Here is a 64,618-nt window from a genome sequence, read left to right on the forward strand (position 1 = left end):
TGCATTTCTTTGCCACATTTTTTGCAGTATTACTTTAGTGCCTTTATTGCAAACAGGATTATTCTGTACAGGCTTCCTTCTTTTCACTCTGTCATTTATGTTAGTATTGTAGAGTAACTACTACAATGTTGTTGATCCATCCTCAATTATCTCCTATCACAGCCATTAAACTCTGTAACTGTTTTAAAATCACCATTGACCTCATGGTGAAGTCCCTGAGCGGTTTCCTTCCTCTCCGGCAACTGAGTTAGGAAGGGCACCTGTATCTTTGTAGTCACTGGGTGTATTGATACACCATCCAAAGTGTAATGCTCAAAGGGATATTCAATGTCTGGTTCTTTTTTTTGCCATCTACCAATAGGTGCCCTTCTTTGCAAACCATTGGAAAACCTCCCTGGTCTTTGTAGTTGAATCAGTGCTTTAAATTACCTGCTCGACTGAGGGACCTTACAGATAATTGTATGTGTGGGGTAGTCATTTAAAATCATGTTAAACACTTTTATTGCACAGAGTGAGTCCATGCAACTTATTATGTGACTTGTTAAGCACATTTTTACTCCTGAACTTATTTAGGCTTGCCATAACAAATGGGTTGAATACTGATTTACTCAAGACATTTCAGCTTTATATTTTATTTAATGTGTAAACATTTCTAAAAACATAATTGCACTTTGACATTATGGGGTATTGTGTGTAGATCAGTGACCCAAAATCTCAATTTAATCAATTTTTAAATTCCGGCTGTAACCCAATACAATGTGGAAAAAGTCAAGGGGTGTACTTTCTGAAGGCACTGTACGTGTACAGTATGTTTTGGAAGTATTCCTCATAGCCTCAGTGCTGGAGGTGTTGGGGATCTGGGGAGTATCCACTTTCCCCAGCCAGAACTACATTTATTTCATTACATCACCACAGAGGAGGTTCAGTTTCAGCCATGCATCCCTCGGGGGATTCCAGCTCAATATTAAGTGTGTACTTTACAAAGGTTCTTGAAGCCAAGCACCATTCTTTTATTTTGTTTCACTTGCATGAACCCCCCCCCCCCCAGATATATTAGTGTTTTTCAACAGATGTTGAGGTATGACTCCACTGTCAACACATTGGCAAGGGCAGCGTGATGAAGACCTCTCTGAGTAGGCCTATTTTAGACACACATCAAGAGAGAAAGAGAGGGAGAGAGATAGCGAAGACAGATGCAGACAGACAGGCAAGTCTACAGACAGACAAGGCCCACACATACATACAGCCACGCGTTGTGCACACAAGGGCACGTTAAAGTAGGGTCTCTTACAGCACCTCATCATCGTAATTGAATGACTTTGGAGTGAAGGAGGCCATTGTATTGGGTCCAGCCCGTAAAACTGCATGGCCTCAGGACATACATTAGAGCCCAAATGTGATCCCCTCTTCAACAGAGGCACAGTGATGTTTATAATGCCCAGCATTTGGATTGTGTTTCCAAAGGGGGCATTGTTAGTTTGAACCTGGAACATATACCTTGCTACAGCTAAGCCCCTCCAACCATAAGACACACAGGTTTCAACCCTATCACATTTTTCTCCAACCATAACTTTTTAACATGATGTAGAAATGCTTATGGTAATCTAATTAGGGAATTTTGAGTTTGTTGAACCTACTGAAGTTGGGCAGAGACCACCATCTTGTAACTTCACTTACATCTTTGAGCATTAACATGTTAGCACTCTTCTTTAAGAAATAACGGTAGCTCTTAAAATGACACCACATAGTTTGTGCTGTAGTATAGAACAATATAGTAATCTTCAAACCCTTACTTTCTGACAAAGTGACCATATTTGTATTGTTACATTCTATAACTATGTTATTACCACATTCTGAGCTGTAATATATTGGTAACAAAATAACTTTTCAATTCAAAGACAAATGAAATAGACATGATCAAGAAAATAATCCTGCTAGTCAAGATAACAGGACATACACAAAAATTATCAAATCATGTGGCTTTTATTTTGTCGTCACCTCCCTCTCAGCAAGTCAGGTGAGATACATTTGTTGATTAGGGGTTGCCAGATTCACACCAGTTTTCACGTCACAACATTATAATACCACACTCTTCTTTGATTCAGCTTTTCAAAATACTTTTGTTTTCCTAGATCATTATTTTAACAGTTTGAGCAACACAGTATCCAGAAGTGGATCTTTTTGGTGTGACTTTTTGGTAATGGAGTGTAGTACTGACAATTAGGGCTAGCTTTCCCACACTGGAGGCATGGCCACAGTGTCCTTGCAGCCTTGCCTTCACGCCTCCCACCCAGCCTCTCTTGCTGCTCAGCTCAGCTCCAAGGGATTTCATTTGTGGGGGGAGACGAGAGGAAGGAGAGGGGCTAAGTAGGGAAAGTGCACAGCCAAAGACTGCCTTTACTACAACCCAGCTTCCCTGATCTGATACATCAGAAAGAAAATGATTACAGATCTGGGTTTGACAGGAGAAACTTCAAATGTGTATGTGTCATACTGCCAGTGAAAACAGCACTAAGAGACAGACAGTGTGTGTGTCTATGGCTCCTTTCAGAAGGGGTGCAAGAGTTAACCAGGCACTACGGCTGTCGGAAGACAAAACAAAACATGTCCTTTCTTTAAATACAAATATATAATTTGATATTTTACAATTCCTATTTACAGTTGCATTTAATTACATCTCACACGTTCACAGAGTAAAAATAGTCTTAAAATGGCCGCCCGTCCTTTCAGGCCTCCTTCCTTCCCCCGCTCACTGTATTCCCAGCTGGATTCTCACTCACACTGGAGAGTTTTTATGGCTGGTAACTTAAAAAAGGAGTAGGAACAGAGTGGGGGAGGAGAGAGAGCACTTCAGCACATGGCATCCACTGAACACGTTTGTTGTTTGTTCATTCTGAGGTTTGGCCATTCTTCAGGTCAGCAACAGTTTGTCATTTGGTCAAGACCCCCGCCCCCCGACTCTTAAAGCTTGATTTTGGCATGCAATATTTGATTTCTTAAAAATTCAGTCAATGTTCCATAAAATACTGAGAGTATCTGATGATCAATGTATTAAAGTACCACTGAGTCTCTGACAGTGAGTAAACAAATAGGAGGGAGAAAAACACACTATAAAACATCCGATTGAATGTCCAAAAACAAGTCCCATGGTTTGGCCTCCCTCCCTAGACAGTGGTCTCTCCATGCTTACCATTTGTGAGTCTGGTATAGAACTTGCGCCAGGAGTGGAGTGTCTTGCCAGACCAGATCCAGAACCCGGAGGTGATGCCCACTATGAGGGTCATCAGGTACTTGATCATGTAGACGGTGAAGTCGGGGGTCATGCGGGGGGTGTACTGCATGGGGCAGGGGATGGCTAAGCCTTTACAGTTATGGCTGACCCAGCTTCTCTCCCAGTGGTGGCGGAAGGCCTGCTCGTAGAAGAAGCAGGCGATGACGATGGTGGCGGGGACCGTGTAGAGCACGCTGAACACCCCGATGCGCACCATCAGGCGCTCCAACTTCTCCGTCTTGGTGCCGTCGTGCTTCATGATGGTGCGGATGCGGAACAGGGACACGAAAGCCGGCCAGGAGGAAGGAGGTCCCAATGAAGAGGTAGATGAAGAGGGGGCCAGGACAAAGCCCCGCATGGGGGTTCAGGCTGTTGAGGCCCACGAAGCACACCCCCGCTGAGCACGTCCCCCTCGATCTGACCCATGGCCAGGATGCTGATGGTCTTCACGGCGGGCACGGCCCAGGCTGCCAGGTGGAAGTACTGGGAGTTGGCCTCAATAGCCTCATGCCCCCACTTCATCCCAGCTGCCAGGAACCAGGTGAGGGACAGGATGACCCACCAGATGGAGCTGGCCATGCTGAAGAAATACAGCATCATGAACAGGATGGTGCAGCCCTCCTTCTTGGTCCCCTGGACTATGGTCTTATAACCGTCTGGGGTGAAGCTGTCATTGCACACCACCTTGTCCCCCAGGAAGTAGCCAGCGATATAGGCTATGGAGACCATGGTGTAGCACCCAGAAAGGAAGATGATGGGCCTCTCCGGGTACTTGAAGCGCTGCATGTCCACTAGGTAGGTGGTGACGGTGAATAGGGTGGAGGCACAGCACAGAGACGACCAGATAAGGATCCATATGCGTGCAAAATAAATCTCTTTATCATTGAAGAACATGTAGCCTCCACTGCTCCTGGAGTGTTCACATGGTGCTCCACAATCCAGCTCCCCCAGAAACGAATAATTCAGATAAGTGGGGACTTTGAGCACAGCTGGACAGCGGAAAGGCCTGTCTGGTGTGGAGTAGACATGGACGCCAGGGGTTCCAGGGACTGGCATGTGTACAGGCGGGGCAGTGGCAGTAGATTCATTCTGACCCACGCAAATGTTACCGTTTCCAAGCACGGGGAAATTCTCGCACCGGAGGCGTTCTGGCCACTGGAACCCGAATTTATTCATGAGCGCCTCGCAGCCGTGCTTTGCCCTCTCGCAAATTGAGCGACAGGGTGGAATGGCCTTTTCCAAAACTGTACACACCGGCGCATACATTGAACATAGGAAGAATTTAAGTTCCGGCGAGCACTGTACCTTTACCAAGGGGTAAAACTGGTGCACCTCCAGTCCTGCTTCCTCTTGGTTGTAATGTCCCACCAGATTGGGCATGATAGTTTGATTGTAGGCGATGTCCGTGCATAGTGGGATTGAAATAGGCTGGCAAAATCCGTGGTCCGGGACAGCAATGCCATTATCCCCTTGCCCCGATACCATCAATGACTGCACGATCAGTGCGAGAAAAGTCACAAAACTCGTTTGAAAATCCATTTTCATTGTGAGCTGCTAAATAAAAATGATCCTCTATTTTAACCTGATAAAGTCATGCAATTTACAGATACTTTTTATGTTCTGTAGCATCGGGGAATTTGGCTATAAGTAACGGAATAATTGAGAAAAACGTCTGCAGTAGTCCGGATGAGCGAAGAACTGCTGCTGTTTGCTCGCCTGCAAGAGGCTGCTTGACTTTTCCTTTGTGCAATTTGCGTGGCCCAATCAGACAGTTTCAAGTCCCCCCTGCAACTTTCTGTGGTTGGTTTCAAAGTAAAATCGGAAGAAGGGATTGGTGTAAGGGGGCTCTGGAAACAGATTCCCACCCCTTCCCAGTGTGTTGCTGGCCAATGGAATTGCAGAGCAGTATCAATTTGGGAGAGTTTGAGTAACTTCAGTGCAGTATGCGTCCCCTGAATGAACCATGCTGTAGTGTAGCCTCGCGCATAACGCCAAGATGTGCAGATATCTATCTATCTATTTATTTATCTATATATCTATTAAGTTTCAAGTTTTATTTGTCACGAGAAATCAGAGATAAGAAAGGAGGAAGAAAAAAACAGTGTCAATACCAAATTTACAGTGAGCAGGGATACTCGAGTAGTTGAGGTGGTAGATATGTACATGTAGGCAAGCAGAGATGAGGAGAAAGTGACTGGTAGCAGGATAAATAATAATAATAATAATAATAAACAATATAGCAGTGTAAACTGGGCTGAAAAGTGACTGGTAGCAGGAATATTTAAATACTATGGTAATATACTAATGGTAATATCAACATGTAAACAGGAGTAATAGTGACCAGTAGCAGGATAAATTGGTGGATATTAATGGTGATGCAATCAATAATCAATGACGAGCAGGTGTCCACATACTTTTGGTCATTCTATCTATCTATCTATCTATCTATCTATCTATCTATCTATCTATCTATCTATCTATCTATCTATCTATCTATCTATCTATCTATCTATCTATCTATCTATCTATCTATCTATCTATCTATCGCTGTCTGTCTGTCTGTCTGTCTGGTAGGCCAACGCAAAAATAACTATAGACATAGCGACATCTTGTGGTTATTGTAGGACAATGCATTTGCGACAGCTGTAACCAAAGATGTCCGGTCTCCAACTACCGTACAAGGGAAGTTTATCCATATTTGGCGGAATAAATTGAGGCCCTGGACTTGACTAAGGACAATTTTTGCTATGAATTAGTTATTAGTATTTGATGTAACACAGGATTGTATAATTTATGATGATGTAGCCGACCACGTTTACTTATATAAAAAAAAGTTCCATGAAGATGATTCTAGAAGAGTAAGAAATGTTCAACAACATCCTTCATTATGCATGAAAAAGCCTCATGATATAGTCCCTCATTGATAGTAAAATAGGATTCCCCCATCTTTTAATTTTATGAAAATTATTGGTTGCTATGCCCTTTATGTGTACAATCCCTATTGAAAAAGCTTCCTATGGACCAATCATCACCTTTGAGACAGTTAGTGATAAAATAAGATAATTTGATTCGCGGGGGTTGATGTGATGATCTCGAGCGAGATGTCCGCTTAAAGAGTTGCTCGTGACACTAGTTTACAAAAGCGAGAAGAGCAACTGGCTAGCTCGAGATCAATAATTCTGTAGCGAGCCGCAATGTACTAGTGACCTCCCCTGTCATTGTTTAACGTCCGTTTTATTTAATTTACCTTTAGGAAAAGTTTGATTTTTAAATTGTGAACATTTCATCTGGGAAAATTTACTCCAGAAACGTTGTTTACTAGTTAATTTATGGAGGTAAGTATCTAGCAAGCTAGCCCAGTTGGCTAACAAAATTTAGTTAGACAGAAATCGTGTGAGGGAGACAAGGGACACAAAAGCTAACTTAGGACAAATTTGAAACTGTCTGTTATTACTGTGTCATTCATAAGTTGTTTGTTTGGGGTGTTTTGGGTTTAGCTAGCTTAGCTAGCTAACTTGGACACCTGCTGAGCTTCCTTCTATCTTTGTAACTAAGTTAGCTAGCTAACGTTTGCTACCTTAAGCTAGCTAGCTAGCTAACTTCAATTTAATTACAATTTGACTTGGGCCGAGTTAGCCATGTGCAATACAATATGTTATTACCATGCTAGATATATATCCAATAATCAAGCTAGCTAGTTAATAAAAACGGTATTGTTCTGTTGAGTGTTTGAATGAATATCTTTGTAATGTTTAGGTTAATAATGCAGTGAAGAATAGAATCAGTGCAAGTTAAAGAGGAGTGAGAATGGCATTTGATCGATTCCAGAGTGCATCATCAGGTTCAGACTCATTCTTTTCCCCATATAAACATCAGGTGAGACATTCAAAATAAATGTTTGATTGCAGTTCATTACAATGTAGGCTATAGATGAGAAATAATTCAAGTGGTATGTTTATTAATGGTTTATATTAAGTAGCTAATGTTTTGTAAGTCTTAGGTATGAATTGTCTAAAGTAGGCAAAACAGAATCAGAATGTTATCTCTCATCTCTCACCAGTGACTGGCTGACGTTTTCACTAAAGGGTTCATGAATTTCCTTTTTTATTGTCTCACAGACCTGTGGAACTGCGGACAAAGGAAGGCTCTTGCAGCCTTACATCCCCTTACCCGATTTCTCACTGCCAGAAGAACCTCCCATGTCCTACACACCCTGGTCTGCACAGGATGATCCAGCAACTGATTGCACACAGAACGATGTTAAAAGCAGGTAACTAAACTAACTATTTCAAATACAACTCTCAGAATTTTATACTGACCCGGTCCATACTGTGTTTTGTCATACCAGTATTTAACATTGATAGTCTGAAGAAAGTATTGGGAAAAGGAAGACAGAGACTTGATTTATACTGAACAAAAATATAAACCCAACATGTAAAGTGTTCCATGTTTCATGAGCTGAAATAAAAGACCACAGACATTTTCGATACGCACTAAAAGCATATTTCTCTCAAATTCTGGGCACAAATTTGTTTACATCCCTGTTAGTGAACATTTCACCTTTGCCAAGGTAATCCATCCACCTGACAGGTGTAGCATATCAAGAAGCTGATTAAACAGTATGATCATTACACAGGTGCACTTTGTGCTGGGGACAATAAAAGGACACTCTAAAATGTGCAGTTTTGTCACACAGCACAATGCCACAGGTGTCTCAAGTTTTGAGGGAGCGTGCAATTAGCATGCTGACTGCAGGAATGTCCACCAGAGCTGTTGCCAGAGAATATAATGTTAATTTCTCTACCATAAGCCGCCTCAAAACATCGTTATAGAGAATTTGGCAGTACGTCCAACCGGCCTCACAACCGCAGACGACGTGTATGGCGTCGTGTGGGCGAGCGGTTTGCTGATGTTAACATTGTGAACAGAATGCCCCATGGTGGCAGTGGGGTTATGTTATGGGCAGGCATAAGCTTCGGACAACGAACACAATTGCATTTTATCGATGGCAATTTGAATGCAAAGAGAGAACCGTGACGAGATCCTGAGGCCCATTGTCGTGCCATTCATCCGCCGCCATCAAATCAAATCACCTCAGGTTTCAGCATGATAATGCATGACCCCATGTTGCAAGTATCTGTACACAATTACTGGAAGCTGAAGATGTCCCAGTTCTTCCATGGCCTGCATACTCACCAGACATGTCACCTATTGAGCATGTTTGGGATGCTCTAGATCGACCTGTATGACAGTGTCTTCCAGTTCCCACCAATATCCAGCAACTTTGCACAGCCATTGAAGAGGAGTGGGACAACATTCCACAGGCCACAATCAACAGCCTGATCAACTCTATGCCCCAACTTTTTTTTTTATGTTACAGTCTGTGACCAACAGATGCATATCTGTATTCCCAGTCATGTGAAATCCATAGATTAGGGCCTAGGCGGCAGGTAGCTTAGTGGTTAAGAGCGTTGTGCCAGTAACCGAAAGGTCGCTGGTTCTAATCTGTCGATGTGCCCTTGAGCAAGGTACTTAACCCTAATTGCTCATGTAAGTTGCTCTGGATAAGAGCGTCTGCTAAATGACAAAAAAAATATACAGTGGGGGAAAAAAGTATTTAGTCAGCCACCAATTGTGCAAGTTCTCCCACTTAAAAAGATGAGAGAGGCCTGTAATTTTCATCATAGGTACACGTCAACTATGACAGACAAATTGAGAATTTTCTTTCCAGAAAATCACATTGTAGGATTTTTAATGAATTTATTTGCAAATTATGGTGGAAAATAAGTATTTGGTCACCTACAAACAAGCAAGATTTCTGGCTCTCACAGACCTGCAACTTCTTCTTTAAGAGGCTCCTCTGTCCTCCACTCGTTACCTGTATTAATGGCACCTGTTTGAACTAGTTATCAGTATAAAAGACACCTGTCCACAACCTCAAACAGTCACACTCCAAACTCCACTATGGCCAAGACCAAAGAGCTGTAAAAGGACACCAGAAACAAAATTGTAGACCTGCACCAGGCTGGGAAGACTGAATCTGCAATAGGTAAGCAGCTTGGTTTGAAGAAATCAACTGTGGGAGCAATTATTAGGAAATGGAAGACATACAAGACCACTGATAATCTCCCTCGATCTGGGGCTCCACGCAAGATCTCACCCCGTGGGGTCAAAATGATCACAAGAACGGTGAGCAAAAATCCCAGAACCACACGGGGGGACCTAGTGAATGACCTGCAGAGAGCTGGGACCAAAGTAACAAAGGCTACCATCAGTAACACACTACGCCGCCAGGGACTCAAATCCTGCAGTGCCAGACGTGTCCCCCTGCTTAAGCCAGTACATGTCCAGGCCCGTCTGAAGTTTTCTAGAGTGCATTTGGATGATCCAGAAGAGGATTGGGAGAATGTCATATGGTCAGATGAAACCAAAATAGAACTTTTTGGTAAAAACTCAACTCGTCGTGTTTGGAGGACAAAGAATGCTGAGTTGCATCCAAAGAACACAATACCTAATGTGAAGCATGGAGGTGGAAACATCATGCTTTGGGGCTGTTTTTCTGCAAAGGGACCAGGACGACTGATCTGTGTAAAGGAAAGAATGAATGGGGCCATGTATCGTGAGATTTTGAGTGAAAACCTCCTTCCATCAGCAAGGGCATTGAAGATGAAACGTGGCTGGGTCTTTCAGCATGACAATGATCCCAAACACACCGCCCGGGCAACAAAGGAGTGGCTTCGTAAGAAGCATTTCAAGGTCCTGGAGTGGCCTAGCCAGTCTCCAGATCTCAACCCCATAGAAAATCTTTGGAGGGAGTTGAAAGTCCGTGTTGCCCAGCAACAGCCCCAAAACATCATTGCTCTAGAGGAGATCTGCATGGAGGAATGGGCCAAAATACCAGCAACAGTGTGTGAAAACCTTGTGAAGACTTACAGAAAACGTTTGACCTGTGTCATTGCCAACAAAGGGTATATAACAAAGTATTGAGAAACTTTTGTTATTGACCAAATACTTATTTTCCACCATAATTTGCAAATAAATTCATAAAAAATCCTACAATGTGATTTTCAGGAAAAAAAAATCTCATTTTGTCTGTCATAGTTGACGTGTACCTATGATGGAAATTACAGGCCTCTCTCATCTTTTTAAGTGGGAGAACTTGCACAATTGGTGGCTGACTAAATACTTTTTTTTCCCACTGTATATATATTTAAATTGACTGATTTCCTTAAATGAACTGTAGCTCAGTAAAATCTTTGAAATTGTTGCGTTTATATTTTTGTTAAGTATAATTAATTGTACTGAAATCATAGAAAACATTTCATAGGTGATTTGAAGACACAAGGTGTTCATGAGTACACTGTCCATGTGAAATTCAGTTGAACTGCTAATAACCACTGGACTTTTTCATATGATATGTACCACTCCATTTGAAATGGAAATTGAATTCTTTTTCATGTCTTTTCAAATGTTTTTGTTTTAATCTGTAAGGAATCTCCCAGATGGAAATGACTGTGGAAGTGAAGCTGATCTCTATGGGCTGGTGTCAAATATCTTGAAGGAGGCTGATCAAATGGACAGCTACTATACTGAAGAGTAAGCTATTCATTAGGAGGGTATTTTTTGTCTTCAGTGATATGAGCTCATTTCATTGTATTGGGGGACAAGACAAATGAATGGGAATTGAAAATGGAAACTACAACGTTTGCCAGTAACGACTTTGAAACTTTCAATTTTGTTTAAAAAACGGTATTGAACCTTTGTTCTCAACTCTCCTTTCAGGACATCATCCCATCTGAAATCTGTCTGGTCTCCCAAGTCAATGAGCGGCGATTGCCAGCAGTACTTCCAGTCAGAGTCCAAAACGCAGTCCAACTTCCTGCCGAACCATGTTTACCCTGAGTCTTTCAGTAAAGCACAAGGGCAGCCAATGAACAGAGATTCCGAAGAGTTCTACCAGCGTTTCAACGGCTTTGATACCAGTGACCAGCAGTGGCTCCTCTCTTCCTGCAATGGAGACATGGACACTGGATACTCTCAACAGACCCAAGAGCTGCCGAAGCCGCCAGGGCTACCGCTGCCCAACATGGAGAACGCCTACCGGTTGAACACGAGGCCGAGTAAACACGAGTACAACACAGCTGAGAAGGTTGGAGGGTTCTGTGGGTCCGGGAACGCTCTCTTTGACCACATGGATGCCTTTGCACCCTCCTTCTGCCCCCAGAGCAAGATGAACAGCCAGTGCTTTGACCACTACTATGAAGAGTTCCCAGGACAGAGCAGCGCCAAGCCCAGAAGGACCAAGCAGTACACCATGCAAGAGGTCAACAAGCTGGCCAGCAACATCCAGGCTCTGATGGTGGGTGAGCAGGACAACGCATGTGGTAGGGAGCCCCAGAACCGGCAGAGTGTGCAAATGCAGTATGACGACATCATGGCCGAACAGAGAAACTTATCCAATTCCAGGATGCCAGGGCAAAGCACTCAAGCCATGCAGTTCAAGAAGGAACTGGGAGGGGAGTATGGAGCCATGCAGAGGGAGAATGATGGAGGAATGAAGAGCAAACAGCCACTACAAAGTGACTTTGGTTCCAAAGACTTATCTGGATTTGGTCCACAACACGTTGAGTATTTCCAACAACCAAATGCACTCTCAGTGTCTTTCAATCCTCCAAGCTCTCACCAAAACAAGATGGCTGTCCAGAAAGGAAGCAACCCCCTCTCAACGGGCCTGAGTCTGAACCAGTACTCTAACCATTATAGCCAGCAGAACCAGTTGCAGAACAAACTCAAGCAGCAGCAGCATCAGCAGCCAAGGGGGAACTGTTTATCCTCCGGGCCGTCCAAGATGCTGTCCCACTCTGTGTCTGAGTTTGTACCTCAGCACTCCCACCAGATGCAGAGAGGACCACCACTGTGCATCCAGGACTACAGTCAGGGGGACGGGCCCAGCCTCCACAGCAGCAGGGCAGGACAGAACCAGGTCGGGATTGGGCTGGGCGGGCTGAGGAGGGGAGCCAGTGACAGTGACTTTGAGATGCAGCTGGACAAGAGCAGGATGCACATGGCCGGGCTGGTGGCTGATGGCAACTCCTCCACTCTGTGCTTGGATGGGAAGACAAGGCCCCAGACCAGCACTCACATGACAGGAGACGGTGGCAAGAAGCAGGGACTCCTGCAGAACCCTTACCTCGACCTACTCGGCAGCATGTACGGCTCTCAGAGATTCGGCGGAGGAAACGGCACAGTCAACGCAGGGAAGAAACCAGCCTTTCTGCCTTGCATGTACCAGGCTGTGAATGACCCCAGACAGAACTCCTGCCACATGCCTCTGAACTCTGCCTGCTTCAACTCCAGAGCCTCCCTCCCCTACGGCGGTTCCATCCCCCCCATGGACCTGTGTGACCTGCTGCCAGATGGGGAGTTTGCAGCTTTCAACCCTTACTTCAATGACCTGATGGGCTCCAGCGGAGAGAACCCGTACCCGGGGATGACGGGAGGCCTCCGCTCCCCGAGGATGATGAGGAACCGGGGAGGACCCATGAGCGAGCTCCACTTCCACCTGGAGGAGTGCTACGAGCAATGGAGAGTCCTGGAGAAGGAGAGGAAGAAGGTGAGCAATAAAAATGAGTGGTTCATTTAGTGGGAATATTTTAGTTTGTTGTGATCATCTTGAAATCCTTATTATTTCTCTGATCATGCTGCAATACAATACTTGGTGAGAATGACTCCCAAACTAGGATTAAAATAATTTATGGTTTGACTGGTTGGTATTAAGTGTTTTTTTTATATTATGTGCTTTAGACAGAGGACGTCCTTACCAAGAGTTATCCTGGAAAGCGGATTTCTGTGGTGTCCAGCAGTGCCCTCCCCAAAATCCCACCTAACCCTTCCAGAGTGGACCGTCTCATCGTGGACCAGATCCGAGAACAAGCCAAGGTGAGAAATGTTAATTATTAAAAGTCTAAGCTGTTGGGGGGGGGGGGTCATACTATGGGTCATTTAGCTATTTGATTTACAATTTTAGGACCCCTTTAGGTATAAGAAAGAATATATACAAAATTATTTGATAAAATATTGAATTTGGCCTTTACTACTATAGCCCTGAGAAACGCATTGAATAACACATTCATACAGTGTATTCGAAAAGTATTCAGACCCCTTGACTTTTTGCACATTTTGTTACGTTACAGCCTTATTCTAAAATTTATGAAATTATTTTTTCCCTCATCAATCTACACACAATACCCCATAATGACAAAGCGAAAACAGGTTTTTAGAAATGTTTGCAAATGTATTACAAATAGGAAAACAGAAATACCTTATTTACATAAGTATTCAGAACCTTTGATATGAGACTCGAAATTTAGTTGAGGGGCATCCTGTTTCCATTGATCATCCTTGAGATGTTTCTACAACTTGATTGGAGTCCACCTGTGGTAAATTAAATTGATTGGACATTATTTGGAAAGGCACACACCTGTCTATATAAGGTCCCACAGTTGAAAGTGCATGTCAAAGCAAAAACCAAGCCATGAGGTCGAAGGAATTGTCCGTAGAGCTCCAAGACAGGATTGTGTCAAGGCACAGATCTGGGGAAGGGTACAAAAAAATGTCTGCAGCATTGAAGGTCCCCAAGAACACAGTGGCCTCCATCATTCTTAAATGGAAGAAGTTTGGAACCACCAAGACTCTTCCTAGAGCTGGCCGCCTGGCCAAACTGAGCAATCGGGGGAGAAGGGCCTTGGTCAGGGAGGTGACCAAGAACCCGATGGTCACTCTGACAGAGCTCCAGAGTTCCTCTGTGGAGATGGGAGAACCTTCCAGAAGGACAACCATCTCTGCAGCACTCCACCAATCAGGCCTTTATGGTAGAGTGGCCAGACGGAAGCCACTCCTCAGTAAAGGGCACATGACAGCCCGCTTGGAGTTTGCCAAAAGGCACCGAAAGGACTTTTAGACCATGAGAAACAAGATTCTCTGGTCTGATGAAACCAAGATTGAACTCTTTGTCCTGAATGCCAAACGTCACTTCTGGAGGAAACCTGGCACCATCCCTACGGTGAAGCACAGTGGTGGCAGCATCATCCTGTGGGGATGTTTTTCAGCGGCAGGGACTGGGAGACTAGTCAGGATTGAGGGAAAGATGAACGGAGCAAAGTACAGAGAGATCCTTTGAAGAAAACCTGCTCCAGAGTGTTCAGAGGTTCACCTTCCAACAGGACAGCAACCCTAAGCACACAGCCAAGACAACGCAGGAGTGGCTTCGGGACATCTCTCTGAATGTCCTTGAGTGGCCCAGTCAGAGCCCGGACTTGAACCCGATCTAACGTCTCTGGAGAGACCTGAAAATAGCTGTGCAGTGACGCTCCCCATCCAAACTGACAGAGCTTGAGAGGATCTGCAAAGAAGAATGGGAGAAACTGCCCAAATACCGGTGTAACAACCTTGTAGCGTCATACCCAAGAGACTTGAGGCTGTAATCGCTGCCAAAGGTGCTTCAACAAAGTACTGAGTAAAGGGTCTGAATACTTACGTAAATGTGATATTTCAGTTAGTTTTTTTTCTTCATACATTTGCAAAAAAATCTGAAAACCAGTTAATGCTTTGCCATTATGGGGTATTGTGTGTAGATTGATGAGGGGGGAAAACTATTTAATCCATTTTAAAATAAGGCTGTAACGTAACAAAATGTGGAATAAGTCAAGGGGTCTGAATACTTTCCGAATGCACTGTAAATGGCAAAAAATACAGTCAAAACTAAATCATCAGAAACAAGGTTTTGAAGTGTTTGACCTATATCTAGGAGATTTAAGAAAGCTAAGGAAATATATATTTTTTACACATATTTAACCCCTTTTTTGGGTAGGCACAAAACTACCTTTATACTTCCATAAAAAATGTCCAACCAGTACCGGTTACTTACAGACGAGTCCCGTGACACTTGTGTCACAAACACTATCGTGTTCATGAGTATCTCCCCTTTCCACAGTTTGTAGCCCAAACGGTTCGGACGCTACAAACAGAAGTTGGCACATCGACTTCAGACGAGTCCCCTGACACTTGTGGGGTTTGTAGAGCGAAATGTAGCCACCATTGTGTTCGTGAGAGTCTCCCCTTTCCATAGAGTGGTCATACTAGTTCGTAGGTCAAGTTATTTCGTGAAAACACAGATTTTCGTGATGTCTCATGGTCTTAACAAACACCGCTCTATCTCTGCCACCTTTCACCGTAGATACGGAAGTGCGATATCGGCGGATGCTGTGGATTAAGACGCATCCCATGCAAAAACATATCTCTAGGTTAAACTGACAGAGTTTGATGGTGATTTTTTTATTATGTAATTTAGATTGACGCACCGGTGCGTCAATCAACTAGGAGGTTAAATGTCCACTTTGGAATTGTAGGATTAGATGATGGCTAATTCCACACAAGTTGGCATGAGTGTTGATAGAAGAGTTGATTAAGACCAATATATGAATACCTGTTGCTGTAGACTAGATAAACACCCATCAAGTTCTGCAAGTGTTTCAAAATATATTTGAAGAAATATTGATGGAATAGATTTTCCTCTTATATCATAGGTGGTGAGCCTTCTGGGTAAAATGGAGTGTCTGCGTAGCTTCCCCCTCCATGCCAATATTTGTTCAGCGCTGGACAGACACCTCGAGGCTATTTATATTACCCAGGCCAGACGCAAGGAGGAATTTGTCAACACTTCAAACCGGCAGAGACAGGCCAGTGCACATTTCAGAGAGGACAGAGGTAACTCAACACTAAGTCATTAATGAGCCGCAGCTAGTTTTAAACAACTAAATCCCCCAGCATTTGTCTGTGCTTGTCTTCCAATGTTGTTTTAGATTTATTCTGGAAATATGGCTGCCATTTTTAATTCTGTAGAGCCTTTTATATTTTATTTCTTGGAAAGAGCAACTGACAGAGCTTATTTTCTACATTTGCCTTCCCGTATTAGGGATGAGCAGCATTAGTCAGTTCTGATGAAGAGGCCTAAAAACTGAAACGTTTCCTTTTGATAATCCTGTCATATATTTTGTGCCTGTATTCCTGCTAGATATCCTGCTGCTTGCTACAGCGCTGAGGGATCTGTGTTTGACCACAAGGAAGTCCCGCACTGCCCTGTGGTGTGCCCTACAGATGACCCTGCCCAAGTCCAACACTGACAAGCTGGATGAGCAGAGGGACGAAGAGAGCACCTCTGAGGAGACCAGCCCAGGGATAACACTTATCCAGTTCTGATGCCACGGAGCCACCCTATGGTTCACATGTGACACTTACTCACATTCATGCTATAGATGTTGCTGAGAGCAAGACCAGTGAGGAGCATTAGGCCAGATGAAATTGTGATCACATCATTAGACTGAACAGAAGGAATTATTGCAGGTAGACTCAGTTTGAGCAAATAGAGGAAATGTATTGTTTGCTGAGATTATCAGTCTTACTTAAAATCTAATCAAAATGTTGTATCCTTAAGCAGGTGGTTCAGAACAATGTAAAGGGATAACTGGGGGTTGCATTTATTTTAAATGGCAGTACAATTCTATTATGCTGTTGAATTGAGAATCCCCATAATCCCTTCAGCCCCAGTAATTCCCTGTTAATGAGCTTCTATTAGGAACATGAGAGAGAGAGCAGAGCCCGATCAGATATCTTTTATCTGTTTGGTGGTGATAACTGTAAGAGAATGTACAGTATTATATTCATCAGTATTGTCAACTAGCTGAGAGCTAGGGTCCTTGCAGTCATTGCAAGGATAATGAGTTTCATTTTTTTGGCCACAAGTTTTAATACAATTTGATTGATAGTTGCTCTTGGGGAAAGGGGAATTCATAATATGAAATGTGTTATGGCATAATTTATCTTCAAATAACTTCTTCAAAATAACCACATTTTGTGATTAGTTTCATCGAAAGTAATGGGAAACTTGGAAAGGCCTAAATATTATTTAAAGACACTATTTATAATTATTAAAACGTCAGTCATTTGAATGTGTTCCCGATTGTTTTACTTATTTATTTGAATGTGATTTTACATTCAGTTCTGTAATACGCTTCTTAACAACCAATAATTGTGGATAAGTGATCATTGCCTCCTCTTAAGTTGAGTGGATATGGCAATGGAACCACTTTTCTGTCATATTCCATGTTAACATACCAATCAATCGCCAACTTGAAGCCTAGAGCGTTTCCTCGGTTTACCTGAAATGCAACATAGCCAGTGTATTGTTTTTACTTACTACTCTCAGTAGGTCAGGAATTTGGACTGGTCATGCATTGATGTTAATTAAATCTTATGTTATTCTTATTTTGAATATAATTCTCTGAATGTTAATCACACTGCTTTACAGCTCATTTCAAAAACATAAAAACAGATAAGAATTAAGTTTGATGGACACATACTATCAATGATGTAATACACATACTCTTAACAGGTGGCAAAAAATGTTCAAACCCCCTGTATTTTTAATGTTCCTGTTTGAAAATTAATGTTTCAAGATAATTGTTTCTGTTTTATTAATTCAAAAAACAATAAAGCTCTTTAAAATGGCATTTATTTATTGAAAAAATATGTTAAAAATGAACCCCATTGCCATTCTGCAAACATTGTACATGATATAATCGAGGTAAACCGTATGAACCACCACATTGTTCTGATTCTCATACAAGAGAGTGCATAGGCAGTACATGAAGACTGGGGTGCCCAACTGAATGTATTTAATATGACAATGACTGAGTGTGAGCCTAGAGTGAATCCATCTCCAAAGATGAAAAGCATTTGCAACACATTGGCACAGAGTATAGCAGCGGCTCCATGTTTGAGTAAGTTAAGATCCCATAGGGGCACTTCCCCTCCCTTTTACAACAATATCCCCTCTAGTAATTGCAGAACATTTGAATGCCATTTAAAAACATTTATCTTGGAAAATTATTACTTAAACTGGGCAAACATTTTAGCGCAAAGGCTTGCATGCTACATCAATTGAATGAGTATTCATTTTCAGTGCTCAGATAGACAGTCTCCCTATTAGTAGAGGCATATTGAAAAGGAGGTAGGGACAGCAATGAAACAAAAACATCCAGCCCTTTAGTTTCAACATGGTAGGATGACAGATACAGGCAAGAGCTTGTGCAGGTTGATCATAGTTAGTGGCGATAGATACATAGACTATTATGTTGGCTTTTCATAGAGACTGCTTTACTTTAATAATCACAGTTGAGGAGAAAGAACACATTGTAGATATATGGACTGTTTCCCAGCCTTAGATAAAGCTTGATGACTGAAATCTATAGAAAACTAAAATGTTGATGAGTTTAAAGCAATTAAGTTCTCATGTCATGTTACATTTATAAGGGTGCTAATAAGGGATGGGTAAAATTAGATGTCGATTTCAGTTATTTTATCCAGTAACAAAACATTTCATGTGACAATGTCCCAAAGTGTCATTTGTTTTTCTCATCTTTTGCGTTCCCCTTTCTGTGTGCGTTTCTTCTCCTTGTCCTTCCTGTCCTGCTTGGCTAGTTTGTCCTTCTCACGCTGCAACTTGTCTGTCTCTTTCTTCTTATGGGAGTCTTCCTTAGCCTGGTCCCTCTGCTGCTTCTTCCTGGTCAGAACCTCCTCCACGTTGGTGTTCTTAAACAGGGCTGAGGCGACCAGTAAAGGAGTTTCACAACAAAACCAGCGCCCGTATTCATAAAGCGTCTCAAGAGTAGGAGTGCTGATCTAGGATCAGGTTTCCCCTATACATTTAATCATATTCAAGATCTAACAGGCAACACTGATCCTAGATCAGCACTCTTATTCCAAGGCGCTTTACGAATACATTAATTGTGGATAATTGTGGATAAGTGATCATTGCCTCCTCTTAAGTTGAGTGGATATGGCAATGGAACCACTTTTCTGTCATATTCCATGTTAACATACCAATCAATCGCCAACTTGAAGCCTAGAGCGTTTCCTCGGTTTACCTGAAATGCAACATAGCCAGTGTATTGTTTTTACTTACTACTCTCAGTAGGTCAGGAATTTGGACTGGTCATGCATTGATGTTAATTAAATCTTATGTTATTCTTATTTTGAATATAATTCTCTGAATGTTAATCACACTGCTTTACAGCTCATTTCAAAAACATAAAAACAGATAAGAATTAAGTTTGATGGACACATACTATCAATGATGTAATACACATACTCTTAACAGGTGGCAAAAATGTTCAAACCCCTGTATTTTTAATGTTCCTGTTTGAAAATTAATGTTTCAAGATAATTGTTTCTGTTTTATTAATTCAAAAAACAATAAAGCTCTTTAAAATGGCATTTATTTATTGAAAAAATATGTTAAAAATGAACCCCATTGCCATTCTGCAAACATTGTACATGATATAATCGAGGTAAACCGTATGAACCACCACATTGTTCTGATTCTCATACAAGAGAGTGCATAGGCAGTACATGAAGACTGGGGTGCCCAACTGAATGTATTTAATATGACAATGACTGAGTGTGAGCCTAGAGTGAATCCATCTCCAAAGATGAAAAGCATTTGCAACACATTGGCACATAGTATAGCAGCGGCTCCATGTTTGAGTAAGTTAAGATCCCATAGGGCACTTCCCCTCCCTTTTACAACAATATCCCCTCTAGTAATTGCAGAACATTTGAATGCCATTTAAAAACATTTATCTTGGAAAATTATTACTTAAACTGGGCAAACATTTTAGCGCAAAGGCTTGCATGCTACATCAATTGAATGAGTATTCATTTTCAGTGCTCAGATAGACAGTCTCCCTATTAGTAGAGGCATATTGAAAAGGAGGTAGGGACAGCAATGAAACAAAAACATCCAGCCCTTTAGTTTCAACATGGTAGGATGACAGATACAGGCAAGAGCTTGTGCAGGTTGATCATAGTTAGTGGCGATAGATACATAGACTATTATGTTGGCTTTTCATAGAGACTGCTTTACTTTAATAATCACAGTTGAGGAGAAAGAACACATTGTAGATATATGGACTGTTTCCCAGCCTTAGATAAAGCTTGATGACTGAAATCTATAGAAAACTAAAATGTTGATGAGTTTAAAGCAATTAAGTTCTCATGTCATGTTACATTTATAAGGGTGCTAATAAGGGATGGGTAAAATTAGATGTCGATTTCAGTTATTTTATCCAGTAACAAAACATTTCATGTGACAATGTCCCAAAGTGTCATTTGTTTTTCTCATCTTTTGCGTTCCCCCTTTCTGTGTGCGTTTCTTCTCCTTGTCCTTCCTGTGCTGCTTGGCTAGTTTGTCCTTCTCACGCTGCAACTTGTCTGTCTCTTTCTTCTTATGGGAGTCTTCCTTAGCCTGGTCCCTCTGCTGCTTCTTCCTGGTCAGAACCTCCTCCACGTTGGTGTTCTTAAACAGGGCTGAGGCGACCAGTAAAGGAGTTTCACAACAAAACCAGCGCCCGTATTCATAAAGCGTCTCAAGAGTAGGAGTGCTGATCTAGGATCAGGTTTCCCCTATACATTTAATCATATTCAAGATCTAACAGGCAACACTGATCCTAGATCAGCACTCTTATTCCAAGGCGCTTTACGAATACAGACCAAAATGTACTATTACCTGGGTTAAGAAGTTGACTGGGTGCCATAAGTGGTCTTTAAAAAATATTATACTGGTTAAATATTACTTTATGAATGCAGTAAACAATACATTTGCATTACATTTTAGTCATTTAGCAGACAATCTTATCCAGAGTGACTTACAGTTAGTGCATCCATCTTAAGATAGCTAGGTGGGACAACCACATATCACAGTAAGTACATTTTTCCTCAATAGGAGTTATAGGAGGAGCAATAGGAACATTGAAAGGATACATTTATCACCACTGGGGCAAAAAGCAGCTCCTGCCTGCTCCTCCTCTTCAGCTTCAGTGTTGATGTCAAGGAAACTTGAAAAATGATCTGGGAAACCATACAAATAGTGCTACTCATTGCAGTCACATAAAAATGAACATTTTGGGAGACACTGCTTGCATTATACATTACAGAAATAAACACTGAAGACCTTTAGCGCTGTATAGGTTTAACAAGGGGCAAAGCATAACTGTAGGGGCACACAACAGTTGCAATATATTGAGCTAAGGATATTCCTCATCATCTGTGATATTGGCATATTGAGCCAGGACTGCTTCTTTAGCTTCTTTCCTCTTCCTGGACTCCTCAGATACTTCCTTCTGTTTCACCACAATCTGTGCCTGCTTCTCTATCAGATTGGCAATGGCCAGTACCTCAACTACAGACAGAGACAGAGAGGAAATTCAACAGATAATCCATACAATGGCTGCTCCAGCTATTAGCTCATGTCTGAAAGTACAGCTAGAATAATGTTCTGTCTTTAAGTTTCTAGCTTTTGATTCATGTTCATACCATCCTCCTTGTTTTTGGTTGCAGACCGGGCACAGCTCTCAGCCCACTGACTAATGATCTCTTTGCAGACATCTTCAAGTTTCTCATCCTCCTGTGCATGGAAGACAGTGGAATATGGAGATGCATTTAGTTAGTGAATTTGAACATCACTACTTTGAGAGAAGTATGGATAGCTGCAGCCCAATATGGCAACCGGAGTATGGGCGAGTGGGTGTATGGAAAGTGAATCAGCTAATTGGGCAGATTTGTTGCCACTCAAGACCGTTATGGTTGGCTGATTGGGCTGCACGACGAGTCGATAAGCCGGCGACCAGTGTACAGGTGTTGTATCTACATGCCTGCAGACTTGAGGTGCCTCCTACTGGGCAGCTGTATCACGGTCGTGTCGCCGGTTGTAGCTAACATGGCAAAAAAATGTCCCTCCACTGATTTGATTTCAAGTAGGATAGCAGCCTATACAAGAAATAACTAATATTGATAACCATCCAGATGTCACCTTGATACATACATAAAATATACTACTCAATGGGGAGGGCATGAACGGCAACAACACCGGGACACCTTCGCTCCCGCTTGCCAAGTACTTCTGTCCGGCAACAGCGTTGGAAGTAGCTAGTTACCTAGTAGCCAATATCAGGGTTACAGTCACAGTAAGCACACACATACAACGCATGAAGCAACAGTACCCCATCATCAATACTTTTAAAAATAAATAATCGTCAGTTTTATAACTGAACATTTACAATTATTTGTGTAAAACTTTCAGTGAAATACAGCTCCATCTCTGGCTTCAAAACAAAGTCCAATGTACGGTAGTTGCGCAGTAAGAAACGTATGTTAATTAAAATAACGTATGCCGCACAGATTTTTACCCCGCAACTATTTGTTCGTCAAAAGCAATTTGCGGGCCAGTTTTTTTTTTACTCAGTCTGGCTTTCAACTTACTCTTGAAAGTTGTAATAGTAGAATGCACAAAATGCAATTTCGAAATTGGGTAGTACATCATCAGTTTTCCTCTTGTCATGTCAGTCATTGCATACCGTCGAGAGCTATTTAACATTATAACTTGTCAGAACTGTCCAGATCAACTAGCCCATGTCAGCTAACGTTTTTTAGCCCATAGATGTTGTTGTAATGTTTGAGTCACTCAAATATCACATGAATAGACATTAGGCATATGGCAAAATGTATAGAATTGCAAGTCAATGAGCTTTAAAACTGTAAAATGTTCTCTTCACGCCATTACAAAATGTGTAGAATTGCAGGAAATACACTTTCAACCTTCCAAATTTTCTCTCAGCCTACAACAGGGGTGAACACTGGGTGCTTGTGCCCATAGAAATAGATGTGGCGCTCAAGCATTTTGAGCCAACCCTGATCTAACAAACTTAATTCAACTGAACCTGACGAGCAGCTGATTAGTAAAAACAACTAAAACCTGCATACGGGTCGGTACCCAGTAGCTCTCGAGGCTTGGCCACCCTGCTGTATGTCATGAACCATCTGTTTGTCTGTCCAGCTCAGCTGCCTTATAACCAGCTGGAGTCTGGAGAGTTCCACCAAAGTCTCAACATGGGCTAGCCGGCTAATAATAGAAAAGGTCTGGATAACTTCAGGTTTGATTCGCCTAAACCCCATCTCCAAATATGGCTAATGGTAGATTGGCACATTTAGCTAACGTTGTTACCAGTTAGTTATAGGGAACAGATCGATGGTAGTCACTCAGTTGTTAGTTAACGTAGTTAACACCCACTTGTAACCATTGAGCACGTTAGCCAGCTATTGACTACCGCGGCGCAAGCATGGCATGTCTGCCTGCTGTATATTTACCAAAAACGCAGATAGAATTCCTAGCAGTGCGTCCTCCTTCTCTTCGTCACTCTCCTCCTCTTGAAGTATTCCTAAAATATAAGCTCCATACACCTCCTGGTCCACTTCTAAGTAGTCTAGCCGATCATTCAGCCACTTCTCAAACCCCCCGGCATCTGCCATGGACGCCGCCATCTTGGCCGTTCGGGGTCTTCCACATCCACTCTACGACTATCCTTGTGTATTGCCTGCTAGATAAAACTTTAGCAGAATATGGTTGCTCCCTGGTACATTGTTTTAGTGATTGCCAGGAAATAATTAATCATTTACATTATTGTATTTGAAATTTTATTCATTCGTTCATAGACGGTCGAATTCTTAAAAAATCTTCATGCGAGATTATGTGACCAATCCGACGTAGTTAACACACCCCTATACTAAAATGTTTATGAGATTTTATCATGGTATTCAATGAGATTCGAGAGCCCCCCCCCCCTGCCCTGACTCAGGTGACGTGGACACAGATGTGATTATCTACTTTTCACCACTGGGTGGGAGTATAAGACTTTTAGTCAAGTATATTTTTTCTACAGTTTTACAGCCTAAAAAAGTTTTATATGTTCACCAAAAATGAATATCTTATCTCACATGCTTGACCAGCTCACATGCTTGACCATCACCTGGATATGCTGAAAGTAGACCTACCGATGACAATATTGTTGTGCATCTAAATGTATCCCTGACTCTGGACAATATTTCCTGATCACTAGTTGCTGCTCCCAGTCACACTAACTAGTACTGTTCTCTGTTGATACTGGGACAAGTAACGCCTCGCAGCTGTTTGAAAACATCAAGGAGGGTTTCCGAGGGGATGGTCTCACCCTGCATCCTGCATCCAGAGAGGGCTCACTGTGTTTTGGGTATCAGTTGCCCCTTTCCCCCTCCCTCTCTCCCTCCCTGCATCTGTGTAATGGCTTCACACGTCGCTGGTCTTGTAATAATGAAGTGTGAAGCTTCTGCGCTGCCATGGGGAAGCTGCCATGTACAACTGCACCCTTTATTTTCGTGCTCTGTCTCCATCTCCTGGCCTAAATACATTTAGCTAGATCCTGATACATTCATGTGAGCGAATTTTAAATTCAACATGCAAGGGACTAGTCCACTCCACACACAAACACACATTTCTATTGGAAATGGTGGTCTGGTTTGGAGAGGTCACTAGGGTAGACTGGTTACACAAGTGTGTTGTTGCAACTGTTGTGTTCTACAGGAAATACACTTGTGGTTGTTAGTGTGCTGTAACTGAAGACAAGATCAAGAGAGATTGAGACGCTGTGGAACAGTGTGTATGTTTGAGAGAGAAGGAGACATGACAACGTGGCTGGCATGACAACAGACTGGCACTATCTCAGTCTCATCTCTACCAGAGAGGCCCAGGGTCGGCCCATGCCGCTCTCCACAGTACCACGTAGCTTAAGGACGGCTGTCCTATTTTTATCGAGGGGCTGTTGATTGATGCGATGTGACGAGGGCCGGGAGCCGCTGAGTGGGTGGGCATCCACATGCTCGGCTCCACAGGCAACCTTCCTCCACACACACAAGCATGAACACACACATGCATGCACACGGAGGCAAGCACACACATACACACACACACACACACACACACACACATACACACACACACACACACACACACACACACATTTCTATCGTCATCCCCCCCAATGCCACCGGCCTAAAAAAGCCCTACGGTCACTATTTGCAATGTCCTCCCTGTCAACATCTTCTCTGCCCCGGTGTCAATGTGACAGCACAATCCAGCCCCTACTACAGTTTTTATCGCTTTGGTACTATTTTCACAAGTATGTGTTGAATTTTAAAAACTCTTAGAACAATACTCCAAAACTGGTAACACTTGTAACGCAGCTGGTCTTACATTACATTTTACATTTTACATTTTAGTCATTTAATGCCTTTCATTGTGCATTCATTTTGTTTGTAGACATCTTTCACCACACAACCATTGATCCAAAATATAAGTTTACTCTGAAATATAATGAGTACATTGGTTTAATTATCAAAACACAATTTAGTTATCTTAACAACCAGTTAATCCAATATATATATATTTTTTTTAGATACGTGTTTCAAAATTGCTATTTGAATGTAGTATGCTACTGTACTGTAAATGACAGTTCATTAGACTGTTTTCACATTAGGCAATACACTTGCACTACCCATTAAAATTGACTGAACATCAAATTTCCATAATTCCTATCCCATGTGTGATCAAAGGTATTATCATTGAAGACATCTTTCACAATGTAACAAATTCAACAAATGACAGAAACATAATGTTTAGCAGGCACTAGTTTGCATCAAGCCTGTCTTGAACATTTGGCCATAGGTTCTCATCGACATTGCAGTAAATATCCTAATTGTTCATGCACCTGGGGAAAAAACTTTCGGTATGGCGAATCGAAGCCTGACATAGGTCTGGATTGATGTTATTGCATGCCTCATCGATGCCCTGAAAGAGGGTGGTACGCTTATGGGGATAGCAATCGTACATCTTCCACCTGTATTGTAATCGTGCATTGTATTTTACAGTATTGTGTTGTACTTCTGTATTGTAGTGGTCCTGTATGTGCTCAGTTCATAAGAGCATGGCACTACCAACATCAGAGTTGCGGGTTTGATTCCCACTGGGGTCACATACGAAAATATTTTGACTGTTGTCACTTTGGATAAAAGTATCTGCTATGTAAATAATAATACATATATATAATAATAATTTGGGGGGTGCTTATATTTGTCCTGTTACACGCAAGTGTGTAATGGAAATGTGTTTTTTGCTTATCCCAACTCCCCCCTGAGATACCTGCAGGGAGTGGGGTCACGGCCAGGGTCGCCATTGTACATCACCTCTGGAGCAATTAGGGTTAAGTGTGAGCTAGAAACACAAGCATTTCGCTGCACCTGGTGTAACATGCTAATCTGTGTATGCGGCCAATACACTTTGATTTGATTACATCAATATCAGATTTTTTTCACATTTACTGTGACGTAAAATCATTAGTGATCGTCATAGTAGTACATTCGAGTATATGTCATACTATTTATGTTTCTACTTTAGAGACATATATTTTTATTATGTATTGTAGTTCTCAAAATCTGTAGTAGACAAACTAGTTTACATGTAAAATCTGTAGGTTTACCAAACGTTTAAGTGATCATCAATTAAGAGCAGTCCCTCCCACCCTTATTTCCTGCAATTCTACACATTTTGTCATGGGGTGCAGATACAATTTTACAGTTTTAAAGCTAATTTTCCTGCAATTCTATAAATTTTGCCATGTCTAACATTTTGCAGTGACTCAAACATTACAACAAAATCTATGGGCTAAAAACCATAGCTAAAAAACGTTAGCTGACATGTGCTAGTTAATCTGGACATTTATGACAAGTTAGAGATAGCTCTCTAAGGTATGCAATGACTGACATGACAAGAGGATAACTGATGATGCACTACCCAATTTCGAAATTGCACCTTGTGCATTCTACTATTACAACTTTCAAGAGTAAGTTGAGTTCCTTTAAAAACAGAAAAAAAAGCACTATGAAGCGCAGAGCCCGAGCTCTGACGTCATGTATAGCATGTTACTGCACAGCCACTGCGTTCCAATTTAGGCGCTTATCAGTGTCCAAATCTGCTATTTTGAACCTGTATACAGGTAGAGTATAAAGAGCCACATAATAGCAAAATGTATTTTAACAAAAGAGAATCATATCAAAAGTAATGTGAGCATTGCATTGTGAAAGGCACATACTTTATATGAAGATGTATTGCAAGGTGAAACGTATTTCTAGATGAAACACCGATTCAGTTTGGTGAAAAAGTGACTGTATGATTTTGTGTGTTGTACTTAGTCAATTGAATATATGCTTAGAGTTTTGAAACACCTGCCTTTATGATGATCTGTTTTGAGTTGTATACTAAGGGTTGTGAAAATTAACCATATACTTGTGAAAATAGCACCAAAGCGATAAAAAAATGGTAAAACAACAGTCAATTTACAACATTAGTAAACAACATACCAATGGGCTAAGTTACTCCTTTCTTCATGGTATAGGCCTGTGGCTTTAGTTTGAGATGATATGCATTAGTCATATTATTGTGATGATCTTAAAATGTGCTTTGATATGGTATAGACGAGTTTTAGCGGGACATTTATCTGGAGGACAGGTGTGCAGTAGTGCAGGTTTGATTGGATTGGCCACAGAGAGGCAGTGCTGGTTGCTGAGTCACTCTTGTCCTGTTGTTCTGTGGCTCAGTAGCTCTTTGGTAGATGAAATGGTAGCATAGAGCAGATACGTTCACAGGAACGTTTAGCTGTAGGACAGTATGTGATGATGAGGGCAGTTGTTAGTAGTTGTTGTGAGGTTGAGTCTGATGTTGGTGGCAGTCCTCCCCCATCTCCCCTGGAGGGACACGTCTGCACTGTCTGTTTGTCTGTCTGTCTATGGTTCCTTCCAGCTAGCTCTTTACTCTTAATTATAGCAATTAAAACCCCACCACACGATGGAGAGCAGAGAGAGAGAGGTCATGAATATGCAACACTAACTGGTCGTCGTCCGGGGAGACCGCTCTTACAGTTCTGAGGTTTCCTTTCTCCCACCCCCGTTTTGTGCGTGTGGCTCCCCGAACGGTGGCCCAGAGGTTTTAAAAATGTGAAAGCCATTCTTTCCAGGTTGGTGAACTTTTATGACCTCCCAGAATGAGAGGAAACTTTTTGTCGTCCGTGGCTTTGGCAGCCTGCCTCGCTGCCCGTGCCAAGTGAACTCCTGCCAACCGCTCCCCTATTGGGGGTTGAGGGGGAGGAGGCTGGGTGGACATTTCAAGACCTAGACGACCAAGAGGAAGAGGGCAAATATTTAGCTCTGCCACTGGGGGGGGGGGATCCATGCAGAGACAGCCTTCCCAGTGCAGGGGCGTACCTGTAGGCCATGGATCAGGCCATGCCCCCCTGTCTCTCCCCTGGTGCTCCTCACTCTGTATTCAGAGTCACGGATCTCATTTCTGGGGGTAATATTTCAAGCGGGGCACAGATGGGGAATTAAATTGAAGACCTGGCTTGGAAAGGGGCAGAGGGTGGGTGAAAGGAAAGGCTAGGAGAGGGAAGAGAAAGGTTGTGCTTATATGATGGTTAGGGGGTTTTGGTGAAGTAATTTCTGCAAATGTTGTCCACATCGTATGGTCCACAAAAAGGCTAAAGGATGACCAGTTTCCATACTCATTGTTATAATATAATGGGATCAAGCAGCCTGGTTAGGAGGGTTTGAGCACCCAAAGTAACCAGAGATGTGGTCCTCTGTAGCTCAATTGGTAGAGCATGGTGCTTGTAACGCCAGGGTAGTGGGTTCGATCCCCGGGACCACCCATACGTAAAAAATTTTTTATGCACACATGACTGTAAGTCGCTTTGGATGAAAGCGTCTGCTAAAATGGCATATTATGAAAATGTATGTTTTATTTATACTACAGCCCCTGATAGTGCCAATATTTAGATATAAGAAGCTTTGATGAATGCATCCAAAAATATTTACAAGTTTCACATTGCACGAAAATGACAAAAGAGACAAAATGTCAGGTTTACCAAACCTTTCCACTGGACACAAAACACCTATAGGGATAGACAGACCTAAGTCCCTCAGCTGAGTATGAATGGAGAAAACTACACATCGCCACACTCATCAGTTCAGTCTATTGGCGCAATAAACTGTTGACATTCTGTAATGTCTCGCTGATTTATCATTAACACATTTGTCCATGAACCTACACAAGGCAACTCATTACAAAGGTGATTGTCTTTGCACAGCGGATTGCTAAATGGATTTTGCTTACATAGTGCTTTCTTCGCAAAAAGACAGCAGCTAACAGGCACAGACAAACAGGGTCACGGTGACATCTCACCAGCTCTGCAGTTGTTTACACACACGCACAAATATTTACCCTGATGTGTTGCACATCACAGCTTTTCTCTGCCGCGGGGGCCTTAAGGTCTTAAAATGTCCATAATCTGAATATGAATATGAATATGTTTCCTCGTGGATGAGAAGATGATTGAGTAGGAGACGCCTCCCGAACAAGCTAGACAAATCAGAGGTCATTTAACCTTGACTTTGCAATACAGAAGATATGCGCTATGGTGGTTCCATTTTCATTCCTAACATGCTGCTATCTTCATCCAGGGCTATACAGGGACCAGACGACCCTTAGACCTTCACCCTCTAACCTCTCCCAGCCAGACAGAACACAAGAGCACAAGGTAAAGGGGGAGTTGGATGAGAAGCAGGTGGGATTGATGTAGCTTCTGTGGTCCTCTGTAGCTCAGCTGGTAGAGCACGGCGCTTGTAATGCCAAGGTAGTGGGTTCAAACCCCGGGACCACCCATACACAAAAATGTATGCACGCATGACTGTAAGTCGCTTTGGATAAAAGTGTCTGCTAAATGGCATATTATTATTATAGTTCCACTGGGTGAGTGGTGTGTGTTAGTGCATGCTGCAGTGTATTGTCTGTCTGAGTCTGGCCTGTCTGTCACGTCTGCTCCTGGGCTCAGTCAACCCTGCACTACTGGTGGCCGTCACACACATAGCTGCGCAGTCTCACACCACCTGCGTTCTCTGAAACGTTTTATCTGAGCTGATCTGTCTATACGGCCTCACTACTTCCTCGTCTGACCTCTGCACTTAGCCAATGAGAGGAGGGTTTGCTCTCTGGTGAGTGGAAGTTAATCTCGCTCTCTGAATTTTAATGGTGGAGCATTTAACAAAGACCATTACATTCATCAACCCTGACCTCACTGTGGGCAAACCTTTTTGAGCGCCCTACAGTGCTCTGTTTTTAAAGCCAATACTTGCTTTGTTCAAGGTCTGATATTTATTTTAAGATCGCCTTGCTTTATACTGTATACTAGTTTATCTGTGGGTGAGTGAATGTGTGTCTGCCTACCAGACCTTTCTCCTAGCCACTGTTGCCTTTACATTTGTGGGAGCCTAGTTTTGTCGTCTAACTTCAAAAGTTTGCCATTAACGACTGTGATGCCACGGTTGTCACAATTACTGCTTATTAGTTTCGATACCAACTGGTGACAATTTTTATCAAGGAAAACATCTTCTGTTTTCTCTCCTCCCACCTCCTCGTGGTTAATTGTCCCCCTCAGGACGTACTGTCATATGGACTGTTATCTATCGATGGCAGCCCGGGCCCAGCAGTTATTAGAACTTCACACTCGAGCTGAGGAACACAGAGTTCAGGGGACATGTCCACTTCGATTGACTCATTTGATTTGAGTGGAGCCAAGCGACATGGCGGGAGGGCAGCAGGAGACGATGATGCATTTATTTATAATCAGCTAGGCTGGCTGGGGTGAGGAGGTTCTCCAGACAGAATCGGTAGGTTTGGTCCTTAATTCTAATAGAACACAGCCTTGAGAGGCTGGTGGTGGAGGTGAGGAGGCAGCCAGGGTTGGGGGGGCTGGGGGCAAGTGTGGGTTGGGGGGGCTGCTGGTGGGGGGCCAGGATGAGGGTGGGTGTATGCGTCATAGTGTGAGGGTGTGTGGCTGATGTGCTAGTGTATCTCTCACCTCCTGGCCTTATGAGTGAGTGACAGAGTCACAGGCCACTACAGGCTGTCTGGCTTTTTTGTTCCCTTCAACAATAGCTATGTCTTGTCAGATATAGATACGCTTCCTGTCTGTCACTTTAACACTGATATTTTCCCTTCTTTTGTTTAACTGGCTAATATATGGTAGTGTTTCCATGGCCTGTGCACTCGCTTGGGCATTGGTGTGTGAGCGTGTATGTGTGGCCTGTGCATTTGGTTTAGAGTGCATGCCTGTGTGTGTGTGTTGAGATAGTGATCTGCTGACGGCTAGGCTAGTCCCGCCGCTGCCCCTCTGTCTCCATAACACTTCCCCTGACACCTGCTGTCTCACCCCCAGAGAGAGATAGAAATCTGAGCCGGCCTCTCTGCACCCTGCTACCCCGCTGTCTGCTCCATAATAGAGCGCTCCTTTAAAAGGGCTTTACCACTAAACCCCACTCCCACCTTTATCTATGTCCCCCCTCTCTCTTTCTCACTCACTCTATTTCTTTCTCTCTCTGTCTCTTCTCTCTCCCCCTCTACCTCTCTCTCCCTCTCTCCTCTCTCCCCATTCCCTCTTTCTGTCTTTCTCTCTCTGCCCTTCTCTCTCTCTCTCCCCACCCTTCTCTCTCTCTCTCTCTCTCTCTCTCTCTCTCTCTCTCTCTCTCTCTCTCTCTCTCTCTCTCTCTCTCTCTCTCTCTCTCTCTCTCTCTCTCTCCCTCTTTCTTTCTCTCTCTCAATTCAATTCAATTTAAGGGCTTTATTGGCATGGGAAACGTATGTTAACATTGCCAAAGCAAGTGAAGTAGGTAGTAAACAAAGGTGAAATAAACAATACATATTAACGGTAAACATTACACTCAGAAGTTCCAGAATAAAGAATAAATACATTTCAAATGTCATATTATGTACAGTGGGGGAAAAAAGTATATAGTCAGCCACCAATTGTGCAAGTTCTCCCACTTAAAAAGATGAGAGAGGCCTGTAATTTTCATCATAGGTACACGTCAACTATGACAGACAAATTGAGGGAAAAAAATCCAGAAAATCACATTGTAGGATTTTTTATGAATTTATTTGCAAATTATGGTGGAAAATAAGTATTTGGTCACCTACAAACAAGCAAGATTTCTGGCTCTCACAGACCTGTAACTTCTTCTTTAAGAGGCTCCTCTGTCCTCCACTCGTTACCTGTATTAATGGCACCTGTTTGAACTTGTTATCAGTATAAAAGACACCTGTCCACAACCTCAAACAGTCACACTCCAAACTCCACTATGGCCAAGACCAAAGAGCTGTCAAAGGACACCAGAAACAAAATTGTAGACCTGCACCAGGCTGGGAAGACTGAATCTGCAATAGGTAAGCAGCTTGGTTTGAAGAAATCAACTGTGGGAGCAATTATTAGGAAATGGAAGAACCACACGGGGGGACCTAGTGAAAGAATGAATGGGGCCATGTATCGTGAGATTTTGAGTGAAAACCTCCTTCCATCAGCAAGGGCATTGAAGATGAAACGTGGCTGGGTCTTTCAGCATGACAATGAACCCAAACACACCGCCCGGGCAACGAAGGAGTGGCTTCGTAAGAAGCATTTCAAGGTCCTGGAGTGGCCTAGCCAGTCTCCAGATCTCAACCCCATAGAAAATCTTTGGAGGGAGTTGAAAGTCTGTGTTGCCCAGCGACAGCCCCAAAACATCACTGCTCTAGAGGAGATCTGCATGGAGGAATGGGCCAAAATACCAGCAACAGTGTGTGAAAACCTTGTGAAGACTTACAGAAAACGTTTGACCTGTGTCATTGCCAACAAAGGGTATATAACAAAGTATTGAGAAACTTTTGTTATTGACCAAATACTTATTTTCCACCATAATTTTCAAATAAATTCATTAAAAATCCTACAATGTGATTTTCTGGAATTTTCTTTCTCATTTTGTCTGTCATAGTTGACGTGTACCTATGATGACAACTACAGGCCTCTCTCATCTTTTTAAGTGGGAGAACTTGCACAATTGGTGGCTGACTAAATACTTTTTTCCCCCACTGTATATAGTTGTAACAATGTGCAAATAGTTAAAGTACAAATGGGAAAATAAATAAACATTGTGATGTCACGAGAGGCTGTGTCCTGGAGGGACGTTACATCCCCCTGAGGTGGCTGCAAACCCAGACAGCTATGGCTCCATCTGCTGGTATGGTCGGGAACTCCACCCCTCTATGGCCAATCTTCCCACGCAGCTGAAACAAATGAGGAGCTGATGAGCTGAAGGTTTGGGAAGGGAAGAGACACAGTCTCCAACCTGGGCTCTCTGGAGGACAAGAGTGCTGCACGTCCACTTCCATGAGGAATATAAGGATTTGGAGATACTTACCTTTGGGAAATACTCACCTTTGGATATATGCACCTGTGGAAATACGTGAGAGACATTTGGAAGGACTTTTTGCTGGGTTGGCCACTAGCTGCAACGTGGACTACAGTAAGGCTGGGGAAAAGTTATCTGAGCGAGTGAGAATTATGATTTTGGATGTGGAAGAGACATCCCTGAACTGTTAACCCTTAAAGAGCCACAAGAGAACAGAATTTTGTTATATTTTCGTTAATTTCCCAAGACCCATAATAAAATCCTTGTTTTGTTTGAACCTTGTCTCCTTGCACTACTTGAGCAATCCCGCTGAAAGCTGTGTAGCCTCTCGTGACGTCACAACATAAATATGGGTTGTATTTACAATGGTGCTTGTTATTCACTGGTTGCCCTTTTCTTGTGGCAACAGGTCACAAATCTTGCTGCTGTGATGGCACACTGTGGTATTTCACCCAGTAGATAAGGGAGTTTATCAAAATTGGGTTTGTTTTCGAATTCTTTGTGGATCTGTGTAATCTGAGGGAAATATGTGTCTCTAATATGGTCATACATTTGGCAGGAGGTTATGAAGTGCAGCTCAGTTTCCACCTCATTTTGTGGGCAGTGTTCACATAGCCTGTCTTCTCTTGAGAGCCAGGTCTGCCTACGGCGGCCTTTCTCAATAGCAAGGCTATGCTCACTGAGTCTGTACATAGTCAAAGCTTTCCTTAAGTTTTGGTCAGTCACAGTGGTCAGGTATTCTGCCACTGTGTACTCTCTGTTTAGGGCCAAAAAGCATTCTAGTTTGATCTGTTTTTTTGTTAATTCTTTCCAATGTGTCAAGTAATTCTCTTTTTGTTTTCTCATGATTTGGTTGGGTCTAATTGTGTTGTTGTCCTGGGGCTCTGTGGGGTCAGTTTGTGTTTGTGAACAGAGCCACAGGACCAGCTTGCTTAGGGGACTCTTCTCCAAGTTCATCTCTCTGCAGGTGATGGCTTTGTTATGGAAGGTTTGGGAATCACTTCCATTTAAGTGGTTATAGAATTTATCGTCTCTTTTCTGCATTTTGATAATTAGCGGGTATCGGCCTAATTCTGCTCTGTATGCATTATTTTGTGTTTTTCGTTGTACACGGAGGATATTTTTGCAGAATTCTGCATGCAGAGTCTCAATTTGGTGTTTATCCCATTTTGTGAATTCTTGGTTGGTGAGTGGACCCCAGACCTCACAACCATAGAGGGCAATGGGCTCTATAACTGATTCAAGTATTTTTAGTCAGATCCTAATTGGTATGTGGAATTTTATGATCCCTTTGATGGCATAGAAGGCCCTTCTTGCCTTGTCTCTCAGATCGTTCACAGCTTTGTGGAAGTTACCTGTGGCGCTGATGTTTAGGCTTAGGTATGTATCGTTTTTTGTGTGCTCTAGGGCAATGGTGTCTAGATGGAATTTGTATTTGTGGTCCTGGAAACTGGACCTTTTTTGGAACACCATTATTTATGTCTTACTGAGATTTACTGTCAGGTCCCAGGTCTGACAGAATATGTGCTGAAGATCTAGGTGCTGCTGTAGGCCCTCCTTGGTTGGTGGCAGAAGCACCAGATCATCAGCAAACAGTAGACTGTTGACTTCAGATTCTAGTAGTGTGAGGCCGGGTGCTGCAGACTGTTCTAGTGCCCTCGCCAATTCGTTGATATATATTTTGAAGAGGGTGGGGCTTAAACTGCATCCCCCTCTCTCTCTCTCTCTCTCTCTCTCTCTCTCTCTCTCTCTCTCTCTCTCTTGCTCTCTCTCTCTCTCTCTCTCTTGCTCTCTCTCTCTCTCTCCCTCTCTCTCTCTCTCTCTCTTTTCTCAGCTGCTATTGCACATGGAGGCAATTTACCTCAAGTGTCCACAGCTTTGTTCCTCTCCTCCCCACAATGAAGTCCATCCGTTCATTTTTCACATGGTATTACCGCACAGCGCTCGTATTAATCATGGTTTTTCCAGTCGTTCCGGTGTTCGAACCCAACTTTTCTTCCCAGCCAATTAAGTCCGATGATATATATCTGTGGAAACAGGGGAGACTGGGAAAGAAGCAGCGTCTCTCCTTTCCTCCGCTCCGCCTCCCGGTTTGGCTCCTCAAGGCCTGGGACTCATCAATTTTTGGGAGATAATCAGCAGCGCTCACACCAATAGAACAGAAATAAAAAATTTAAAAGGATGCGAGAGAGAAAGAGAAAGAGAGAGAGGGAGCGAGAGCGATAGAGAAAGAGGGATTTACTCCCTCCTATCCTCCTGCCAGTCGTACAGCGCTGTGAGCAGCAGCAGTAAAGGCATGCGGGGGAATTATCTTGGCAGCGACACTAATGTGGCGACGGTTGTTGTTTCCTAAACTGATTTCCTTAATCCGCCGCTTGTTCCACACTCTGTAAAGACGGGGGCTTGTTTTTTTGTTATCTATCCTTCCACCCACAAACACACACCACCCACCAGCGTTAACACCTCTCCCCTCTACCCGCCCCTCCACCTCAGCCCCACCCAGTCAGCCAGTGCCCTAATTAGTCAGAATTAAGACGAATGCCTGGGCCTCCCACGATCAATTGGTATCGAGCGGACCTCCGTCTGCCCCTGCCCAGGGGGCTCTCGCGGCCGGCAGATCATTTATATCAATCGTTTTGTTTTTCTTTTCTTCTCCCCTTTCCCAGTCCTCCCTCCATCCCGCTCACTCTCGCAAGCTAGTAGCAGTGAAAGGCTCTTTATATTGGATGGAGGGGTGGAGGGTAGGAGGGAGGGGGGAGGGAGGGGGGAGAAGGACAATGGCAGGAGAGTAAATGGCGTTGCCTACGACGTTAACTTCTAGAGTTGTATCGACGTTACTGAAACCAAGTGGAGTCCTGGGGTTAACAGAGAGAGTGATGGTGTATGTGAGGTGTGTGTCTTTATGAGGTGTCTGGGTGTGTGTGCGTGAGCGTGAATTGTGTGTAGGCCTTTGTTTTGTGTGTGTGTGAAAGCATTGCTAAACTGGCTTGTCCCTTTCTACGCTGCCTCCTCCGGTGTTGTACTAACAAGCTCACCCTTTCGAAACTGAATCCCCTCTGCCCTTTTCTCCCCTGCAGGCCCTTTAGTGAATTGTTACCCTCTTCTCCCTTCTCTTCTCTCACTTCATTGTTATTTGTCTGTATGAAACAAGGCCGTACGTGCTCCATACACGTACAAGGGTACCAGGGCATCCTCTCTCTACCCCTCCTGGTCCTTCTCCACCCTTTATACATCTTCCCTCTCTACCACATTGAGTACTGCTTTGTGTCCACATTGTGTGTCCAGACAAGAGATCTTAGACAAAAATAAAGATGAAAAATAAAAATGATGGGGTGAAAAAAGTGAGTATTTACATCCAAAGAGTAGGAGCACAAAATGATTGGTAGTTTTTCCAAGTAGCCTACAGTACTACAGAGAGGGACAGACAATGTGTCCTCTGCATGCGTCCCTAGATCCCTTTGGATCCCGTTATTTCCTTTACTTTGATCTGCATAGCACATTCTAGGCCTATGTGGTGGTGTGAGAGGAGAGCTTGGTCCATTACCTACCCTGGGGACAGGCTTAAGACTCTCAGGTTAGCGTTAACCGCCTCTCCATGCTACGCTTGGTGTGCTGGTCTGCTGGATTAGCCATGCTGGCGTGAGCTTTAGGCTAGCTTATGTTAGCCATGACGCTGATAACGCTATGCCAAGCTTGGACTTCAGGCAAGGTATTTTGGCCATGCTGGGTGTAGTTGGAGACTGGACCAAGGTTAACCATTGCCATGCAGTGCATCAGAATGAGGTTGTGTATGATACAGCTGGAATGCAGGCCTGATGAATTAGCTATGCTTGGGCTAGGCTGGGCCTTGGTATGCTGCTAAGCTACAGTAAGACAGACCTCGGGCTCTCCTTTTAGCTCAGGCTTGTTGACCGTAGCAGGACCAGATGATCTCTCTCTCTCTCTCTCTCTCTCTCTCTCTCTCTCTCTCTCTCTCTCTCTCTCTCTCTCTCTCTCTCTCTCTCTCTCTCTCTCTCTCTCTCGCTCTCTCTCTCTGATTCTCCCTACTCTCTCTCTCTCTCTTCTCTCTCTCTCTCTCTCTCTCTCTCTCTCTCTCTCTCTCTCTCTCTGATTCTCTCTCTCTCTCTCTCTCTCTCTCTCTCTCTCTCTCTCTCTCTCTCTCTCTCTCTCTCTCTCTCTCTCTCTCTCTCTCTCTCTCTCTCTCTCTCTCTCTCTCTGATTCTCTCTCTCTCTCTCTCTCTCTCTCTCTCTCTCTCTCTCTCTCTCTCTCTCTCTCTCTCTCTCTCTCTTTCTCTCCCTCTCTCTCTCTCTTTCTCCCTCTCTCCCTCCTGACTCTCTCTGATTCTCTCTCTGATCTCTCTCTCTCTCTCTCTCTCTCTCTCTCTCTCTCTCTCTCTCTCTCTCTCTCTCTCTCTCTCTCTCTCTCTCTCTCTCTCTCTCTCTTTCTCCCTTCCTCCCGCTCTCTGATTCTCTCTCTGTCTCTCTGATTCTCTCTCTGTCTCTCTCTCTCTCTCTCTCTCTCTCTCTCTCTCTCTCTCTCTCTCTCTCTCTCTCTCTCTCTCTCTCTCTCTCTCTCTCTCTCTCCCCTCTGTCTCTCTCTCTCTCTCTCTCTCTCTCTCTCTCTCTCTCTCTCTCTCTCTCTCTCTCTCTCTCTCTCTCTCTCTCTCTCTCTCTCTCTCTCTCTCTCTCTCTCTCTCTCTCTCTCTCTCTCTCTCTCTCTCTCTCTCTCTCTCTCTCTCTCTCTCTGCATGTGTAAGTGCATATTTTGAGTTGAGAGGAAGAGAAGGAGTGTTTTTATGTGTGAGCTCCCTGCTCTTTCTGCCTTGTCACTAAGGCTGAGGCTGTTCTGGCATAGTGACTCTCCTCCTTTCTTTCCCTCTGTCTCTGTGCCACCTGCTGTTTAGTGACGAGGCCTGCCCTTTCCAACCCCCAAAACATGGGCTCTACGCAGTATGCACTAGACAAACCCCATATGCACAACCAACTATCTCTCCATACTCTGTTTCTCTGCACTCAAAATATGGGTGGAGGGAGACTGGTGATAGAGAGAGAGAATGTGTGTGTGTGTGTGTGTGTGAGTGTTTAAGCTTGCTCCATATAGATACGTTATGGATAAAGGGGAGGAGATCACATTAGCTATTAAAGGATGCATGTGACTATTAGACCACTGTATCATCTCCTCCCCTACTCTCTCTCTCTCTCTCTCTCTCTCTCTCTCTCTCTCTCTCTCTCTCTCTCTCTCTCTCTCTCTCTCTCTCTCTCTCTCTCTCTCTCTCTCTCTCTCTCTCTCTCTCTCTCTCTCTCTCTCTCTCTTTCTCCTCTCTCAGCACTTAAGAAAATAATATCATTTTAATCAACGCCCCACTGTGTATGATGGTGACAAAGTGCCCTGGTAAATATTAACCAGCGTGTTTTTATTGTGCCAATTCACCTATATTTTTCTCCTGATTCTCTGCTCTCTAATGAGTCTCAGAGGAGTGTAATAGGAGTTCCTTAGATTCAGATTAACTCAGGAGTGAGGTGTGTGTGTGTACCGTGCATGTATGTGTCTGTGTGTACCTACATGAGTGTGGTAGTGTGTGTTTCTGATTCTAATTGTTTGCGATGTCGTAGTGAATGTACCACTGGGTGAGAGGGGGAACTGAGGCATGTCTGTTTTATGTTGTGTCCTAAACCCCTGATTTGGCTATAGCATAGCACTACTATAACACTAGCCCCATAAGCGTTCCTGTGAGAGGTATCAGGGGAACGAGACATTGCAGTAGCCTGTGAGGAACATATTAGATGCTGATGAAGCAGGGAGCAGGAGATGTGGGGAAAGACTAATTTCATTCGGGGGCCAAGCCTTGGCATTCTTCAACAGCTTGGCATGTCATGCCAGCCAGCCCCCATAAATGGCCCCCATGGGAGGCCCAATGGTACAGGTCATGGGTGGGCTGATGAGCCCCTGCCAGGTCTACTGCCCAACCGGGCTGTCACAGATGGCAGAGAGTAGCACTGATGTGGCAGGGCGGAGGGCAGAGGTCATAGGAGGAGGATGGGGTGAGGGTGCAGAAGGGTAAAGACTGGGGAGAAGCATAGAGATCCACTAATTTCTCTTATGCAATAATGAATTGTGAAATAGATACTTTCAGAGGATTTGTGTCTGTTCCAGGAGGAGGAAAAGGGTGGGAGATTGGGTGTGTTGAGAGTATATTATTATTATTATTAGAATGGGTTGCCAGTCCCCGAGGACAAAGAAAGTTCCATTCAGACTTTTACAGGTCTTGTCAACTCTTACAGGAGAGTAGAGGCAGGGATGCCAATTCCATACACTATCCATTCATAACCCTGTAGTAACAGAAAGGAAGTAGGGTAAACTCTGCATGCGTGACCCTATTGCACCTATGACCCTGAGCACTGAGCCATGTGGACAAACAGCATGGCTCCAGAATAACCAGTCAGAATAATTACTGACCAGCACGGTGAGGAAACAAGGTTGGACATCACAGGTACACCACCACCACCACACACACTCACCCTGGGGTCACTGTAGAGGGCACAGAGAATGTAAGTGTTAAGGGAACTAAGGTAGTGTATGGTTAGGGTTTGGATTTAGTGTTCATAATCATGATCTGTGTGGGAGAAACTGTTAAAGCAATAGTCTTTATTACAATGAAGAGAATCAAATTGTTAAAGCAATAGTCTTTATTACAATGAAGAGAATCAAATTGTTAAAGCAATAGTCTTTATTACAATGAAGAGAATCAAATTGTTAAAGCAATAGTCTTTATTACAAAAAAGTGAATCCAATTGTTAAAGCAATAGTCTTTATTACAATGAAGATAATCCAATTGTTAAAGCAATAGTCTTTATTACAATGAAAATAATCAAATTGTTAAAGCAATAGTCTTTATTGCAATGAAGAGAATCAAATTGTGAAACAATAATCTTTATTACAATGAAGATAATCAAACTGTTAAAGCAATAGTCTTTATTACTATGTACAGTGCCTTGCAAAAGTATTCAACTCTAGTACTTATACTGTACCATGCCATACACTGCCCCCTCTTTCTCTGCGAGATAGTCTACAAGACGATAGATCTTATCTGACAAGGAGAAATATTCAGAGTGGTCTTCAGCGAGTACAAACTGTTCAAGCCCTGCACATCATCAAGTCTACCTCTGTACATTTCTTGATGTAGATTAGGTGAGAAGTTGGTAATCCAATTCTATCCCTTTCTTACGTGCAGGAGCTATTCAGAAAGTATTCACACCCTTTGACTTTTTCCACATTTTGTTGTGTTACAAAGTGGTATTAAAATTGATTTAATTGTCATTTTTTGTCAACTATCTTAACAAAATGCTCTAGTGGTCTAAGGCACTGCATCACAGTGCTAGCTGTGCCACTAGAGATCCTGGTTCGAATCCAGGCTCTGTCGTAGCCGGCCGCGACCGGGAGACCCATGGGGCGGCGCGCAATTGGCCCAGCATCGTCCAGGGTAGGGAAGGGAATGGCCGGCAGGGATGTAGCTCAGTTGATAGAGCATGGCGTTTGCAACGCCAGGGTTGTGGGTTCGATTCCCACAGGGGGTATGAAAAAATAAATAATGTATGCACTAACTGTAAGTCGCTCTGGATAAGAGCGTCTGCTAAATGACTAAAATGTAAATGTAAATGTAGAAAGAACATTCTAAAATAAATTAATTAATGGAAAATAAAACACTAATATATATTGATTAGATAAGTATTCAACCCCCTGAGTCAATACAGTGCCTTGCAAAAGTATTCATCCCCCTTGGCGTTTTTCCTATTTTGTTGCATTACAACCTGTAATTTAAATAGATTTTTATTTGGACATACACAAAATAGTCCAAATTGGTGAAGTGAAATGAAAAAAATAACTTGTTTCAAAAAATTCTAAAAAATAAATAACAGAAAAGTGGTGCGTGCATATGTATTCACCCCCTTTGCTATGAACCCCCTATATAAGATCTGGTGCAACCAATTACCTTCAGAAGTCACATAATTAGTTAAATTAAGTCCACCTGTGTGCAATCTAAGTGCCACATGATCTCAGTATATATATATACCTGTTCTGATTGGCCCCAGAGTCTGCAACACCACTAAGCAAGGGGCACCACCAAGCAAGCGGCACCATGAAGACCAAGGAGCTCTCCAAACAGGTCAGGGACAAAGTTGTGGAGAAGTACAGATAAGGGTTGGGTTATAAAAAAACCGGAGAACCATTAAATCCATTATTAAAAACTGGAAAGAATATGGCACCACAACAAACCTGCCAAGAGAGGGCCACCCACCAAAACTCACGGACCAGGCAAGGAGGGCATTAATAATAATATGCCATTTAGCAGACGCTTTTATCCAAAGCGACTTACAGTCATGCGTGCATACATTTTTGTGTATGTGTGGTCCCGGGATCGAACCCACTACCCTGGCGTTACAAGCGCCGTGCTCTACCAGCTGAGCTACAGTTAATCAGAGAGGCAACAAAGAGACCAAAGATAACCCTGAAGGAGCTGCAAAGCTCCACAACGGAGATTGGAGTATCTGTCCATAGGACCACTTTAAGCCGTACACTCCACAGAGCTGGGCTTTACGGAAGAGTGTCCAGAAAAAACCCATTGCTTAAAGAAAAAAATAAGCAAACACGTTTGGTGTTCGCCAAAGGCATGTGGGAGCTGGAGCAGTTTTGCCTTGAAGAATGGGCAAAAAAATAAAAATCCCAATGGCTAGATGTGCCAAGCTTATAGAGACATACCCCAAGAGACTTGCAGCTGTAATTGCTGCAAAATGTGGCTCTATAAAGTATTGACTTGGGGGGGGGTGAATAATTATGCACGCTCAAGTTTTCAGTTTTTTTGTCTTATTTTTTGTTTGTTTCACAATAAAAAAAACATTTTGTATCTTCAAAGTGGTAGGCATGTTGTGTAAATCAAATGATACAACCCCCCAAAAATCCATTTTAATTCCAGGTTGTAAGGCAACAAAATAGGAAAAATGCCAAGGGGGTGAATACTTTCGCAAGCCACTGTATCTGAAGTATTTGATCTGTTTTGTAATCACTCTCTGACATATTTCCCTTTTAGTAAAGGCATTGTAAATGGGTGGTCTTTAGCACCAACTGAAACTCCTGTATGTTTACTGAGCACCAGGGGGTAAACTATGGATATGTGTTCCTTTTGACCTGTAATGTGTTCAGGGGTTTATGGGTCTTAACGCTGGCTTTTACCGTCACAGACCGGCTAATTCCTGAATAATCATTTGTTGTCACGACTCACCACCGCAAACAGACCAGGGCAAGAGAGAGAGAGAGAGAGAGAGACAGAGAGACAGAGAGAGAGAGACGTCCCCAGAGGGCTGCAGTGGGTAGTGCTGTATAGGCTTGGTCCTCTGGTGTCAGGAGATTTGTGTGGCTGCTGGGGGAATAGGGAGGGGGAGAGACAGCGTCAGGGCAATACCCTTGACGCTGATGTGATTGAGTAGACAGCAGCGACCCTCTCCTCATCTCATCTCTTTGCCCACATCACTCCTTCCCCTCCACCCCCCTTCCTACATGACAGCACCCAGAGTGAGTGATCATTTAGAAATAAAAAAAGGTTGGTTATTATACGTAAGCTCATCCTAGTAATATATGCATGATTGCCTGGCGATCGGAAGCCATTTATCTTCCAGCCTATCGTTCTCTTTTTAATCTGTTGGCATCTTGTTCCTCTGCAGTTTAATCTATAGCGCTATTAAGAACGCCTGTGTGATGATTGGTCCTGCTCAGATGACAATGTGACATTGCCGTCACCATTGCTCAGGGAATGGCACTCGATTCGGGAATGTTGCAGTTGTGGAGTGAAGTGGTCCTCTGACATTACTGGTCCTGTGACTTTACTGTTGAACTGGGGCTTTACCACACAGTTGCGGTGCTATCCGTTTTTGCTCTGGTTAAAAACAAGAGCAGAGCAATGCTCCCTCCCATCAGCAAGAGGGAAGTGCCACTGCCACGTAAGAACATTCTGTAACTATGATGTCAGGCCTTTCCTGATGCCTTGTTGAATCGTTGTCTGTGTGCGTATGTGTGTATAATACAAATGTACATATACAATGTTCTTTTAAAAGTCTGTGTGTAGTCCATGTATGTAAGTGTGACTGAAGTGTGTGTCCCTGTTTCCTCTCTCCAGGAAACATTATAGGTGATAGTTTCTGTCAGATCAGATGGCCTCAATTAGCCGTACAGTGTATGAGGCAGCAGCAGCAGCAGCAGCAGCACACCAACAAGCAGGCTGACATGGCACTCCTTGTTCTCTCTCTTCTCTCTCTCTGTGACTCTGAGCCATAATGGATGCAGACCTTCCTCTATGTACTCTATCTGTTCCATTCAGCCTCTATCAGCCCAGGGATGCATCTTGATTTACCCCGTGCTCCCCTCTCGCTCCCTGGCCTGCCTCCCTGGCCTGCCTGCCTCTGTCGTGTAATAGCCGAGTGCCCCCCTGGGCTATGTTCTTCCACTAATCCACCTGCGCTCTGGAGTGGGAGGGAAAAAAATATATAATTAATGGTGCATGGAAAAAGGCACATGTTTCCACCAGGTTATTATAGAGGGAAGTGTTCCACAGGTGCAGCCACTCATTTCTCCTGATCCCACTCCTCTCTCTGATAACACCGGTGGGCTCAATTCCATAAAATACAGTGTTTCTGGGTTTAATTTGGGTCTAAATTAAGACCTCACTTGAGTCACAGTGGAATTCGACCAGCATTTAGGGCATGTTGGAAATTATTATTAGTTATAGTTATTATTATAGTCTCTCTCACCCTGTCTCTTTTTGGTTGTGCTCCTCCTCTTCTCTCCAACATCCTCCCTCTTCAATCTATCCCCCATGTCTGTATCTACAAAACTAATATTTTTAGGGACAGTTTTTCCCTCTCTCGGTTCCTGTGTGGAGGAGGACCCTGTTGACAGTGTGGTCTGCCCTGGGGATGGTTGGGTGTTAGAGAGATGTAGGGATGGATTGTGTTAGTATCAGAGGGGGGTTGGTGGGACATGAGTCACACCACCCTACCAGCCCCTCCAAGGTAATTTGTGACGTTATCTGCTAACCCAAACTCACCCAATCCCTGACGTCACAGTGACACTGTAGGACGTTGTTGAGCTGTTTATAAATGTGGTGCAGTATTCATATCCCTGTGAGCTGTTAACGTATTGTTATGTTCTTTTCTTCCACTTCCTTGTCCATTGACATGGCTCGTTCAAGGCTGTTGTCAACTGGCTGATAAAATGAATGAAAGATTGAGTTGGCTTGCAAAGTCTCTATTTTGTAGGCTTTACTGTGCAATAGGAAGTAATTAAATGAGCCAACATTTCCTAAATGTCCTACATGTCATCATGAATATACAGTACATAATGAATATACCTAAATGCTATTTATTGAGTTTATTCTGTGGATTTGTATATGTATTTAACAATCGTTGGTTCACTAATGTTTTTATTACAACTATATACCGCCCTTGCACAGGTGTGGGCAATTATAATTTTCACCTAGGCACCTGCATATAAAAAAAACAATGGCTTTGGCACATCTCTTGATGCTCTGATGAAGGCATAAATGTTTTGGTAAAATGAGGTGACATCTTTTTGCCTTTTTAAAAAACTTTGTGTGGGTTTTATTGTGCGGCAGTTTCCCAATGTTCTTGAACTTGGGATTTCATTTGAAGAAGTCAAAATAAGTAACTTCTCGAACTTCCCATTTGCCTAAATTCCACCTTCAGACTTGATAGCATCATTTCAACTCCCAGTAACATGTCCCATGGGTTAGTTAGAGGAACAAACACTGGCACTCCAGCAATAAAACTAAATGCACCCAGTTGTATTTTTTCCTCTTATTTCATTGAAGTGTTTGTTTGTCTGTACGGCTGTGCGGGCTAGTTGGCCTGTGTGAGAGACAATAAAGGTGTATTTTAGATGGCACTCACAGCATCAGTCAGCCCACTGATTTCCCATTGGTCGATGTCAGTTAAGGTTATATTCGACACAGAATGCAGTGCATCTCTGAAATGGCTTCTCTCTCCCCCTTTCTCTTCAGTCACCATACCATTCTCTACCAGCCTTTAGTCTTTAGAAAAGGGAGCTACCGACTGACCTTTTCTTCACAAAAAATGCACACTTTATTTCTGTCAATAGCTTCCAGCCTCAGCCTGGCCTGTTAGCTGGACTGGCCAGGGAGGAGACGAGAGAGGGGTTTTGTGGGATTTAGCCATGCTGTTGAACTTGCCCTCTGAGTCTGCTACTCCCTGGAGACCAGTGTTGTACTCCGTCGTGTTCTCAGATGGCCACTGCTTGGGAGTCCCCTGAAAGTTGAATGTGATTTTTTTTCCATATCATCTATTTTCTTCCTCGCTCTTTCATCCCACACGCTCTCCATCTTGCCTCTAACCCTCCCTGTCACCACTTGGGAGCCTCAAACTATACCAGACAGTAGAGAGAGAGAGAGAGAGAGAGAGAGAGAGAGAGAGGCATATAGTGAGAGGACATACAGAAGATGTTTGCTGTATTCATGGGCTATTTTGCTTCAAAACATATACCAGTGTACCTCAGTTTTGGAGGTCAGGCCAGGGTATACTATCAGTGATGGTGACAAATCAAGGCACGGCCTCCAGATGAATTAACACCCTCTATCTCTCCAGCCTCTCTGATGGTGACATCTCCTGCCCCTCCCTAAAACAATCCTTCTCTGGCTGGCTCCTCAGAGACAGAGTGGCGAGGGCGTGTGTCAGACTGCTGTGTTACTGTTCAGGGTTTGATAGAAGACAGATAGCGGATGGGCGGGAAGGTAGACGTGCTGTAATCAGAGAGGGCTTGGGATGATGTCAATCACGGCGACTGCTGTCCTGGTAGAGGGAGAGGGACTGGGAGGGCAGGATGGCAGGATCCAAAATGTCTGCTCAGTAACCCTGCCTGTTTCTCTGCAGTCAGCGTCTGGAAAGGATTAATCTCTCCAGAATGGTCATAAACACCCTCACTCTTCATCATCCGTCAGCCATGTTTATTCTACAGCCTGTCCCCTTTGACATCTTCCTGTCTTTGTCAATGCCGCTGTTCTGACTGCTAGGTGGTAGAAACAGCAAGTCACCATGTTTGACCATTTCCACCTGCTTTTGTTCAGCCAATTCATTTTTTACTACTTAACAATGAGAGAAGGATGAAATCAGATGCTGTACTTGTGATCTATCCCGATGGGCTCTAGGCTAGGCTGTCACAGTGCCACTGTAAATGCCTGATATAGGGTTGACAAAGACGAATCTAATAATACTTCCTTTTCCACCCACTCTCTGTCCTAACTTTAAAGCCTTTGGGCTGGATCCTAACTTGAGATGCACATGCTTAACTCTGACTTATCATGAATTGATGTCAATGGAAGACTTAAGTGAAAAGTTAAGCTTGTGTATCTCGAGTTAGGATTTTGCCTTTTATTTGCATCTATTAGTTGTCTTTGGAAATGTGATCCAATTTGACAAAATGGCTGCTATTCAATTGTGTTCGCTTTACACTGACTCAACACTGCCCTGGTTGTGTTTCTCACAGACAGGCAATGGAGTCCCTCATCAGCAGCAGCATCAGTCAAAACCAGGCAGAGAAATGAAAAGAGTGCCACATCAAGGCCCCCAATGAAACAAGAATGGAAGAGAGTGGATCAAATTCTCACATCACACGAGGTGGAGGTGTCAGCACAATCTCCCCTGCTGATCTGTTGACAAGCTTCAAGCTCTTAAGTATTTACTTATTTATCCACATCTGTTTGTTTGCATATTTCATCTCTCCTACTTTTCCTACGTTTGGTTTTCCAGCAACCTTCATAGTGGAAATGTGTGTTTTTGTATTTCCCAATTTCTTGGAAGAAGGGGATGGGATGGGAGATGCTAAATTTGATGACCTTAAAAGAGGATCAGGATGCATCATATGTACTGTCCTGTTTCTTTTTTAAATTGCATTTTGATTTGTGGGATGGTTGGGTGGACGGCTGTTTGGTATGAAAGAGCCCCAGTTCTGCTCTGCCCGGAGTGACTGTCCAGCACAGTTAATCACAGAGCCCTCCCCACAGGGTTGTTGGTACTATACACTGTATTGGGGCACAGCACAGGACAACACTCATCACACTCTAGCGACTCCTTGTGGCGGGCCGGGTGCCTGCAGGCTGACTTCGGTCGTCAGTTGAACAGTGTTTCCCCTGACATATTGGTGCAGCTGTCTTCCGGGTTAAGCGGGCGGGTGTTAAGGAGCACGGTTTGCCGGGTCATGTTTCGGAGGACGCATGACTCGATCTTCGCCTCTCCCAAGCCCGTTGGGAGTTGTAGCGATGAGACAAGATCGAAATTGAAATTGTGAGAAAAAAAGGGGTTCAAATAATAAAATAAACCAAATCATCCAACTCCCATCCACTCTTACTACAAACTGCCACTTTTTTATTTTTGTTTAACCTTTATTTTATCAGGGAGTCATACTGAGACCAAGGTCTCTTTTTACAGAGCCCTGAATGACATAAAGTACAGAAAATACACACAGAAAGAAAAACACAGTCATAAAAACCGAACACATTCTTCAGTAATAAGGTCCTCAATCAGCTTTCTTAATTGCCCTAGAGGTACCAGAACATCCAATTTAAGAACTTTTTGAAGATTGTTCCACAAATAAGGTGCAAGAAAACTAAAAGCTGTTTTACCTGACTCAGTAGAGACAAAAGGAATTTCCAGAGTTAGTCATCCCTGAGACCGGGTGTGGTAACTTATATGTCTAAAGTTTATTAATGATGTTAGGTACAGTGGGACTTTTTGTAAAAGGGATTTATAAATTAAAACATAGCAATGTATCAATTTACGTGACATCAAAGAGGGCCAACCAACTTTCTGGTAGAGAATGCAATGATGAGTACTAAAATTGTCGCCTGTAATAAGGCACAGTGCACTATGATAAACTGAAGTGGCAGCTGCGTTCATATAGATGATATCGCCATAGTCTAGGACCAATAAGAATGTCGACTGAATAATCTGCTTTCTACTATTTAGTGAGAGGCAGGACCTATTTCTATAAAAGACGCCTATTTTTATTCTCAGCTTCTTAACTAACTCATCAATATGCTTTTTAAAAGACAGCTTTTCATCTATCCAGATGCCCAGATCAATATGGACACCATCCAACGTGCATATGTGACTCACCACCTGGATTTGGTTTTATGTAGCAACATTTGAAATTATGTTTTTTTTTACTTTGGATAAAAGTAGAGACTCAGAGCTACAAAATGGTATATCATACATTTTTGAGGAACAATGGGAAAGTAATTCTGCTTTGAACGTTGATAAACTGTAAACTCACTTTTGAGAAAATGGCATTTGTGAAGAGCTCTTCTTTGTCTACACCCATTCAGCATCGTTCACACCCTCTTAAGCTTTAGCCCCACCCATCTTGTTTCGCTCTCCCAGAACGTTCAGAGTGCACACTTGACACTGGCCAATTATTTGTTTACCTCTGGATAACATGAAAACAGCCAAAGCAGCTCTTCTGGCAACAATTTCATTACCTTTTTTTTTGCCGACGTTTACTGACACCCGCCATATTCAACGGGTGTTGTACACTTTAGCTTAAAACATGTAGCTAGCTAGGTAAACAACGTGTAATATCACACACATCACGTTATGTTAGCTAACGTTAGCTAGTTAAACAACAATGAACATAGCTAGTGCCAAATCATGTCGTTACTACTCCGCATGAATCTGCTGGGAGCTAATCAACCAGGTTCAATGTTAGCTAGATAGCATTAGGCTCTAACTAGCAAAGCAAACGGTTCTGGGATACAAATAATAACGTCATACACGTAACGTTAGCTAGGGAGCCAGCCAGCTAACAGTACACTTTAGCTTGAGTGAAGTTATAAACGTGTAATATCTGAAAATGTAGCTAGCTAGACTACAGTTGAAGTCGTATGTTTACATACACCTTAGCCAAATACATTTAAACTCAGTTTCACAATTCCTAGTAAAAATTCCCTGTTTTAGGTCAGTTAGGATCACCACTTTATTTTAAGAACGTGAAATGTCAGAATAATAGTAGAGAATTATTTATTTCAGCTTTTATTTCTTTCATCACATTCCCAGTGGGTCAGAAGTTTACATACATTCAATTAGTATTTGGTAGCATTGCCTTTAAATTGTTTAACTTGGGTCAAATGTTTCGGGTAGCCTTCCACAAGCTTCCCACAATAAATTGGGTGAATTTTGGCCCATTCCTCCTGACAGAGCTGGTGTAACTGAGTCAGGTTTGTAGGCCTCCTTGCTCGCACATGCTTTTTCAGTTCTGCCCACAAATGTTCTATAGGATTGAGGTCAGGGCTTTGTGATGGCCACTCCAATACCTTGACTTTTTTTTCCTTAAGCCATTTTGCCACAACTTTGGAAGTATGCTTGGGGTCATTGTCCATTTGGAAGACCAATTTGCGACCAAGCTTTAACATCCTGACTGATGTCTTGAGATGTTGCTTCAATATATCCACATTAATTTCCTTCCTCATGATGCCATCTATTTGTGGCCAGGTCGCAGTTGTAAATGAGAACTTGTTCTCAACTGACTTACCTGGTTAAATAAAGGTTAAATAAAATAAAATAAAAAAAAGTGCACCAGTCCCTCCTGCAGCAAAGCACCCCCACAGCATGATGTTGCCACCCCCGTGCTTGACGGTTGGGATGGTGTTCTTCGGCTTGCAAGCTTTCCCCTTTTCCCTCCAAACATAATGATGGTCATTATGGCCAAACAGTTCTATTTTTGTTTAATCAGACCAGAGGACATTTCTCCAAAAAGTAAGATCTTTGTCCCCATGTGCAGTTGCAAACCGTAGTCTGGCTTTTTTATGGCGGTTTTGGAGCAGTGGCTTCTTCCTTGCTGAGCTGCCTTTCAGGTTATGTCGATATAGGACTTGTTTTACTGTGGATATAGATACTTGTGTACCTGTTTCCTCCAGCATCTTCACAAGGTCCTTTGCTGTTGTTCTGGGATTGATTTGCACTTTTCGCACCAAAGTACGTTCATCTCTAGGAGACAGAACGCGTCTCCTTCCTGAGCGGTATGACGGCTGCGTGGTCCCATGGTGTTTAGACTATTGTTTGTACAGATGAACGTGGTACCTTCAGGCGTTTGGAAATTGCTCCCAAGAATGAACCAGACTTGTGGAGGTCTACCATTTTTTTCTGAGGTCTTGGCTGATTTCTTTTGATTTTCCTTATGATGTCAAGCAAAGAGGCACTGAGTTTGAATGTAGGCCTTGAAATACATCCACAGGTACACCTCCAATTGACTCAAATGATGTCAATTAGCCTATCAGAAGCTTCTAAAGCCATTACATAATTTTCTGGAATTTTCCAAGCTGTTTAAAGTCACAGTCAACTTAGTGTATGTAAACTTCTGACCCACTGGAATTGTGATACAGTGAATTATAAGTGAAATAATCTGTCTGTAAACAATTGTTGGAAATATTACTTGTGTCATGCACAAAGTAGATGTCCTAACCGACTTGCAAAAACTATAGTTTGTTAACAAGAAATGTGTGGAGTGGTTGAAAAACAAGTTTTAATGACTCCAACCTAAGTGTATGTAAACTTCCGACTTCAACTGTATCTTACCCGTGTACATCATCATGCATGATGGACGCGTCTCCCTCTCACAGATGCCATGCCACAGTTGCCCTTAGTTTGAAGATGTAATCCGGAGACAGGTGTTTTTGCCATCTCTTTAGCTATCATACTCTAATTCAAAACTTGATCCTCCAGAATGCGGAGAGCAACACATGCAGCTCCACTACACGATACATTTAAAAAATAGCCGCGTTCGACAGGATTACCAACACAGACTGACCGGCTCAAATAGACAGAAGACTTCTCTCGGCATGTCCAGCCCACTCATTATCTCAGCCAATCATAGCTAGTGGGAAGGTTGCTGTCTTTTTCTGTGGCTTAACCAACAAGGCTCGTAATTTAACAATTGTATTCGTATTTACAGATGGCATACAAGTTTGTTATTAAGGTACATGAAAGTTCACATGTTCCAGAAGGCATTTCTGCCAAAATACGCATAAAAAATAAAATAAAAATGAAAAACATTCAAATGACTCCCGAGTGGCACAGTGGTCTAAGGCACTGCATCGCAGTGCTAGCTGTGCCACTAGAGATCCTGGTTCGAGTCCAGGCTCTGTCGCAGCCGGCCGCAACCGGAAGACCCATGGGCGGCGCACAATTGGTCCAGCGTCGTCCAAGGTAGGGGAGGGTTTGGCCGGCAGGGATGTGGGTTCGTTTCCCACGGGGGGCCAGTATAAAAAAAAAAAAAATAATAAACGTATGCATTCATTAACTGTAAGTCGCTCTGGATAAGAGCGTCTGCTAAATGACTAAAATGTAAATGGCTCTCCTATGAAGTCATGACTTACGACATACGCCTAGTTTTCTGAAACGGGTCACATATGCTTAAATCATTAGACTTATTTTTATTCGCCCTAGAGAACAAAACCTTGGGGATAGTACCAGATATAATCATCAGGTAAAAAATATGGGTTAATGATTCAGAAATCAGGGGGGCAGAGAGCTGCAGCAAAAATATATCAAGCATATCAGCCCCAGTGGATTTTCTTTTTTACATCAATCTTAAGCAAGGCATCTAGCACATCACAGATAGTAAATTGTTGAAATTAAAACAAAATTTCACTAGAAGTTGACGGGTTAGCTAGAGGCTGGTAGAGGGAAGCAGTCGATTGACTTACCAGGGTCACTTAAACTACCGTTTCTCTCAAATAAAAAGCCTGCTGAGATAAAATGATGATTAAAAGCATCACTTATCACATTCTTCTCAGTTATGATGCCAGAGTCAGATAGAACTTGCTTAGGCAGGGAAGAAGAGGAATTTGTACGCTTCAGTGTATTTACTGTTTTCCAACATTTAGAAGGATCACCAGCAGTCAGAGATAGAATTTAAAAAGTAGCTTGATTTAGCTTTCTAAATGTCATTATTTTCCACCTCTCCCCCACTTTACCTTACTCCCTACTCTCATTTTTATTCTCTCTCTAGCTCCTCTCTCTTTTTCAGTTTTTATGCATCAAAAGAGATTGAGGGTTTAACAGGAGGGGCCCCGGAAACTTGCTGCCTCCCTCCAGACCCTCCAAAGTCTCTGCTCCCTCATTGAACTGTTATCTGCCCCATTTATGAGCTTTTCCATGGTAACAAGCAAGCCCGGAGAGTGAGCGAAAGGAGCAGGGTCTCCAGCGGAAGCAGCATCTTGTCTCAGACAGCTGTCTGCTAAAATATATGTTTTTTTAAAAACAAGAGGAGAGGAAAGGTTTATAGAGTCGTATTTTTTTGCCGTTTTTGTATATCTGAAACCCACTAAGAGGCATTTTGCTCAGTTTTTATTTTGAGGGTCAACCAAAGAAGGTATTTGACTATTCCTCAATATGTGAGGGGTCAGGAGCCTTATTTTGGAATTACTGTAAAACGTGTCCCTTGAATTGTTCACATTGCGGAGACAAGGTTGACATGAATCTGAGATTTTCCCTGATGTGTCAGAAGCTGCTTGAGTTTCCTCTGGAGTTCCTGCACAACCTGTTCACTTGACGCAAGCCTTAAACGTGAAAGCCTGCCAATTCCCTTGATCATCCATATTTGAGAGGACCTCTCAGTGTAAGTAACCCAAATTTCACGCTATTTTAGGGGTATTAAATAGGGGTTTACTGAAATATATGGGTCTCCCACTCTCACATGTATGAGGTAGGGCTCTGAAAAAGATCAGTTGTGCTATGGGTTCTTTTTGGTTGCCATTGCTCCTTCATGCTACTTAGTTTATCTTCTATAGGTTCCCTCACTGGGCTGCAGAATGACAAGGCAGAAGACTATAACGTTGGGTAAGTTTGTGTCTACAGGATTACACCAGAATCCCTATGGTTTTAAACCAGTCACACTCTGCGACTCAAAAGCGAGCCATTTTTCGTTTGTAGCGTTTATTAAAGAAGCCCGGGAGACTGTGGTGACAACTCAAGCATTTTGTAGAAACAGAATGAGGGATAGAGGCAGAGACAGAGTGCTAAGCAATTGGGTTTCTCCTTTTAAAAGTTTCAATCTCAAAGCTTTCAGAGCCTTTGTCAGTCAGTTTAGAGAACGGAACTCAAGTCGCAAGCAAGCATGGCCCATGGACATTAAGGCCCCTAGGAATGGGAAGGAACTGAGAGACAGAAAGTCAGAGAGAGAATCTGCACGTTGTGATAACCATTCTTTTTCTATAGTGCTGATTTGTGTCCCAATTCAGATTCTTCTCTTCCAAACCACCAGTTCTTACGTCAACCCTCAAACCTCTTCCATCCTTCCTCATTGCCATATCCTACATGCCCATGTTCTGAGTGGCAATAAGCCCAGGAATTCCAGACCATTCTTTGGAGATATCCTTGTGTTTTTTCCCCCCACTTCCAGTCCCTATTTCAGTTTGCCTGCCTGTTTGAAGGAGGTGCCAGGTGTTCCCCAGGGGAAGGGTTAAGGATGAGGGGAGCTGGAACTACCTCTGAGAGCTAGCTGTACCCTGCCTGCCTGGAACCTCAGTTGGCTGACGGCTAAAAAATGAAACAACAACAAATCAACCAAAGCTCAACTCAATCCCTAATCTCTCTCTATGCTCTTACCCCCTGAGCGAGGTGGGGATGCTGAATGCAGGCATGTCAATGCTTCCTTCTTCAGTGGACCCCCCCTTGGGGCCAGAGAAACTGATCCTGTTTCCATGAGTCAGTTGGCGTGGTGTAGTGTAGTGTATCACCATGGCTCTGCTCCGGCCTCAGCTCTGAGAAAGTCAGCTCCGTCACAGATCGCTGGTCTGTATCGGTCTCTGGCCTCCTGAACTCCAACGGTCATGCTAGAGCTCCTTCCGCCACAGTTTCTTCATGTTCCTCAGACACACAGACATTTCTCTCAACTCTCTAAACTCCAAATCCCCATCTGAGTCTGTTTTTCTCTCCGTTCTCTCCCTCTGATCCAGAGTTGGCTGCGTTGCGATCGAGCTGGTCGCACCCCTCACTCTAGCTACTGTTTCTGCCTGCAGGTGAGGCCTGTTACTGGGGTGATAATGCTGCTCGCTCCTGCATCGCCACAAGCCTAGCTGGAGTCCAGGCAGACACCAAGGTAAAACAACACAGCACTCCTCACCTCAACTCACCACCAAATACACAGGAGTGCAATTACCCGTCGTTTTCTATTTAAAAAAATCTTAAAAAGTGAGTAATCAAGCAGATTATATGGCACAAGTTCAAGTACTGTGCTCCAAGAGGATCACAAAAAAGAAACCCACACCCACATGTCTAGTGTTCCTAGTTGTCCCTGAAACTGTGCCTCAGACTTGTAGTCCCCGAGACTGTGCCTCAGACTAGTAGTCCCCGAGACTGTGCCTCAGACTAGTAGTCCCTGGGCCTGTGCCTCAGACTAGTAGTCCCTGGGCCTGTGCCTCAGACTAGTAGTCCCTGAGACTGTGACTGCTGTGGTTGTTCTCCCTGAACAGTGTCCCAGAGGACCCAGTTGGCCCAGCGGTGTCCTGTAGTCTCTGCCTGGGACTCTGGGATGTGTTGTGACAGAGGCTGTAACGCCAGGAAGACTAGCCACTCTTCACCTGTCACCTCGCCCCCGAAAGCAGCCGCCACTACTGATGCCACCCTGCTGCGTCTGGGCTCTGACAGGAAGTGTTTGACAGGAGTGACAGGTAGTTGAACTCTCTCTCTCTCTCTCTCTCTCTCTCTCTCTCTCTCTCTCTCTCTCTCTCTCTCTCTCTCTCTCTCTCTCTCTCTCTCTCTCTCTCTCTCTCTCTCTCTCTCTCTCTCTCTCTCTCTCTCTCTCTCTCTCTCTCAAGATCTCTCTCGTCATCTCACTTACTCACCACAGGCACAATGCTCTCCCCGCTCCTGGCCCACTGGGTATTGTCAGGGATCTAATAGACTCCTGGTCCGTGCCATGGTGGTGTGCTAGTGCTTTTCATTGTTTGTTTATTCACTCTGTTTTCTCTGACCTTTCCCTCCGTGGGGGTGGAAGCCATGTGAAGGACATGTTTTTTGTTGTTATCTCTCAGGCCTCAGTGTGCAGTCTACCATCGCTGTTCTACTTCTGCATGTATTACTGTGTAGGTTAGAGCCCTCAAGTTACAGTTTAACTTAGGGTTGGGTTTGGAGTCAAGGTCAGTATGATATGAGGATGAAACTAAAATATTGATTACGGTTAAGGTTATGGGTCACTGTTAGGGTTAAGGCTTTGGTTATGGACCAACTAGAGTCAAGGTGTTGGTTGTCTTATTGAGGGCATTGATAATGATTTACGTTAATATGATGGTTAAGCTAATTACTTTGTTGTTAGTGAGTGCAATAGCTAGGAATGGGGTTATTGGGTTATGAACATAGATCCAGTGCTAGTAAAATGTATAACCATCTTGATGCACATCTCAGTTTTTACCCTAGAGAGGGTGCCATGTATTCAGCACTTATAACAATGATGAAATGTCAGAAGACTTTCAGGCAGCTCAGAATTAAACATTAATCCCCTCTGAGTATAGGACTATTCTCATTTCTCCTCTCCTCCTTTTCACACATTGTTCAAACGAGGAATGAGTATACCTTCTCAGTGGACCTGGTGATGGTGGCAAATGGTTTAGGAACTTTAGTCTACAATTGTACCTTAAGAAAATTATTCCGCATCCCTTTCATGGGTCCCACCCTGAGAGCCCAGTCCTGTAAATGTGAGACGGCCCCAAAACTTTGTGACAGTGCTTTAAGTAAGGAGGGGGGATATTTTATTAATGGAAGCTATTAATATTCCATCGCAGTGGGATCACGGTGTGTTTCTTTTTACAGAGGGCTAATGAATAACTGAGTACCTCCATGCCACCCGAATCCTCCACATGAATATTCAGGCTCTGACTGGGCTGACGGAGGCCAGTGGGGTCTCTGCTCTAGTCTGTGGTGGGACAGTCAGCCTCACTGTCTCAGCCCCTCTCTCTCTTTCTTCTCTCTCTCTCTCTCTCTCTCTCTCTCTCTCTCTCTCTCTCTCTCTCTCTCTCTCTCTCTCTCTCTCTCTCTCTCTCTCTCTCTCTCTCTCTCTCTCTCTCTCTCTCTCTCTCTCTCTCTCTCTGTGCTGGTACAACTCAGTCTCAGGCACCTATCTCTCTGAGCTGCCTGGTACACATGGGGTTGAAGCTTATAGATCTGAGGGTGTGCTTTCACTAGGGCCTCCGTGGAGGTTGGGATTGATTGATTACAGGAGTGTGGGTTTGTGTGGGTTTTTAATTGATTGATTAATTTTGGGCCTTGACTGAGGGGTGATTGATTATCAGTAGCAGGCCCTGTGGCCCGGCGCTGCCTCTGGGGCACACAGGGTGAGAGGTGAACTCTTGTATTCTCTCTCTATGGCTAGAGCTCTTTCATTTGTGATTGTATTTCCCTCTCTCATCTTCACCGCCACCGTTACCTCTGTGGGCGTGCGCACGCGTGGGTGTGATTTGCTCTGTATGTCCTGTACCCGTACCCGCCTGGAAGCTGTTGTACAAACCTGGCCGAAGGCATTCAAAGTCTAACAAAGAATTCTTTACAGATACAGAAATTTTTCACAGTGGTGCTGAACTGAAGGAGATTAAGTGAGTTCACCAAGAGAGAGGATAGGTACAAGGACAGCCAGGAGATGAGAGAATAGAGGTGATCTGGATAAAAGAAACTGAACAAATGAAAGACTAACAAACTGCCTGATAAAGAGACAGACAGGTAGGCATGCAAACAGAACATGCATGGAATGCCATGGAGAGTTAGAGAGACAGTGTTTCAAGATAGTAACAGTATGACAGAAAAGAAAGAACGATAAAAGAAAAATAAAGAAATAAGAAGAAAAAATGTAGAATGAAAAGAAAGAAAGACAAAGAAAAAGAAAGAAAACAAAAGTGAAGGGAGTATTTCTGGGTTTACATCAGTAGTAACAGCATCAGTCCTTGGACGGCCTCAGGCTGCCTATGCCTCCCCTCCCTGGTGTGCTATGGAACAGTGCAGTGAGTGGTGCTGGGCTAACCCTCTCTACCTCTATTAGAGACAGAAACCAGAGGATTACTGCCAGGGCCAAGGCTAATGACTGTCACGGCCAAAGAAAGCCGATTTACAGAAGAAGCCTGCTGCAGAGAGGCGCGAAGCCAAAATCTATCTCACACTAAGAGAGACAGTCTCAAATAAACCAGGCTTTTTGTGTATTTTGCATTGTATTACATGAGATGGGAAAAAATTTATAGGATGCAAAAATGTTTATTTGGGTCGTTCCACGAAATGAGTGCCTTTTGATATTTTAAGTAGAAATTGTGCACCAATATTGACTTTTAAAAGTCTCTTATATTCAATGAAGTGCCGTTTAATATAGACCACATGGAGAATTTAATAAATCAGATTTTTAATATGAATAAAGACTTGATAAAGTCTTTCACCATCCTTGTAAAGCCCTAGTTATTTTTTTGCAAAGTCATTTCTGAATATTATTATTTATTTCATGTTATTAGTGATTCATTTTAAGGAGAAAATAAATCCTGTCCTTCATTTTAAGGTCAACCCTGTTACAGGAACTGAACTCTTGTTTTAATATGATGAATATTTTATTTTTTAAATAATTTCTTCAGTAGAAACATTGAACATCTAATAGTAAAATCATAGTGTAAAAGCAGGTGAGCTTTTGGCCATTTTCTGGTGTTTTGTGGCGGAAAACTGAGCCGTCAACCCTGTCACAAGGGGATTTATGGCTGATTTTAAGATGAAATCGTCAACCCTGTTATGGTCAACCCTGTTACTTTATTTGGCACTTAATAGGCACTTACTATAGTCATTTTTTCTTTAATCTCTTGAGATGGGAATAAAAATAAATAAATAAGTTTAACATGTGCTCTTTATGACAGAATGTTAAAATGAGGTGAAATCAAATGTTTTTTGTTGTTGACCAAGTTAAGCATCTCAAAAGGCACCGAATTGGTGGAATGACCCATCTGTCCTATACTGTTCTTATCCCTAATGTCCTAAAGGAGTGAGGGAGAGAAAATGAGTGGGAGAGAGATAGGGGATAGGGGATGTAGATTGATACAGGAAACAGTCAAATAAATATCTAATACATGCAGTCAATGCTTTGTCTGACCCATTAGAATGGAGTGTATCAAGTAATTTACTCACAACTCACTGACCGTATCTTGACTAAAGCATTTGTGAATATCTAGCCACCTAAATCTCGAAGCATACATACACAACTGCTAGACAATCTGCACTTGCTGTAATCAAATTAGCCAGGGCCTGACTGAGCAATAGTTGGCCAACATTCTGTGCTCAGTAGGTTTAGTATTCAGAGAGCAGCTCTTGAGTGAGTTAACTGAAGGCCACAATTTAATCACCCCCAGAGAGACTAATAAAAACACAATGGGCCTTCATCCCACGCAAACAGTATCATGGTGTCACTAGACGTGCTATCATGGTAGGATACACAAACAGGTTAGTTCTTCCTCATGCACATTGTGTCCCATGTAGGTTAGAATATGGGGGAGGCTAGATAATGGTTGAATTATGGAAAGAATAGGCCTATCCTTTTATGGTACTTTAATAGGTCTTTGTTGGCATTTGTACAATGGTTTAACTTTCATAGTAGTAGCTTGTTTGATGTCCTCTATTCCGAAAAGGGCTCACATGTTCTTAAGGCCACCAAATCTAAAGTGTAATCATGGAGCGACGAAAAAGGGAAGGGAAATTAGTGATGAAAAGGCTCATTGTGGCATAGCGTAGTGAGAGGCCAGAGAATATGCAGGGAGAGAGAGAGAGGAGAAGGGTTGCCATTGAGAAGGGTAGACACAGGAAAACCTGGCTCCCAGTAGAGGAAAGGCTGTGTAACCACCATAAAACACATAGAGAGTGTCATTTCCCCAAATTTGAAGCCATTATTCAAGGTTTCAAAGACCTCTTTGATGAGAAGAGGCTACCCATGCTGTTGGGGGAGGACGTAGAGAGCTGTGGGTTGGCAGCACACTACATTGCTGCCTGTCCTAAAATCAGGGGCAGTTTCTGACAGACAAACCAACCAGCATATGTCCTCTATGCCATTGTTATTGTCCATTGTATGGTTATTTTTTACCCTTGATTGTTGTTCTTACTGATTGTCCCATTAACGATCTTGATTATTATTATTATTGTTATGTCATTCCAATAAAGCAATTTGAATTGAATAGAGAGAGTGCGAGAGGGGGAGAGAGGGAGCAAGAGAGAGAGAGAAGGGGAGGGGGGGGGGAACTCCCTCTACCAAGATATCTTTATATTCCTTAAGACAGTGTCAAGAGACTCAGCACGCCACGTTGACATTTAGGAATATCAGATCTGAGGAATTTCTTATCACCCTCAGTCCCTTTGCCCCCCCCCCCCCACACACACACACACACAAACACACACATGCCTGGGCATCGATTTGGCTGGTTCTGAGCGCACAGGGGCGAGAGAGAGCACTCATGGAGAAGTTTGTACAATTGATCTCTGGGGGGGATGAGATTCAAGACCTGCTCTCTTCCATCCCTCTCTTTCTTTCTCTTTCCTCTATCTCTCTCTCTCTCTCTCTTTCCTCTTCTCTCTCTCTCTCTCTCTCTCTCTCTCTCTCTCTCTCTCTCTCTCTCTCTCTCTCTCTCTCTCTCTCTCTCTCTCTCGCTCTCTTTCGCTCCTTCTCTCCCTCCTCTGGGCTGAATATATGTTTTACTGCATTAGTGGAAGGCGAGGAGGGAGAAGGGAAAAGGGAACGCATTGCTATTCTGTATGGCTCAACTCAGGAAACTGAACAGAAAATAAAAAACTCTTTCATCCCAGGAGGAAGCGACTTGGTTGACTTGGCAATTGACTTAAGGATGTAAGACAATGTGTGTCGGCTTGTAGATTTGTGCAATACACCACCCTAAAGGGAATAGTTGGTGGTCTAACGTGATCAAAAACCCAGGGGGGGAGTTACCCCCTCCTACTAAATAGGGACTTCCACTGGCAGTCTGAGGGGCTGTTCTGAGGGCCTGATCATAGCAAGCTTAGAGAGATGCTCTATAATGATGATAGTGAGCTTCCTTTTCAACTGGTAATTATTAATCTATGAACAAGAGCTAGCTAATATGTTCCAATACAAATGGCACCAATGTCCACTCCTTTCCCTCCAAATCTGATACCTAAAGGTGGCTAACCACTGGACACTACAGGGTTATATCAATAGCCTTATATACCCCAAAATCCTTGTCCGTTTGTTAATGGGGAGGAAGTCTGGTGAAGAATTAAGGGCGAACAGCAAGCTGCCAAAATGTGCGCAGCCTGTCAGTTTGGAAAGGAGGAAAAGAGAAAAGAAAGAAAAGGAGAGAAAAAAAATGTCAGGAAGGAGACGGAAAACGAGGCTCATTTCAATAAGGAGATCGATGGGGATGCAGGGAAAGGTGTTGTGTGTGTCGATGATAAGCTTTCATTGGGAGGGGTGTAGGGGAGAGGGGAAGAGGGGGGTTGCGCAGGCTGCAGAGAAACGGATGAGGAAAATTTAGAGAGGATAGAGAGAAAGAGAAGGACGAGTGAGGCCACAGTGCCTTAACTATTGAACAAAGTACTAGTAGTTGGTTTGACTGGCAACTGGGTAAAGACATTTCTTTGAAAAGAACACTGTCCCTGGTGATTGTTTAGATCTGTAGAGCATTTCAGACAATTGAATGAGGGTAAAGGTGAAGGAGATATAACAAGGCAGCCAAAGCACAACACTTAGGTGACAAATAAATCCATTAGGCCCAGATCACAAACATTGCAATACTAGTCAAGGTATTCACTTCTGTTTATATTTGTGAAGATTTCCCTTGTGAGGAAACAAGATGTCTGATATTGGACAGGCCATTTTGTTACTGCGCTTTCACAGATTCAAACCTTGTTTTGACGAGCCATTAACAGCCAGTATATAGTTGGACTTATCTATGTAGGCTGTGGTCAGTATTTTTAGGCTGTTGGCCTTTCTGGCAGTCACTTCCCCTCTCACCAGCCCCCTATGGGTGATGTGATAGTTGGGGACGGGCTTCAGCAGTGGTCCATGTCAAGGGGGCTTGTGGTGGATGCACTCTGCACCGCATCGTTGATTATAACAGACTATCTGAAAAGAGACAACTGGCCATGACTGGGTGACTGTTAACCAATGAAAACCTACATTTCTAATGTTGGTTTCCTGTTCTTCTTTGTTGTACTTGATCACAATGCTTGGCTTCCAGATAGTATTCCTAGCACCCTATGTAGTTTTCATTTTTCTTTCATTTTCATCAATTTTGTTACAGTGTTGGTAAGCAAGGAATGGCACTTTTCTGATGGAAGACAGCCATTGTTCCCTGCAGACGTTTCTGTATCGCCCATCCCATTCCTCTGTCTCCTCTTCAAGTGATGCTCCAAAGGTTTTGAATGTAGTGCTCACGAGCCAGCTAGTAGTTTTGAATGTAGTGCTCACGAGCCAAAACAGGTCCCCGGAAATTGTGCACAATTGTGTACTACGTCATCCATTTCTTATGATATGTTACATCCTGCAAAAATAATAATAATATGTATTTTGTTGCAATTCGTGTGATATGTTACGAATCCCAATTCGTACAGTATGTTAAAAATGTGTAAGTGCTTAAGGTCCCAGACTGCATCTTTAAAGGAACTATAGTCAGCTGTCTTCTTAGAGGTCAGTGGTCATCACCTGCCATTGACATCCCAGTGACCAGGCGTTATGGATGGGATATTGATAACTCTTCAATCCCTGTCATGCTGGTATTAGCCACAATAGCCTTTGATGTTGGGCGGATCTGGTCCTGGCTTGCTGTAGACAACACTGGAAATGCCAAGGGGTTAAGACCAAAAGATTCCTGTCACCTGTTTGAACATACGTTTTGTATGGTGTTATGGGGGTTTTGAGGCAAGCTGAGACAACATGGTGCATGAGGAATAATAATGACTTTTTTCCACCTCCTCGCTCCCTGTTAGAAAATCCGCAAACAGAAAAAAATAACAGACAGGCTATTTCTTGGTACCTGTCACTGCGTATTTCTCAGCGGCTCGCAGCCTGACATGTTAACACTGACAATAAGATCGGATTAGTCGCCATAAAGGCGTTTTTTGAACCGGTGGTGGCAGCAGGGGGAGATTTGTTCAATGTTGCTCGCTGCTCGCTCTTGAACATTAAAAATAGGCCCTGCAAAGGCAGACACAGAGCTATCATGGCATGTCATCTATGGGATCAGCTCTCAGCTGAAAAATGACTGGACACCTGTCCCTCTCCCTCCTCCTTCTGTAAAGAACGGATTGGGTTTCTACTATCATTCCTCATTATTGTCCCCCTGTCCCGCTTCTCTTTCTCATCATGTTAAGAAAGCTGTCTTTGAGGGATGTTGAAGACAAGTGGGGTTTAACAAGAGGTATGCGGTATGTAAGGTGATGTTATTTGTACTTGTTACCCCTGCAGTCACTCTGGTCATGACGTGTAAGGGTGTGTGTATACCCGTCTCAGATCCTGTCTCACGCTCCTGTAGGCCATTTGGATGGACAGTGACCCCTACCTCTGGGGGAATTCCAGGTTGGAGAAAAATAGGATAAGGAAAAATGTATGATCAGTGACCCATCATGTCCATGTGATGTAATGTTTCGGTCGACTGCACACAGAGTGTTTCTTGGTAGTCGCAAACAAATCTACTTTGAAACAAAAGTATACACCTCACAAAAAAAGAAGACACCAGTACAATGTTAGATATAGAGTTGAAATGTATTCAATTTTGAGTTTACATCCCAATATTACACTTTATATACATAACAGAAGACTGAAATATAACAGAACCGTTTGACATAAAAACACAGGATTTTCTGCGTTAAAAAATATACATGTTGGTTAATTATGAAATTATTAAAAATATTGATACAATTCCACCCATGAGGCCACTAGGTCACTTGACTGCAGGAAAGGGCTACAGAGAGTTATCTCCTTGGGTCTGTTTGGTGTGGGCCAGTTTGATGGAGTTAAAACATGCATTGTATGTTTGTTGACAGTGCATACATACTGTAGAAATGACAATGTTTGTTTTGACTTGAGCTTCGAGTGAGTTGAGACCCTTGGGGGTGGCAGGGGTTATATAGTACATGCCACACCCCACACCCCCTCTGCCTCCCTCCCTTCTCCCCCCTCCTCCCAGGGTGCACTTGAGCAGGTCGTACAGGCACATCCATCTTCTTTTAATCCCCAATTACTCTGTCTCTCTGTTTCTGTCTCTCTGTGTAAATGGAGAGGGTGAGAGAGGGAGGGAGGGAGAGGAGGAGGTGTGGGCTGATGGATCTCATTAGAGGTGTTGCATTGATAATCGGTAGACAGAGGAAGAGAGGCATGTGGCGAGAGAGGGTGAGAGAGAGAGATGGATATAGAGGGAGAGGCAGAGAGATGTCTCTATTCACCCACAAGGTGCCCTTGAGAGAAAAGAGAAAGAGAGAGAGGGAGGGAGTAAGCAAGAGAGAGACACAGAGAGAGAGAGAGCAGAAGCGAGTCTGAGAGTGGAAGAATGTTGAGCCTTCACAAATGCAGCATTGATGTCACTTTGGTTTATCTCCACTGGTGCTTCTGACTGACCAGAGAGTTCCATCCTTCCTTCCATCTGGGAGAAGAGTGATTCTCAATGTTTACCAAGGATAAACGCTTTCTCCTCTTCTCCTCCTCCCCTCCAACCCTCACTGGAGGAGCAGAACTCTGTTCATAATTCATACCTCATACCCTTATCTTCCACTTGGCCTATTTGGTTACAATGACCGCACAAGGCATTTGTCTTCTCTCTTACTTTCTACAGCATCATTTCACTAATGCCTCTACAGAGGGGGAAGTAAGAGGAACTGTGTCTGCTGTGCTGACTGCTGTATATTCAACACTAAAGAAAGATGTGTACTGTATCGTGTTTGTTTGTGTGTACACCACATCACAGACAATGACACCACACAAAGTAATTACACATATACTGAACAGAAATATAAACGCAACATGCAACAATTTTTAACGATTTTACTGAG

General features: G+C 43.3%; 2 protein-coding genes and 1 pseudogene across 2 annotated transcripts; 1 reads left to right on the forward strand and 2 right to left on the reverse strand.

The window, feature by feature from the left end:
• Positions 1-1,964: 1,964 nt before the first annotated feature.
• On the reverse strand, positions 1,965-4,998 carry LOC121569572 (annotated as a pseudogene).
• Positions 4,999-6,422: 1,424 nt separating this feature from the next.
• Positions 6,423-17,704, forward strand: LOC121569571 (meiosis-specific coiled-coil domain-containing protein MEIOC-like). The gene is made up of 8 exons (XM_041880649.2): positions 6,423-6,606; positions 7,028-7,147; positions 7,390-7,541; positions 10,763-10,867; positions 11,054-12,884; positions 13,076-13,210; positions 15,856-16,036; positions 16,344-17,704. The coding sequence occupies exons 2-8, from the start codon at positions 7,079-7,081 to the stop codon at positions 16,526-16,528; spliced, it is 2,658 nt and encodes an 885-aa protein (XP_041736583.1). The 5' UTR covers positions 6,423-6,606; positions 7,028-7,078; the 3' UTR covers positions 16,529-17,704.
• Positions 17,705-18,132: 428 nt separating this feature from the next.
• LOC121569570 (coiled-coil domain-containing protein 43) lies at positions 18,133-23,745 on the reverse strand. Its single transcript, XM_045209363.1, has 5 exons — positions 23,531-23,745; positions 21,701-21,791; positions 21,422-21,566; positions 21,149-21,204; positions 18,133-18,930 (listed from the first exon to the last, which is right to left on the reverse strand). The coding sequence occupies exons 1-5, from the start codon at positions 23,702-23,704 to the stop codon at positions 18,743-18,745; spliced, it is 654 nt and encodes a 217-aa protein (XP_045065298.1). The 5' UTR covers positions 23,705-23,745; the 3' UTR covers positions 18,133-18,742.
• Positions 23,746-64,618: the final 40,873 nt, after the last annotated feature.

Source organism: Coregonus clupeaformis, chromosome 30 (genome assembly GCF_020615455.1).
Source record: "Coregonus clupeaformis isolate EN_2021a chromosome 30, ASM2061545v1, whole genome shotgun sequence".
Taxonomy (NCBI): Eukaryota; Metazoa; Chordata; class Actinopteri; order Salmoniformes; family Salmonidae; genus Coregonus; species Coregonus clupeaformis.

What these genes read in the sequence shown, in the direction of transcription:
- LOC121569571 (XM_041880649.2), top strand. Translation starts at nt 7,079, where the DNA reads ATGGCATTTGATCGATTCCAGAGTGCATCATCAGGTTCAGACTCATTC. An exon ending in GACAGCTACTATACTGAAGA is followed by an intron (nt 10,868 to 11,053) that starts GTAAGCTATTCA and finishes CTCTCCTTTCAG; the next exon opens with GACATCATCCCATCTGAAAT. An exon ending in TGGAGAAGGAGAGGAAGAAG is followed by an intron (nt 12,885 to 13,075) that starts GTGAGCAATAAA and finishes TATGTGCTTTAG; the next exon opens with ACAGAGGACGTCCTTACCAA.
- LOC121569570 (XM_045209363.1), bottom strand. Translation starts at nt 23,704, where the DNA reads ATGGCGGCGTCCATGGCAGATGCCGGGGGGTTTGAGAAGTGGCTGAAT. An exon ending in AATATCACAGATGATGAGGA is followed by an intron (nt 21,205 to 21,421) that starts ATATCCTTAGCT and finishes TGACATCAACAC; the next exon opens with TGAAGCTGAAGAGGAGGAGC. An exon ending in TTGCCCCAGTGGTGATAAAT is followed by an intron (nt 18,931 to 21,148) that starts GTATCCTTTCAA and finishes TGGTCGCCTCAG; the next exon opens with CCCTGTTTAAGAACACCAAC.